The 72,089-nt window shown below is 42.9% G+C and overlaps 1 pseudogene; it reads left to right on the top strand.

Annotated features, from left to right (window-relative positions):
• The first annotated feature begins 52,628 nt into the window (after positions 1-52,628).
• On the top strand, positions 52,629-52,746 carry LOC126485268 (5S ribosomal RNA; annotated as a pseudogene).
• Positions 52,747-72,089: the final 19,343 nt, after the last annotated feature.

The raw sequence follows: 72,089 nt of genomic DNA, 5'->3' as shown, positions 1-72,089 counted from the left end.
TAATTCTGTCAGAGACAGCAAAGGACTTGGAAGAGCAGTTGAACGGAATGGACAGTGTCTTGAAAGGAGGATATAAGATGAACATCAACAAAAGCAAAACGAGGATAATGGAATGTAGTCAAATTAAATCGGGTGATGCTGAGGGGATTGGATTAGGAAATGAGACACTTAAAGTAGTAAAGGAGTTTTGCTATTTAGGGAGTAAAATAACTGTTGGTGGTCGAAGTAGAGAGGATATAAAATGTAGACTGGCAATGGCAAGGAAATCGTTTCTGAAGAAGAGAAATTTGTTAACATCGAGTATAGATTTAAGTGTCAGGAAGTCGTTTCTGAAAGTATTTGTATGGAGTGTAGCCATGTATGGAAGTGAAACATGGACGATAACCAGTTTGGACAAGAAGAGAATAGAAGCTTTCGAAATGTGGTGCTACAGAAGGATGCTGAAGATAAGGTGGGTAGATCACGTAACTAATGAGGAGGTATTGAATAGGATTGGGGAGAAGAGAAGTTTGTGGCACAACTTGACTAGAAGAAGGGATCGGTTGGTAGGACATGTTTTGAGGCATCAAGGGATCACAAATTTAGCATTGGAGGGTAGCGTGGAGGGTAAAAATCGTAGAGGGAGACCAAGAGATCAATACACTAAGCAGATTCAGAAGGATGTAGGTTGCAGTAGGTACTGGGAGATGAAGAAGCTTGCACAGGATAGAGTAGCATGGAGAGCTGCATCAAACCAGTCTCAGGACTGAAGACCACAACAACAATGTAGACGATGTTAAAAGCAGCGTTGAAGAAAACCATCGTCCATACTTACGATTGCATAGTCCGCGTAACTCCAGTAACAAAATAAACCTGTAAATTTCTAGCAACAACGGGCAAAAGTGGATGCTTCCTTCTTTCATTGAAAGTGTCCGTTTCCTGATACTAGCGTTTTTTATTGTCTTTTCGTTATGGCGTGAACAAGCCCATATTTACGTCGATAGCACATCTACTACTAGTTCATGCAGCTTATATCACACTAAGTCCAATCCGAAATATTACAAGATTAATACAGTTAATTGCTACGAAATGAGTTTCACACTCGGTCCTTTTCAGTGGATTCTTCAAAGGAAGATACTCGCCAAAAAATGTTCTGTAAATGCATACTGAACACGCCACGCAGCATTCACAAAGGCCTATAGTTTCACGCGCGGTTTTCGCTACAACAAACACTCCAAAACCTCCCAAACTTCACAGAACTCTCCGTAAATACATCTGCTTGCACGACGATATAAACCGAACGCAAAATAACAGTCACTTCTTCATTTTACAAATAACTTTTTCGGACACGTCTAACATGACACTCTCGTCCAGCCGCTTGTCCACGACTGATCGAATGTCGTTGCTTTCAGGGTATAAAACTCATTCCAATGCGCGGGAAAGACTTTACGCTGATTGGTTGATCAAAACGAACAGCCAATCAAATCAATCTTTCAAGAACATATTCGCGCTTAAACTGTTTTACTCCAATCAACATTCACAGATACATTTACGTCATTTCATGGTGCAAATATTAACAAAATGTTCCACCAAACCAAACCAAACGAAAAGTAAGAGAAAACTACGCTTGAAATATAGAACTTATAATCCTCTTATTACCTTTCTGGCTGCCTTACTACAAAATCAAACACTCGTAGACATGCGTCATCCGCCAGTTAGGGGGATTTACAGTTTTCATGACACCCTGGTGCCGTAACACTTGCTAGTTACTTAAGGTGTAATGTGACGTATGTCCCACATACACACTCACATTCACTCTCATTTAGTCTCACCCTAACACAAAATATAAATAATAACTTTTAAACTGTTATTTTCATTACGAAAGAAAAATTATCGGAAGTTTAGAATTGAAAATCTTAATAAATCAGCACAATGAGAGTGCTATTACTGTTTTCAAATAACAAAAGAAATATAAACTGTTATTGTTCCTATCTGAATTTACTTTCTTACGTGTCGGTTAAGTACTTTTTAATGGTTTTTTTTATATCTCCGAAACTATTATAGGTAGCGGTATCAAATTTTGACCCAAAGTTTATCTGAATAACAAAAGGTCATGTAGCAAATTTGGAATAAAACAGATAATACTTAACATAGTTGTTTAGTTTCTTAGGTGAGGTGAATAAGTGATTTTAGTATGCACCACAGTGAGCACTCTCGCGGTCCGCTTTAGCGACAGGTGCCGCCATGACGCATACGGCAGGCCACAAGCCGGCCGCCGTCAACAATGCTACTATACTGCAGGCTTCCAAACCAGCTTGCCATAACGTAACGAAACTTACTGCAAAAATCTACAGTCGCGTAATAGCTGCGACTCTTCGAGTTTTCCTTGTGTTCTATCAAAACATATGTTTTTATTGCTTTGACTCTATATTCCTTCGTTGTAATTCAGTTCACACGTTTATTTCTTGTTTTCATTTCTGTGAGAGGCCTACGCGGCATCCCGCCTATTCGCACTATTCATCATATTCGCTTGCGACGGTAATATATTCTTGTCACATAACTCATATTCTATAATCAGTGTGTAGTATGACAGATACCAAGACTACAGGCCGGCCGGAGTGGCCGAGCGGTTCCAGGCGCTACAGTCTGGAACCGCGCGACCGCTACGGTCGCAGGTTCGAATCCTGCCTCGGGCATGGATGTGTGTGATGTCCTTAGGTTAGTTAGGTTTAAGTAGTTCTAAGTTCTAGGGGACTGATGACCTCAGATGTTAAGTCCCATAGTGCTCAGAGCCATTTGAACTATTTGAACCAAGGCTACAGAAAAACAACAAACCCGTGAATGGCCGGACAGACGGTTCGTGAAAAAAAAAATGTGGCGCGAGATAGATTTGAAGACGGATTTCCGCTTTCTAGTCCAATACCGTAACCACAAAACCACAACGCCATGACTCCACTAACTCTCCAGATGTTGGAAATCTTGAGCTAGCATCGTTCACTGTTTCCATTTTGCTTCCTTTTTCACAGTTCAGTACAACTTCTTCCAGTTTTCACGCCTGATCTGTGTTAAGATCTTAACGGGCTATGTACTGGACCAGCTTACCACTAAATCTGAAGGGGGTGCAATGGGGAGTTTCTATTGTATGAGTTCCGAATGATGTCGACTTTCTGCGAGTAGTACTGCGGCGCCTGCGGCCAGCTTGTCGTGCCATTACTATAGGCAGTGTATTGGTGGCTCACAGCACACTAGTTTATGTCGTGAAAGATATCAGTAAGACCCACTTTCATTCAAACTGTTGGCTTCATCGGCTCACATCACGTTTAGTTCGCATAATAATCAGCGGCGTTGAGTATCTCTCATAACTGTTTTTCCTTTCATGTACTACTGAGCATTCACAGTCTTGGGTAAGGGAGAATGCAAATGTGGTGTTATTTATCTAATCATTAAACAGATTCGTCCTCTTTCCTTATCTCTGCACCTCCTGGTGTGGTTTTTGAGTAATTGCAGGAGTCTAATTGATTTAAAGATCGCTCCTAGGCAGAGATAGAAAGGTGATGGGCAGTGTTACCAACTTAGATGCTTTACTACTGCAAGAGGAATCTGCGACATCGCAGAAACTTGTGGTACGGTCCAGGGTTGGTAACAGGTACGAATTTCCGCCCCTACCGTTTCGGGAAGCGGGGCCGGTACAGCGCACAAAGGAAGAGAGGTCACAGTGCCCCAAACTTCCACAGTGAGAGACGTATGCTTGGCCCAGTCCTGGACTTGTGAACATTCACTTCACAAAGGGGTTGTTAGTACCTAGACTACACCGCGAGTAATGCAATCGGTGATTTTATTCGCGTATTCATGTTGAATTTCATTCGTTGAGTTGTTCTAAGTAAATTTCAGAGGGCCTAATGCACTGACTTTGCTCTGGGGCCGGCCAGTGTGGCCGTGCGGTTAAAGGCGCTTCAGTCTGGAACCGCGCGACCGCTACGGTCGCAGGTTCGAATCCTGCCTCGGGCATGGATGTGTGTGATGTCCTTAGGTTAGTTAGGTTTAAGTAGTTCTAAGTTCTAGGGGACTGATGACCACAGATGTTATGTCCCATAGTGCTCAGAACCATTTGAACCATTTTTTTTGCTCTGGGCTGCCGTTGAGCCACCTGGGTTCCTGTTTTACTTTGGAGCTCGTTCATAATGTTGTCTTTCTTCATCTTCAGCTTAAATTAATACGTTACGAAAGTGCGTTTTAATTTATAGGATATTTTCGTAAAGATAATCTAAGACGGAATTCGTAAGATCGGTGGTTTACAACATCACGAGTGCAGTCTATAAAAAGCGGGTGCACCTCCATTGGGTGCTTTGCGATTCAGTATATAGAATATTGAGATGCACCCGCTGTGTTTGAAATTACGTTAAATTTTCTTGGGATCAATATTTATTACCTAGCGATCTCTTCGATCGGCCGCCACGCTTGTAGATGATAAGAACGGGTTCCCCCGCCACGCAATAATGGTGAGTAAAATGTGTAATGAGGCAGCATAAAAAGTGGGAAAATCACCGTAGCGTGAGTAGATTAAAGAAAACATTCGTCCAGAACAGATCTGGTGTTTTACGTGGTCTCTCGCCACTAGGAGTGTAGTTTTAAGCGTGGCGCATCTCACAGGCAGTAAGTCACCTAACATCTCGAAAACAAAGTGAGATGTGGCCATTTTATTTATTCATCTGTAGCAATACCTATTGTATATAAAGATTACAAATCACTACACATCAACATTTAGGCAAGCACTCCAGCATAAAATACCACAAATAACTTCAGCTATAGACAGATATCAAAGTCTTTTACGTATTTTATAACATCACTCGTCCCTCTGAGGAAATCTTCGAAAGGGCCCTTGTAGGCACGTACGGGACATGTCGACACAACATGAGCAACTGTCTGTCGTTCTGTTTTAATTGAGTTTTCTTGCAACCTCCATTTGCTGAAATAGTGGCTTAAGATAGGCAGATCGGAAGTTAGGATTTCTTCAGTTCTTTCAAAGCTTCTGTGTTGGGTAGCTGTTGCCCAGTCGGTTGCATAGCCAAACTCTCTGGACTGTTTTGCATATATATATATATATATATATATATATATATATATATATATATATATATATATATATGTGTGTGTGTGTGTGTGTTGTCAATTAGTTTTGTTGTCCGTTTTCATGGGAGAAGTTGCAATGCCTCCAAACTATATAACTGTATCATGTGCTGCACTTAGATCGACGAAAGCAGCCGATGTTTTCTGCTTCATGTCTTATCCTGTTTCAATAAATGTTGTTAAAGGTAAGACTTGACCAGTGCAGCTCCGTCGTGGACGGAATCCAGCCTGCTCCAGAGGAAGGCTCTCAAAGATTACTGGACTAATCCGATTGTATAGAATTATCTCAAGGAACTCATAAATAGTGTTCAACAATGCGACTGGGCGGTAGTTCGTAGGCTGCTCTGGTGCCTTTCCGCGCTTGAGTATTGGTATCATTTTTGATTGCTTCATTTTTTGTAGGACTGAACCAGGCATCATAATATCAGAGAAAAAATCCACCAGCCGTCTTTTTGTATAGTTTCCACTATGGGTGGATTCCGTCACTTCCCAGTGCCTTTCCGGATTTTAGAGTTTTAAGAGCAGCGGAAATTTCAGCTATAGAGAAAGTTCTTGAGAAGTCAGATCGTCTTCTTTTTGGGCGATGTCAGTTTGCGTCTGATATATCTTGTATGAGTTTTGTCCCTTGGTGCTCTTGATGTGGACAGAGATGTGAAGCAATCCTGTTAGCTGATATTTGAGTGTTGTTCCTTACTTTAACTTTGTTTCCATCCAACTTTTCTACTTGATGTTTGAAAATTGAGTGTCTCAGTGGTCTCTCTCCACCTGATTCGTATGGGTTTGTTGAGGTCATGAAGTAGGTTCTCCGTTATTTCCGGGTCCCCACTTTTTAGAAGAAATGTTCAAATGTGTGTGAAATCTTATGGGACTTAACTGCTAAGGTCATCAGTGCCTAATCTTACACACTACTTAAACTTAAATTATCGTAAGGACAAACACACACACACCCATGCCCGATGGAGGACTCGAACCTCCGCCGGGATCAGCCGCACAGTCCATGACTCCACTTTTTAGAAATTCATCATATTGTTTCTCAGAAGTTACAGTCCAACTTGGAATGTATTGCTTCTTGTAAGCCTTAGGGATTGCCTTCTTTGCTGCACTTATCATAGCTCCAACAAGCTTTTGGGGGAATCCAGCCAAGACATTTGTTCAGATTTTTAGCAAATACATCCCACTTTGCTTTCCTGAAGTTCCATCTAGATCGTGGAAAAGGAATCGTGTGCCGTTATAATTAGTTAATTTCGTAGTTTATTCTTTGTCTGTAAGGCAGCGGCATACCTGAAGAAGAACCGCCGCTATGATTCCCTTTCTGCAAGCTGCAATGATCACCACGTGGTGTTGAATAACAGAAGACTTCGTTTACCTGACACCAATGTGGAGTGGCCCTCCAATTACGTAATACTTCACGATTCTTTACGTAATATTTCTTCTTGCGAGCAGTTTATCTGTTCTTGCGGTGTCGACTGCTTAATCGCGTGGTGCGATTCCTCCTCCAGTGTTTAGAACATTTCCTTCCATAATGTCACTGAAAGCATGCTCTCGTGTGGTGGGGTGCGTCAGTGTCCACGTGTAATTGTGAAATTAGATAATCCTATAATCCCCGAGTCCCATATATCATACTATATCTCAACATTCGACGGTCCATAAAATGATGCCCACATTTATTCAATTTAATTTAGTTGCGCCTTAGGGCGACTTTAATCTTACCCTTTATTATTCAGTGTTGGGCACGCCAAATGGCAAGGCGAATTATTTGTGTACACCACAAATGGTAATAAGTTGAAGTCAGTTATAAAACTATCTTTTACTGTTCATCAGTTCCATATGAATATGCTTGTACACGTACTTACCTTGAGAGTACCAGGAATTGATAATGAGGAGCCACGTTTTGGCTCTCATGGACAGAAAGTTGTTTCCTCTCTTGGTCTGATTAAATTTATGGAATATTCATCAAGAATTCTGTCTAAAGGAAATCAGTGTGTCTCCGTCACCATTTAAATATTCATAGCTAGAGAACCTCAAACACAAACTAAAAGAAGAGGTGAAAACTCTCAGTAGGTCACCAAATATAAACTACTGTCCATTAAATTTGCTACACCAAGAAGAAATGCAGATGATAAAAGGGTATTCATTGGACAAATATATTATACTAGAACTGACATGTGATTACATTTTCCGCAGTTTGGGTGCATAGATCCTGAGAAATCAGTGCCCAGAACAACCACCTCTGGCCGTAATAACGGCCTCGATGCATCTGGGCATTGAGTCAAACACAGCTTGATGGCTTGTACAGGTGCAGCTGCCCATGCAGCTTGAACACGATACCACAGTTCATCAAGAGTAGTGACTGGCGTATTGTGACGAGCCAGTTTCTCGGCCATCATTGACCAGACGTTTCATTTGGTGAGAGATCTGGAGAATGTGCTGGCCAGGGCAGCAGTCGAACATTTTCTGTATCCAGAAAGGCCCGTACAGGACCTGCAACATGCAGTCGTGCATTTTCCTGCTGAAATTCAGGGTTTCGTAGGGATCGAATGAAGGGTAGAGCCACGGGTCGTAACACATCGGAAATGCAACGTCCACTGTTCAAAGTGCCGTCAATGCGAACAAGAGGTGACCGAGACGTGTAACCAATGGCACCCCATACCATCACGCCGGGTGATACGCCAGTATGGCGATGACGAATACACGCTTCCATCACGCCGGGTGATACGCCAGTACGATGACGAATACACGCTTCCAATGTGCGTTCACTGTGATGTCGCTCACACGGATGCGACCATCATGATGCTGTAAACAGAACCTGGATTCATCCGAAAAAATGACGTTTTGCCATTCGTGCACCCAGGTTCGTCGATGAGTATACCATCGCAGGCGCTCCTGTCTGTGATGCAGCGTCAAGGGTAACCGCAGCCATGGTCTCCCAGCTGATAGTCCTTGCTGCTGCAAACGTCGTCGAACTGTTCGTGCAGATTGTTGTTGTATTGCAAACTTTCCCATGTGTTGACTGAGGGATCAAGACGTGGCTGCACGATCCGTTACAGCCATGCGGATAAGATGCCTGTTATCTCGACTGCTAGTGATACGAGGCCGTTGGGATCCAGCACGGCGTTCCGTATTACCCTCCTGATCCTACTGATTCCATATTCCGCTAACAGTCATCGGATCTCGACAATCGCGAGCAGCAATGCTCTGAAAAGCTATTCATTTTCATATCACAGCACCTTCTTCCTGTCGGTTAAATTTCGCGCCTGTAGCACGTCATCTTCGTGGTGTAGCAATTTTAATGGCCAGTACTGTATAAGCTCGGCACATGCGATGCTTAAGGTGCCCCCACGACGTCATTATCGACACCTGAGCAAAAGAGTTCGACGATCACTGGTCTAGAAGCTGCAGCCAGGTCAGTAGCAGCGCTGGACTCCAGCGCTTTAGGTTGGTGGGCAGCTTGGCACAGTGGTGGCGTCGTCGGTCACACCAGTCCCGCCGGCGGCGGATCTGCGGTGTGCGCCCTGTTTGGGCGGCGGCCCCCGGCGCGCATCGGCGCCCACAATAAGCCGGCCCTCCTTCTCGCCTCGCCTAGCCTCGCGCCCTTCTCCGCGAGCTGCTAAATATGCGCGGCGCGTTCCTGAAGCAATATCGCGCAGCGCAGCGCACGGCGCCGGTGAATGACGCCAAATGTAATTTCCGACCAATAGTTGGCAGCCCTGCGGCTTCCAATACCCTGCCTGCGCATCGCCGAGCGCCATTCCGATGCAGGAAGTCATCTGCATGCCCGAGGCTGCGTTGTGCCGGAGCGTTACCTTCCGCCAGTGTCGTTCAGACGTTAACCTACCGCCGACGAGCGACGAGGTTAACCAGTGCCAGATGTCAGGTAACGAGACTCTGACGTAGCAACTGTATTCACACTGTGGAGGGCTCAGTTTTCCTAACGTGTTCGCCACCCATGCTATCTAACAAAGCACCCCTTGACATAAAAACACATAAACGAAGATCGATAGAAGTCTGTAGCGAACGGTAGTTTTATTGTGAAAAACATAACAATTTTATAGAAAAGTTTTGAAATAAAGTATGAATGCAGAGTCTCGCGGCGATAACAGGGAATAAAATGTTCTCGGATTTGCAACCGCGTCAGTTGCTGAAAACTACACGAACTATCGGCCAGGCACTCCTTGACAATTGCCAAGGAGTGCTTGGCCGAAAGCTCGTGTAGTTTTCAGCAACTGACGCCGTTGCAAATCCGAGAACATTTTATTCAAGTTTGGAGATAGCTTTACACAACCTGTTAACTAACGGAGATGTACGGCGTACAGCTCGTATCAGCATACGTATATTATATCGTACTCTTCAAGTTATCTTCACAATCACGTCAACCTTTTCGAAAGATCCACGTCTCACAGCAGAGAGTTGACACAAATGAATACAGGGTCATTCAAAAAGAATACCACAACTTTAGGAATTTAAAACTCTGCAACGACAAAAGGCAGAGCTAAGCACTATCTGTCGGCGAATTAAGGGAGCTATAAAGTTTCATTTAGTTGTACATTTGTTCGCTTGAGGCGCTGTTGACTAGGCGTCAGCGTCAGTTGATGCTAAGATGGCGACCACTCAACAGAAAGCTTTTTGTGTTATTGAGTACGGCAGAAGAGAATCGACGACAGTTGTTCAGTGTGCATTTCGAACGAAGTATGGTGTTAAACCTCCTGATATGTGGTGTATTTAACGTTGGTATAAACAGTTTACAGAGAATGGGTGTTTGTGAAAAGGGAAAAGTTCTGGACGGCCGAGAACGAGTGATGAAAATGTAGCACGCATCCAGCAAGCATTTGTTCGCAGCCCAGGAAAATCGACTCGCAGAGCTAGCAGAGAGCTGCAAATTCCACAATCAACTGTATGGAGAGTCATACGAAACAGGTTAGTTATGAAACCTTATCGTCTGAAATTGGTTCAAGCACTGTCTGCAGCTGATAAGATTAAAAGAATCGATTTCTGTGATTTTATCCTTACTCAAATGGAAACAGATGAATCTTTCGTTTGAAAGATTGTGTTTAGTGATGAAGCAATTTTCCACGCTAACGGGAAAGTCAACCGTCACAATGTCTGTATATGGGGCACCGAGAATCCGCGGGAAACAACTCAGTATTAACGTGACTCGCCTAAGGTGAACGTTTTCTGTGCCATTTCAGCCAATAAAGTTTTTGGTCCCTTTTTCTTCGAAGGTGCTACTGTAACTGGACTACAGTATCTGGAGATGTTAGAGAATTGGCTGTTCCCTCAGCTCGAACAAGAAGCACAACAATTCATATTTCAGCAGGATGGAGCACCACCACATTGGCACTTATCTGTCCGTAACTACACCTGAACGTCAACTACCCGAGGCGATGGATCGGCCGCCAGGCAGCCCGTGACAGAGCACTTCATCACTGGCCTCCAAGAAGCCCTGATCTTACCCACTGCGATTTTTTCTTATGGGGGTATGTTAAGGATATGGTGTTTCGGCCACCTCTCCCAGCCACCATTGATGATTTGAAACGAGAAATAACAGCAGCTATCCAAACTGTTACGCCTGATATGCTACAGAGAGTGTGGAACGAGTTGGAGTATCGGGTTGATATTGCTTGTGTGTCTGGAGGGGGCCATATTGAACATCTCTGAACTTGTTTTTGAGTGAAAAAAAAACCTTTTTAAATACTCTTTGTAATGATGTATAACAGAAAGTTGTATTATGTTTCTTTCATTAAATACACATTTTTAAAGTTGTGGTATTCTTTTTGAATCACCCTGTATATTAAATTTGCCGTCGTATCTTGTGCCTCAAAGAAAATGGATACAGCTGGCACACGGATCGACGATTCCGGTGTAGTGGAATATTTCCAGTAGACATTGTCTTTCACAAAACGTAGTCACAACGAAGCAGACAAGGTAAATGCGATGGCCAATCAGTGCCTTCTCCAGTAATGTTGGACTAATTCAACGCAATGCCTATCCCCAAAGTATTCATCAAGAAAACGGAACGCCTGTTCGGTGCAATTTGGTTGGGTCTCATCTTGCATGCATAACGCGGAACCTGATCAGTTCTCCAAAGGTTGCTGTGAAGCGACAAACTGTTTCAAAATTGCAATGGAACTTTCGCTATTCCTGTATGAAAAAGGAATGAGAATGCCTCTCCTGCGTACTGCTGCCCAAACATCAACTTTGGGAGAACGCAGTTGCTCCACTTCATGTAAATGCAGACTTTCGGAACCCCAAAATCGCAAGTTTTGTTCATTCACGAATCTATTCTGGTTCAAATGGTTCAAATGGCTCTTAGCACTATGGGACTTAACATCTGAGGTCATCAGTCCGCTAGAACTTAGAGCTACTTAAACCTAACTAACGTAAGGACATCACACACATCCATGCCCGAGGCAGGATTCGAACCTGCGACCGTAGCGGTCACGCGGTTCCAGACTTAAGCCCCTAGAACCACTCGGCCACACTGTCCGGATCCATTCAGGTAAATGGAAATGAGCGTTTGGCGTCATTGGCCGGGAGACGCCTTACGGGGCAGGTCCGACCGCCTTGGTGCAGGTCTTATTACATTCAACGCCACATTGGGCGACCTGCGCGCCGGATGGGGATGAAACGATGATGAATACAACACAACACCCAGTCCCTAGGCGGAGAAAATCCCCGTCCCAGCTGGGAATCGAACCCGGGCCCCTTAGGACGGCAGTCCTCACGCTGAGCATTCAGCTATCGGGGCAGACATCCATTCAAGTTAAAGTGTGCTTCATCGGTGACCCACATGCAGCCTTCATCAATTCCTTCATTTTCAATCATTGTGAGAAAGTGGTTGGCAAAGTCAGTCCTTTCTTGCACAGCGTGTACACGTACGACTTGGTGACTTTTGACTGGGAACATGTGTAGACTGTTTCTTAGTATTATGTGCATTCTGGAGCGCTTCAAACCAGTCTCTGCTGTAATTTTTCAGGTGAATTTCCTCGGATGGTACTGAATAAGTCCAGAAACTGTGACGACGTTTTCAGGTGTAACTTCAGCGGACCTGGGTCCAATATTCCGCAATAGATAATCAGCCATGCTGTCCGTCCGTTAGAATTCGACGAAAAGCTTGGCAATGGTTCACGCATGTTGCGCTTTTGAGACATGAAATCGTGTCTGAAACTGCCCCTTGTTGCTGTAATACTGTGTTCTTAACTGTGATGTGTCACTACCAGAAACGTATGTTTCAACCTCTCCATTCGGTACGATAACTTATTTTCACGTTTGAGTGTGGGACTAATTGCGCTGGGCTTCGTAGTATTATTGGCACTACATATTGCGAATACATCGCCACATGTTGCCAGATTTTGCAACTACTATTTCGAAAGTTCTTATATTTCTCGCAGTAAAGGTACCGTTTCTTGGATTCTGTCACGCCACACCATAATGTATTTGGTGTTGGTGGGGAATAAATTACACGCCGTCTCTGACCAAAGAAGAGGCCATGGAAAGGAAAGTGCGTTGTGCAAATCCCTATCTTACGTCCTCGAATGCATCAAAACAAGAGTAATAGGGAAGGAGGTGCCGCCATCTTGGTGATCACTCACTATGAAGTAAAAAGACTTATCCAGAGTACAAGAACGCTCATTCAGGAAGCTGACAAAGCAGAAGAAACTAGCCACTAGCTCTGAAGTGTGAACTGGACAATACACTAGTAATAATAATAATATTATTATTAATAATAATGATTCCCGTGGAGGCCCGGGAAAAGAATAGGCCTCCGGTATGTTCTGCCAGTCGTAAAAGGCGACGAAAAGAACAACCCACTAATAGGGCTAACCCCCCTTTCAGTGTGATTAGTTGGTTCAGGAAAGAACTAAAGAAGCCTCGGACAAGCGCCGTCATGGTCGGGGACGCCGTTTGAACCCTATGCCCGCCCACAATGGTAACGACACTGCTAGCCAACTGGAAAATGATTCAAATCCAAATAGAGGTGTTTTGCAGGATATGCTTCATGCAACCACCATAGAAGGAAAACAAAGACAGAGGATGAGATGGTCAGATGAAGTTAATCGACACCTCATGTTCTGTTATTACCAAGCAACAAACCTAGGAACCAACACAACTGGATCAGATCACAAGTATACACAACATTTATTACCAGATACCTAGAAATAAAATTTTTAATAGAACAACGACTAGCTGATCAGATCCGTGTAATAATAAAAAATAACAGCATACCCCAGTCAGCATTAGAAAACATCGAACAACAAGAACAACAAATACTGGAACAAAATAATGTGCAATCAGAAGAAGAAGAAAATACAGTAATGGACTCAAACATCCCAGAGCAAACAAACAAAGGACAACACGCATCAATTAAACAATCAGAGGAAAACGAAATCTTAAGACAGCCACCAGAACAAGCACAAATAGAACACGAAGTGGCACACATGTTAGATATAGAAGAAAAATTTCAGCTGACATATATAGAATACAAAGACACAAATACAGACGTTAGACCATCCTTGCATAGACCGCCAAATAACCCACAAGTCGAAACAACAATAACAACAATAACAACTATCAACACAATCATACACAACAAAATAAATGAAAATACAACAATGGAAGAGTTACAACTACTGATTTATATAGGAGCACTCACTACACTACTAAATATACACACTAGGCAGAGATCATAACCAACCAACACACAGAAGAAACCCACAAAACCAGCATGGCAACACAGGCTACAGATCAGAACAGAAAAACTGAGAAAAGACATCAGACAGCTAACACAATTTATAAGAAATGAAATGTCAGCAAAAAACGAAAAAGGTTAGGTAAAATCTCACAACAAGAAGTGATAGAGCAATTAGATGAAAAGAAGCAGAAATTACAAGCATTGGTCAAACGACTTAGAAGATACAAAAAAAGTGAAAATAGAAGGAAACAAAACCAAACATTCAACACAAACCAAAAGAAATTTTACCAGACAATAGATAACACACACATTAAAATAGACAATCCACCAAACATAACAGACATGGAACACTTCTACAGCAGCATATGGTCAAACCCAGTACAGCATAACAGGCATGCACGGTGGATACAAGCAGAAACAGACACATACAAGATAATACCACAAATGTCTGAAGTGATAATTTTGCAACATGAAGTCACCCAAGCAATTAATTCTACTCACAATTGGAAAGCCCCTGGAAAAGATAAAATAGCAAATTTCTGGCTAAAGAAATTCACCTCAACACATTCACATCTAACTAAATTATTTAACAGTTACATTGCAGACCCATACACATTCCCTGATACACTTACACATGGAATAACGTATCTGAAACGTAAAGATCAAGCAGACACAGCAAACCCAGCTAAATATCGTCCCATAACATGCCTACCAACAATATACAAAATATTAACTTCAGTCATTACACAGAAATTAGTGACACATACAACACGGAACAAAATTATAAATGAAGAACAAAAAGGCTGTTGCAAAGGAGCATGAGGATGTAAAGAGCAACTGATAATAGATGCAGAGGTGACATATCAAGCTAAAACCAAACAAAGGTCGCTACACTATGCATACATTGATTACTAAAAAGCTTTTGATAGTGTACCCCACTCATGTTTACTACGAATATTGGAAATATACGAAGTAGATCCTAAATTGATACAGTTCCTAAACATAGTAATGAAAAATTGGAAAACCACACTTAATATCCAAACAAATTCAAATAATATCACGTCACAGCCAATACAGATTAAGCGTGGGATATACCAAGGAGACTCATTAAGTCCTTTCTGGTTCTGCCTTGCTCTGAACCCACTATCCAACATGCTAAATAATACAAATTATGGATACAATATTACTGGAACATACCCACGCAAAATCACAAAATCAAATGGCTCTGAGCACTATGGGACTTAACATCTGTGGTCATCAGTCCCCTAGAACTTAGAACTACTTAAACCTAACTAACCTAAGGACATCACACACATCCATGCCCGAGGCAGGATTCGAACCTGCGACCGTAGCAGTCGCGCGGTTCTGGACTGCGCGCCTAGAACCGCTAGACCACCGCGGCCGGCTGAAAGGAAGGAGGAAGGGGATCTATCGACATAAAAACCTACATTATGGACAGGTAGACAATTTAAGAAAATTCTTTATAGAACGAGCAGAAACTAGCAAAATACACAAAGCAATCACTCATATAAATACATCGGCTACACCACTGCCATTTCATAACCACTTCTACAGCCCTTTGGATCACATAACATCAACAGATACTAAGAAAGTAAATTGGAAAAAGAAAACACTACAGGGCAAGCACCCGTATCATCTAACACAGCCACACATCGATCAAGACGCATCCAACACATGGCTAAGAAAAGATAATATATACAGTGAGACGGAAGGATTCATGATTGCAATACAGGATCAAACAATAAACACCAGATATTACAGCAAGCATATTATTAAAGATCCCAATACCACAATAGATAAATGCAGACTTTGCAAACAACAAATAGAAACAGTAGATCGCATCACAAGCGGATGTACAATACTAGCAAATACAGAATACCCCAGAAGACATGACAATGTAGCAAAAATAATACATCAACAGCTTGCCTTACAACATAAACTTATAAAACATGTTCCCACATACATGTATGCACCAAAAAATGTACTGGAGAACGATGAATACAAATTATACTGGAACAGAGCCATTATAACAGATAAAATAACACCACATAACAAACCTGACATCATACTCACCAATAAAAAGAAGAAATTAACACAACTAATCGAAATATCCATACCCAATACAACAAATATACAAAAGAAAACTGGAGAAAAAATTGAAAAATACATCCAACTGGCTGAGGAAGTCAAGGACATGTGGCATCAGGATAAAGTTGACATTATACCAATTATACTATCAACTACTGGAGTCATACCACGCAATATCCACCAGCACATCAATGCAATACAGCTACATCCAAATTTATATATACAACTACAGAAATCTGTAATTATTGACACTTGTTCAATTACCCGAAAGTTCCTAAAATCAATGTAACATATACCGTACAGTTAAAAGGAAGTCACGCTTGATCAAGGTCCGCGTCACCTTCCATTTTTAACCAGACATAACGTCTGAGACAAGAAAGAAATAATAATGACACAAATAAATTATCCTAATGGGATGGAAATCAGTAGATAAGATATATGATGTACTTGCACGAGGGAAGAGTTTCTACTAATTGTCTTCGTTTTGGCCAGCGAAGTCGGCGGATCTCCCCCAAGTTGAGAATGTATGCAGCATTATGGGCAGGGTCCTCCAACCATCTCGGAATTTTGACCACCTAACGGGGCAATTAGATATAATTTGGCACGATATCCCTCTGGAGGGTTCCAACAACTCTGTCCATCAGTGCCAAGTCGAATAACAGCTTGCATAAGGGCCAGAGGTGGACCAATTCGCTACTAACTTGCCCAACTTGTGAAGCTCTTACTCTTGGATAAACCATCCAATATTTCTGAAATTTAATCATTTGTTTGTCTGTACATGTACATCACACCTGCCGAATTCCGTCCCATTCGAATAACTCCTTTGTGATGCGTCTTTTTCCTTTTTCCTAAGAATGTACTACAGCTTTGGCTGGGCCCCATTAGGAGCTGACTAAACAAGAAGAGCAGAATGAATGAATACCTCACCACCAAATGACAACGACGTCTACCACAGCCCGTTGTCTCTTCTGGGGTGGGAATGCTGCTATTAGAGAAGTTTTGGCCTGCAAACGAGGGCGATTCGAAAAGTTTCTATTCTAACAAATAAATAATGACATAATACTAATTTATTTTTCAATATAATACCCGTGTACACTAATACTCTTACCTACACGATCGGATAACTTCTGCAAACCACTGAAATAAAAGGTCTTCGATTTCAAGTCCACCCAAGCGTTCACACCCTCAATCACTGCATCACCATCGTCAAATCGTCGTCCTTTGAGGTCTTTTTTTAGGTTTGGGAAAAGAAAAAATTCTGATGGAGTCAAATCTGGAGAATATGGCGGATGACGTAACAATTCAAACCCGCAGTCACGCAGAGTTTCCAATATTGCGAGCCTTTTGTGCTCCTGTCCGTTCTCCTGTCCCAAAAGAACTCCGCGCGTCAATTTTCCACTCCTTTTTTTCTTTATATCTTCTCTCAAACGGCACAGGTGGGTGGAATAGTATGATGCATTGGTAGTTGCGCCCTTTTGCAAGTAATCCACCATAATTACCCCTCCTGTATCCCAGAAGACCGATGCCATCACCTTACCGGATGATTTTTGCACCCGGAATTCTTTTGGGATAGGGGATGAAGGATGTTTCCAGTGTTGTGACTTGTTTTGTCTCAGGCTTAAAGTGGTGAACCCACGTTTCGCCCATTGTCACATATCTTGCAAGAAACCCGTCTTCATCCACTTCAAATTGGGGGACGATTTCTTCACAAAACTGCACACGCTCCCGTCTCGGATCTGCATTCAAGTCTTTCGGGACCCACCGAAATGAAACTTATGTATTCCCAAAATGTCCACAACAATGCCATGAGCACGCCCATGGGAGATACTATATGTGCTTTCAATGTGCTGCAACGTTGTTCGACGATCCTGTAAAATTGTATGGTGAATTGCAGTCACTGTTTCATCAGTGGCAACGGTGACAGGCCCTCCGCTCCCTAGTGCATCTTCCACACTCGTTCTTCCACGCTTCAAGTCGGACACCCAATTTTTCATTGTTGGGTAAGACGGAGCACTGTCGTTACGTTTATTGCGCATGTCCTCCGCAGTTTCCCTGGGCGTCATTCCCTCCAAATGAAGACATTCGATCACAGTACGTTTCTTGATTCTCTCGATATTCGCCGTTTTGCTTGCACTACGGTACACAACACACCCAAACGGCAAAACTAACAAAGCTAGAGCCGCAAAATTTGACTTACATACCAACAAACGGTCACAATAAAAGTAGGTGGCGTTGCTTGTGCGAGACATTACGGTAATTATCTCCGGCAGGGCACTTTTCGACCGCACCTCGTACTCTCGTAAATACGCTCCCAAATTAGTCTGTCACTCTAAATTTGCTCAGATGTTCTAGGACAGTCCCCAGTTGTGTACACGATGCCAAGATACGCCGCCAACACCATTCTCTAACTACGAGATGAAGACTGTTGACAGTAGAGGACAATGCAGCCAGTCACCTACTCAGGACTTTAAGGCTCAAGGAGCTGCGGGCACCCGCCCGAGTAAAGGATTGCATGCATACCACCTGGCATCTTCACAACGACAAGTCCCCTACCGGTTGACTACTAGCTGTGGGTATCCTTCTCTCTGCTGGGGCCTGTGCTCAGATCTGGACTGAAAGGTACCTTCGACCTTGTCGTTTGTCACTACCCTCTGGTCCCTGGGGACCACTTTGTCAAAGATCACCGCCCAGGGCGGGCACACACCTTCCACACAGAGCATGCTGGGGGCGACGGTTTGAGTACCGTCCTGTCCTGTGTTGTGTCCTACGGCCAGAGGTGTGCCAGAAGCCTTGACGAGCCTGTCAGCCAATGGCGCGCAGTCGCTTCCAGCACTGGCTGTTCTGCTGATTACAGTGAGTCACGTGGCTTAGGCACACCACTATCCAGGTATAGCTGCTGATGGTAGCTCACTGGGCTGTGCAGTTCACTCCATCAGCCTCGGCTCGTCATTCTCTCATACAATTAAGCCCACACTCAACGTGTAAACTCAGCAAGTGATGTCTTGACTGCGGTTCGCCCATCGATTCCAGTCACATCACTCGCAACCCACCACCTGGCGACGGAGATGGTATTACTTCCTGGCCTTCACACAGCCATTCCCCCACCCCTGCAGTAGGGTCTCACCCCTGCTGTCTACATCTGGTGTCACAGGAATCTGGTTCAGGACTACGACTTCCGCCGCAGCGTGCGGTCCAGCAGTACGGAACCTTTTGTTTTGGCCTTTTTTGTTCCTTTGGTTTTCAGCCACGATGCATAGGCGAGATTTTAGTTGGAATACGAAAGTGCAGACTGCAGAGCCGCAGCAACCTGCAGATCGATCGCAGTTTAGGGTGTCAGTATTATAACTGACAGGGAAAGTTTTACCATGTATGTAAACAGTACCAGCTACGTGTAGCACCTGCCAAAGGTGTGTCCATTACGCACAAATATGCTCTGAATCACGTTGGGCTATGATTTGGCTTAACGACTAGTGTTGTATGTCCTTGTACCCATGTCTGTGTGTTGTAGTTGACATGGCCGAATTTAGTTATTCTCTGTCCCTACCAGAGAAAATATTTCCACCCCTCATTTCAAAATAAGTATACCACCAAGTAACTTACATCTGAACGTAAATGAATACTACGATTGCTGCTGCCGCTGCCAATAATACTAAGAAGCACATGCATGTTGAATTCACCACATTTAAGTAAGGCAAAGCTGTTTAAGGCTTGCTTTCTTTGTAGCAAATTCTTCGATCACATCTTCATAGTCTCGTTGCTGTGTTGTGTCGGAAGTCATGGAGAAGACGGCAAGAATGTTGATTCGATCCTTGCGCATGGATGACCGCATATAATTTTTGAATCTTGAGAAGTGAGAAAGATCACTTAGCTGAACAGTTGGTTACAGAGGTTAACAAAAGTGTTCGTAGGCAATCTTCAAATTAGGAAACTTCCTGAACGTAGTTTTCATGCAACGCTGTACGAAGCACTTAGGGAGGAGGCTTTTATGTCGTTGCTCTTACGTATGATATAAAATGAATAACCTCATAACTCAAAAATTCTTCCTTTCGCTGTTCCAGTTTTCTAGCACATTTCAATATTTCAGTGTTATCTCGTCCAGGAAAATTACTTATGAACTCCAGATTGCTATAAAAATCTTCCAACGATGTTTTCCTTTCTCCCATTCAGTATCAACCTCTCTATAATCAACACTAATATTTTCAACAGAAATTCTTGCTTTCTTCAAAAATAATATCAAGTTCGGCTGTTCCGTCCACCTTCAGTTTTCTTGACTTTTTCCTTTTTGTAGTTGTTTTGTACATGTTTGTCTTTCTCTGTTCGATGCCAACGTTTTCATATACTCGTATGTCGTAAACAGAACGATTCTTTCGAATGTATTCAAGTAAAGAATCGTACAACTTCATTGCAGTCGCAATGTCGGTATCAACACTTCGCAACAATTAAACTCTTCAGTATCGCTGACCAAGAAGTTGTCACTATCGCAGTTTCCAGACTCTGCATACTGCTCAGCATTCCAGTCGCCTCGCATTTTAATTAAGCCTTTAGAGTTTCATCAGCCATAATAACTTCCAAAGCTGATACTATTTCCACTCAGTTAGCCTTGAGACTATAGCAGGCCTTGTGACGGGCTGACCAGCGCGTTTTTGAAGGTCACCTCATGGAGACTAAAATATTTAATTTTCACTGTTAGATATTTCAACGTCGAAGTAGAGAACAAAGTTTAAATTTGTTGAAAAAAGCTGTTTATAATGAAGCCGCTTGAGGACAACATTCTGCTACACACAATCCCACTAAGTTTAGGGAATGAGCTGCACGCGGACCCACTATATTGCTTGCATTGTTGTATGATTGACCCCTCCGTAAGTGTAAATCATATTTACTTAATAAATTTATTAACGTATCAACTAATCCATCTTATTTGTATCCAGAATTTGGGACAAAATAGATAGGTCTTTCAACAGGAAATCCATATTTTGATGAATACCTTATAACAAAAGAAAGCGGATCTATAGGTGTAATATTGGAGCGGGAGTTTAATGTGGTTGAAAAATACCTAGTTTTCTTCGCTTCATCTGCATCTACACCTTCATTTACATCTGCCAGAATAGAAACAAACTCTCCACAATTTTGAAAAGTTGTGACTCTTGAAAGACAGGCTTTGCGCAACAAAGTTCTTGAATACAGCGACAACTCGGTTTAACGCGTGCCTCCATTACTTTATTTCTGTCTCAAGCTGAGTTGTTAGTTTCTTATCTATTCTCCCCCTGATTTGACCTCGAGCTTTTAAAGTTATCATACATTTCCTATGTCCATCTGAATATTCATTGTCTGGTAATCGACACTGACCGCTTTTCCAGTCATTAAATCCCTCATTAAGTTTACCAAGTTGTGTTCCATCAAACAATAAACGTGGGACTCGAAAACAGTGTCTTTGCTTTTTTTATACTAAATATGTTCTGTGTTGTTTCTCGTGATTCCTGGTGGTTACCAAAAACTAACCTTTATTTAAGCACCTCGGAAAGTCAGTATGCTGTCTGCACGAATTACTGAAATCACAATCTATACACCGTGCCGCATGACCAAATTCAGTGATGTGATCGTGAAGGAATTTCTTTATTATCCAGTTCGCAGAATCGTTAGAAACTGAATCACTGCCATCTTTCGTTTTATGTACGCCATCAGCGTCAAGTGAAACGATTGCTTTCGTGCCGTTATTATTGTTTCTAATGTCGGAAAGGCCTGACTCGGATAAACCACATGCTATTTCCTATACTCTTCACCACATTATATGTGCCTACGCACCACATTATTACACACCACATTATCACGCTCTGACCTTTCTAGACTCGTGATCGAGATGGAACTACAGCCTGCATCTGATTTTTAGAAAGCACATAGATTTTTGCACTCTTTCTCAAATTTCCCTTTCTTGATTGCCATAACTTTCCCACGTTTCCTACCGATAACCACTTACTCTTATCCCACTGTCACTCACTTTAATTAAATTTGCCGGGCCCGGTGGCCGAGTGGTTCTAGGTGCTTCAGTCCGGTCTGTTTCAGGCTGGGTTGCTTCGGGCATGGATGTGTGTTATGTCCTTAGGTTACTTAGGTTTAAGTAGTTCTAAGTTCTAGGGGACTGATGACCTCAGCTGTTAAGTCCCATATTGCTCAGAGCCATTTGAATCGCAGCGCTAAGTACAACACACACACCCATGCCCGAGGGAGGACTCGAACCTCCGACGGGAGGTGTCACTTTAATTAAAATAATACTAAAATATAAATAGCAGACGAATCACTAAACAGGTGCACTCTCTACAGTTGCAAATTAAACTGAATTGCCAGCCAAGCAGCCGGCTGTTAGAATGACTGGCGGTATTTTCTTTGAATGTGAAGTCTGAATGGGCGTTGTTGAGTGTCGAAACGGGCTTCTCCTATGACAGTGTTAGTGACGTCTCCCATCGGAAAGCTCAGTTGTAGGCAACGAGATTTTCTTTCTTGAAGTATGCCACGTGAGAAGGCAATACTCTGAATAAAGTGAACAATGGTCGCTTTGTCACGACGTCATTACTAAAACAAAACCTGTCCTTTTTACGTTGCCAGAGCAGACCGTTCATGAAATTTGTGCTAATAGTTGTCAATGGTATTCGTAACCATTATATAGTGAGTTAAGTTCACAGTCTTCTTTCAAGAGTTGTGAATAAAATGTTTCAAAGATACATTAACAGCTTGTAAGCCACCCTTAAGATCCGCCGGCTAGGCATCTGCCTAGCCTGCCTAGGCCTAAAAACTCATATGCCTGGGTTGATTCCGTTATTTATATTGTGTGTTAGATACGAGTTGCACAAATGCAGGGAACACAAGGGACGAGGACGCAGCAAAACACGGCGAATGAGCATAAACAAGGCGAGGTGACAGAAGTAGAAACTTTGGTTAGCGCACCTGCCCCTTTCGTGGACCCTAAACTTGTGTCCCCTTTTTCGGGTGGTCAGCTGAACGTGAGTCATTGTTTATTGATGGCCTCAAAGCTGCCACCAGGTTGAATAATCACTCAGGTGAAACATCCCTAGACGCGGCTAACTTATGGTTGGCTGGCGATGCAGAAGCATATAGTATGTCACGTACCACGAACGACTGAATACAGCACGGACATTTGAGCAAAGTTACGGCAAGCAGAAAGGCGCAAAATTTTTTTAGACAATAGGTTAATGGGTTGTCTCAAGAACGAAGCAAGTCGGTAGAAGCATTCGTACACGAAATTACGAAAGTCATAGTTCACATCTACGAGCTTGCGCTGAACGTAGTGAAGATAGAATTACTCTGCAAGAATCACAGAACAGGGCTCCAGATGTATTTTTAATGGACGTCCAGCGGGTGTGTGAAGGAGGGTATGAACGGAAAACCCGGAGGATCTAGCTGCCGTAATTGTGCCTGCCACAGAACTAGAAGAGGTCGTTGTTGGGACACGAGGACAAGATAAGAATAGTGTTTCTTCTTCGGGGATGAAGTGGAGTAGATGTGGACGAACTGACAACATTGGGAAGCAATGCCATTGCCCTTAGTATTATGAGTGCGGGGTAGAGAGCCTTCGGGCGCAAGAATGCCGAAATAAGAAGCAGAGTTGACAGTCGTGCGATAAGCATTCATTAAACGCCCATGGGCGGTGCGTAGCTGCCAGACGGCATAGCCCATAAAACACAGTACTGCCAAAATTTGTGCAGAAAGACATACTAAATGGAAACGAAGGTAGGTTTTTGGTGGACACAGGGGCTCATGTGGCAGTAGCTAGTCTCGATGTCAAGGTGAGAAGAGACTATGACCTCCAAAAAAATAGGTTATGTGGAGTGGGGAACAATGATGTGCCGTCATTAGGGTCAATAGTGCTCAGTTTCAGTATTGGAGCAAGGAATTACCAGGAATATATGCAAGTATTGCCACCTGTTCGCGAGGGGTATTGCTGGGTCGAGAGACTAGATTTTCTGGATAACCATCACGCAAAAATTGATCTTTCGTAGTATATGACCAAGCTCACTAGGACCTTCTTCCAGCTAGGAATGAGCACTGTACGTGTTAAATTGTCGCAAGGTTCATCAGCAATGAAGGTGGTACCAATAAGCTGTAGACATATGCGTTAAAGCTTAATTCACATGTTAAAGTACCGGAAAGTACAGCAAAGATAGTCTACGAAAGTGTGAGTACGGACCCACCAAGTGATACGATGTGTGTTGTGGAACCATTGGAATGCAACGAAAATATGGATATAACACATTGTTTCATGCATAGAAGCGTGGTACACATGAAGAAACAGATGGGATTATATAGTTGCAGTAAGTGTGGATAAGTGAATAATTTTGACTCTGATGAGATGAGTCTGCCAAAATATTTATTGATGGCAAACGTGGACATCCTAGATGAAGATGATCTGGATAGGTCGTGTGCAGATCGTTGTCACAAGCAAACCAACAATGCAACTGCATAACATAAAAAGGTAAAGCATTTGAAAGGAAGAAATGGGTCAGCTATGGAAGCTTTGTTATATGATTTGCCGATGTGTTCCATTCTGGCAGACCATTACCTGCAACACTAGTAACTCAGCGTAGTACGCCAATGGGTAATAATACTCCAGTGCACAAAAAAACAATAATGGAAGAATTTATTGATCAACAGTTGGCTGAGTGCATTATTGAAGGAAGTGATGGTCCGTAGGGATCAGCTGTGCTAAATGTCCTGAAAAAATCGTCAGCTGTAACTAAGAAGTATAGGTTTTCAAGTAGTAAAAGGTGCAGCAGTCAACCACAAATAATGTTTATGGCATATCTAGATTTCTGTCACTGTGTGACCAACTTCAACGCAGTAAATGTAAGTTAAAACATTAAAAACACTTGTTTATGCATAGAGTTCCAATTGGACTATTCGTTTCAGAGGCTGAGTTCACACTAAATTGTAAACAGTGGCCTCAGTGTTAAACACGCCTCTGACATGAACAGTTCAGTTGGAACTATGTACTTTCATGGCCAGCTAGGACCCTATATACGTCCATGATAGAACACGTGTGGGACTAGCTTGGATGTCAACTCCGTCCCAGTGCCAGTACTCACGGTATCAAGGACCAGTTACAACAGTTGTGGGCCAACGTGCCTCAGAAGAGGATACAACAGCTCAATGACAACATTTCTTTCTTTCTTTCACTTGCACCTGTGTGCCGCAATGTTCACAGGGTCGGCGTGGTTACAACGGATTTGCCAAGCTTAATTGAAAGCGGTGGCCGGATGTCACACCAGTCGCAATGTTGGATCATCAAACAAGGACAGTGGCACAGGTCATGGTGAAAAACTGGTTGCTGAAGTCTGGTATTCCTAACATGGTGTCTTTTCTTTGCCAATCGAACTGAAGAATGGAACGCATTCACCATTGATAAGACATTGAATCATTATTCAAACAGCTATCATAATGATTGGGACTTTATATTCAATACGTTGTGTCACCATATGCTTCTAAAGCCCACAGCATTGATGATCTTTAACCATATGAGGTAATAATAATAGAAAGATGTCTTTTCCTTTTAGGGCTAAGCTTGGAAAGAATGGGAAATCGGTAAACAAGTTTGCAAATATGTTACAGCATGTTTGGAAGAAGATGAGAGACCAAACACTGACGAATCCTTAGACACCAAAGGGCAAAATAAAGAAGTTCCTAGCGTAGTGCCATGTACCATATCAGGACACAGAAATAACGTCACCTATCAATGTCAAGTTGCAATCATCAACGAAGTCTTCTATCGTGCATGCGGGATGTGTTAAGCCATTTAAGGGAGCTGTGGATGAACTGCTGCAAGTGCTGGAATCTTCGCCAGCTGGGGGCATTAATCCTAAGAGAGCAAGTAATTATGTAAGTAAATAAGGAATTGTGAGCTAAGTGTATACGAATGCCCTCAAGCACTTAGTTTACGTCCATGAGTAACAATGTGGCATGAGGCATGTACTAGTTTGTGAATGATGGCTCACTGGAAAGACGTTCCCAGAAAGATCCAGGGCAAGCCAGTGAAGTTAAACACGGCTAATGACGTTTTGAAAGTGAGAACACAGCCAGTCAACCATGTGGTTTAAGTTACATTAGACTAGGAAAGGAACTAAATGCATTGTACATAGTTGCTGATTTGTGAATACATGTGGAGACCTTTCCAGACACAGCCTGAGCAAAAACTGAGGTGATGTTTTGAAGGAGAGGGAAGTATTATTCTGCAGAATAATGTACTTTGTGTAGTCAGGTAAAAATTAAGACAACTTCCCTCATATCGAAAAGCTAGAGTGTTGTACAGCACAGTAGTCTGGGGCATTGAACCATCTGGAGCGAGCACATCAAGAAGACATCATAAGGAGAGACTTTCTGTCGTTCTACTGACCATGCAGTATGAATTAAGAAGACAGAGTGCAAGAACGATCATTCAGTAAGCTGACGAAGGGGACGTAGCTAACCAGAGCTTCTGAAAAGTGAAGTTGGGCAATATCACAGCTCTGGCTAGGCTCTTCCACTAGCTGACGAAACAAGAAGAGCAAGACAAATGAAGGAATCATCACATAATGGCGACACCCTGCTACTACGTATCTCTTCCAGGATGAGGCTTCTGCTGTTGGAGAAGTATTGCACAGCAGAGCCCCATAAATACCACCCCCTCCCGGAATCAGTCTCTCGCTCTCAGTTTGGTCATATGTTCTCAGACACTTTCCAGGTGTGTAGGTGGTGCTGATCTATGCCGCCAGAGGGTTGCATGCAGATTGCTTGGTGTTTTCACACTGCTGAGTCACCTACCAGGGTACTATCTCCCGTGGACACCCATCTCCTTGGTGCGATGGGTGTCCGGGCCCAGACTGCTAACTGCCTGGCCACCTTGTCACTTGTTACTGTCCTCTGGGCCTTGTGGATCACTTTCATGCTGATGATCAACCAGGGCAGGTACATGCCTTTGCCATCGAGCAAGCTGCGGGCAACAGGTTGAGTACCATCCTTTCCTATGCTGTATTCTACAGCCCAAGGGCTGTCATCAGCATGGACAGGGCTGTCATTAACACCTCTGTATCTAACGTGAATAAAAGTCTAAATTCAACCAGGAATGTCTTAATAGTGGTCTGCTCTTCAATTCCAGTCAAAACTGTCCACCCGGTGAAGTAGATAGCGTCAGTTCCTGACCTACGTGCAGCCATTTCCTCTGCCACAGTAGAGGTCTCATCCTGAGCCTGTGCAATGCTTCTGTCTATCTTTGTTTTTCTATGCTATTTAATTTTAAAATCAGGGACCTTTGTTGGACTCCCTAGACATGACACATCACAATGGTGATGCCATACTAACGCCTTGGGAACCCCCATCAGTTAGCTTCCCAACCTGTCAGACACACTATGTGTGAATACAGAAGCATCCAGAACAGGAGAAAGAAAGAAATACAACTTTACTAGTTGAGCAGGTATGTGATGTTATTTCAGTTATTACAAAATCTATTGAGTTTAACAAAGAAATTAACTGTATGAGTCTACTTATCTGGTATGGATGCTTGCGCTAATTCAGGTGGAGGAGTTTGTCATTAAGCTGCCCACCAGGTTAGACGAGAGGGCTAATGCGCTGCGTCCCGGATCGAATCCGCCCGGCGGATTAACGACGTGGGCCGGTGTGTCGGCCAGCCCAGATGTGGTTTTTAGGCGGTTTTCCACATCCCGCTAGGTGAATACTGGGCTGGTCCCCACGTCCCACCTCAGTTCCACGACATGCAGACATTTGTAACACTTCTGCACTGTTTCATGGTTTACACTAGACACAGACAGCTGGGGTACACTGATTCCGTCCTGGGGGGTATGGGGTGGCGGCAGGAAGGGCATCCGGCCACCGCTTTCAATTAAGCTTGCCAAATCCGTTGTAACCACGCCGACCCTGCGAACATTGCGGCACACAGGCGCAAGTGAAAGAAAGAAAGAAATGTTGTCATTAAGCTGTTGTATCCTCTCCTGAGGCACGTTGGTCCACAACTGTTGTAACTGGTCCTTGATACCGTGAGTACTGGCACTGGGACGGAGTTGACATCCAAGCTAGTCCCACACTTGTTCTATCATGGACGTATATAGGGTACTAGCTGGCCATGAAAGTACATCAAGGCTATTTAGACATTTCGTAGAGAAACACGCCCTGTGTGAACTAGCATTGTCCTGTCGAAAAATTTGGCCATGATATTGTTGCATGAGAGGCAACACATGAAGACGCAGTATGTATGTGACATTGTCGTTCCAGCAGAACTTCCTCAATAACTACCAGTCATGACGTGAGTCATACCCAATGGCTAACCACACCATTATGCCAGGAATAAAAATGTTGAGTCTCTTCGGAACATTGGAATAATGGGACGTGTCCCTAGATCACGGCACACTCGCCAACGATGGCAATGCAGAACCGCGGTTCATCACTGAACACAGCGCGTCGCCATTCATCGGCACTCCACACTTCTCAATCAAGACACCACTCCAAACACAACCACTTGTGTTGTGTTGTTAACGACAGCCTACACATGGCTGTTGCTAGTCGCTGACCAATGGTGCAGTACAGCACGAAATGTTTGCAGCACGGAATGTTACTTGTTCTCGGAAGGAAAGTGCAGGTGTGATGGAGTTACGATAAGCTTGGTGCACAATATGGCGATTCTCCTTTGTGGTAGTCAACCGGAATCAATACCAGTCCGCCTCCCCCCATGTTCAGATGCAGTCGAACATCCGACCACTTTCACATCAGAGTTTCCCACAAACCCATATATTGCATGACTCGACCAGCCGGCCAAATGGAGACCCGTTGTAGGCCCCTTTCAAAGTCTGTCAGGTGCTGATAACATTGTCTCATACGATTACGCAGCATTTCCTCATCATCACTCAACATCTGATGCTGTTCACTCCCATTATAACCCTATTCTGCCTGGTATCAACACTAAATACCAACATCACTAATGAACACTGGTGGCCGTTCTACCCATCACAGAGAACTGCCGTTGGCATGTAAGTGTATGTAGTTACCTCGACTTACGACAGTATCTTCTGGGTGCTTCACTTTCTTGTCAGGTTGTGTATACTCTCTGCAAAATTCCTATGGAACTGGTACTTGGGCAGGAGCGCATGGATGCGTGAAGCTGAGGCTACACTTGCAACACAAGACACGTTCTTACTTCTACATTTCATTCAACTCACTTTATCTCTTTCACATTCTGTGTACAATTATGAACGAACATCACTTAATTCACAAAGTACGACACTATGTTTAAGTATTGCTTTTAACTTATTGCACCTAATGTTTAACATGACAGATCAGTAGAGATTGTACAAATGCATTATCCATACGACGTTACCACATATTCGATACCTCTCACATTATTTTGTTACTGAATTCAAGTGAATGTATTACACTCTGCGTACGATAGCATAAGTGATATCACTCGTACATAAACAGAATACGTCTAGCACAACAATTTTGTCCCTAAGACATTTTTCCACAAGACAACCGGTAGAAAGTCAACTTGCTAATGGCTAAATGGAACTGCAATCTAAATTGACAGTATTTTACGAAAGATACGGCACAAGATGTGATGCCCACGACAGCTTTCGAATTTCAAATGATCGTAGATTACAGCTTGAGGATGTAATGTAACAACACATTTAAGGCTAGAAAGAAACAAACTTTCTATGCAATGAATCGATAAGCTTGGTGTGTAGTATAGTGTAGTATAGTGTAGTATAAGAATAGTAATATATGCCAGCTCAAATTAAGGAAAAAGTACACCATCTTCGAAAATGAAAACCGCAGGAACACAAACAAGAGGGATAGTTTTAAATAAAGGTCCATAGGTACACTGCAAAATATTTCGTAGGTACGAAGAAGTCAACATAAAAAGAGAAATTCATATCGGATACAAGAACTATTAAATGTATAGAGACGGCATGCTAGCCTTCAGATGAGGTTCAAATGGTTCAAATGGCTCTGAGCACCATGGGACTCATCAGTCCCCTAGAACTTAGAGCTACTTAAACCTAACTAACGTAAGGACATTACACACATCCATACCCGAGGCAGGATTCTAACCTGCGAGCGTAGCGGTCGCGCGGTTCCAGACTGAAACGCCTAGAACCCCTCGGCCACCTCGGCCGGCGCCGCAGATGAGGAAGAGTACGGGTACACCCCTGATAGACACGATGTTTGAGATATACTCACTACCAGAAGTCACAGGGATCAGGGTCGGAGTATCTGCAAGGCCAGTCATCTTGAAGTTACGTAGCGATGCTGCGGTTGTTATTGAAGGTTTCTCAAAGCAAATCTTTCACTTGCCAAGTGACATGCGGTGTCGATCGATCTTGCATGAAAGTAGTCATGTGGACAAAGTTGTATTCTTAGAAAGTTGGAATCTTATGTTGCACAAAGCGTCCTTATAACATGCATATGTCACTGTAAGCTAACAGGCCCGCAATAAGTCATCTACCCAAAGAAAGTGAAGGAGCTTGTGAAACCACACCACAAAGTCACTTAAGCTGAGTATAGTGCATGTTCCTGCACAACATGTGGCGTAGTAGAACTCCGTATGCGACAGTTCTGCGGCACCGCGCGGAGCTAAATGTGTCTCGGCCATCCAAAGAATATTCCCCGGCCGCATATCATCCTTTTCCATGAGTGCCAAAAAACGATGGGTAAAGTCATGGTGCTGTAGCATATCTTGGGGCTTCATTTGGTGCACAATAATCTTCTAGGAGTGCCAGTGTAAAATGCGCCCCGAAATATTTTTAACAGGGCAGAGACAATTCCTGTGACACAGTTGGAGCACTGGCTACAGAATCTGAGATGTGTGCCGTACTGTCAGCTATAGCTGACCAACAGCTGTCATGGGAGTGGGCCTTCATGCTGCGTCACCTAATTCACATCGTTCTTCAAATTTCTTGATCGTATTCTTCAGCCCATTTATTGACAAGGGCCCTCTTCGCAGTACAGTGCTGCTATTGCTGCTGTTCTGATAGAACAAGTTTACCAGCAGTGTACTATCTTTCTTTTCAATACCCATTGCGCTTCGCCTAGAAAACTTCAACCTTCTTAATCATCTACACCAACAGTCACTTCACAAAAGAAATCAACAAATTTCGCCAAGCTATAAACAGCATAATGAGGTCGAAACAGGGGACATTTCGCATTATGACTGCTCACAGTGCCATATTTTCACCTGGTGGCAGAAAGTGGAACTAGTTTTCATCACACTTCAAGAGCGAACAGATTAATGAACATACCTATGATGTTTCAGTGTCCTGCGATGTAGATAGCCCGCACTGTAGCACTTCGAACACCGTAATATGACAACCAGGTGTTGAATAGCTGAAGGCCACTGGTGGTTGCCTCTTAAACGGAAAGTTAACAATCGATGTGTACTACTAGTTCTGACTTGCAAGTTTGCAGTTCATCTGGACTCTTCATACACTTATTAACAGCCATCAAATCATCCTATATTGCATATCAAAAATCTGAATTTACATGCATGCAAATTAAAGTTATTTTGATACTGTATTACACTGTCATGGAAAGTACATAATCGGATGCTGTGTACCAGCACGTGCATGGCTGGAGGTAGGATGCATGCATATCGTAATTCCGTTCATTTGACACAGGAGATGAGCGGGAACTTTCGGGCTGTGAGGACGCTAACCGCTCACAATAGCAGGAGGAGAGGGGGACACTGAGAATTGTAGACAGACTCCCGACCCATGGCTGGCGGGTTTCTCTCTTGATGTCGGGTATCAGAGGAGAGAGCGACAGATGCTCGCTATTTTTACAATGGCTGGTGGCAGTTTTCTCGTGAAAGCTTCATGCTTTGGTCAGGAATGCGGCAGCTCACTACCACGGCTGTGCTATTGTTTGGTTCGTTTCGGAGAAATGGTCGCCGAGCTTCACGGGATAGCCGACAGAGCGGCGCCACATCTAACACCCCAATTATCATATTCCGTTGGCGCCCGTCGCCACAAAGCTTCGGCAGAGGCTATTATAGGCTGCTCGACTGTTTCTTCAGCACACGTTTGCTGTCACTATCGGTATTTGGCGGGAAGGAATGGTATTGGCGCCAAGGTTGACAGAGTGCGTTACTGGGAGTCTAGGCGAATTTGCTGTAAGGTAAACTTTTGTTTATCAGCGGCGACTGGCCGCGCTGTGGCACAAGGGCAGGGGTCTCTCTTTGGGTGTGGCGTGGAAGATAGTTTGTGGAGATGGTTCCTGCCCACCCCCTGAGTTGATTGCGTACTTTGCCTCCCTTGCTGCAGAGTAATTTCATTCACAGTTACACTTGTCCAGTCACGGGGAAAAACACTTTTTTTTTTTTTTCACGCTCGCGGTTCGATCGGTCTCCAAGGCAGTGCAGCCGACCACGAGTAGCAGCCGTCGTCAGCACGTCGCTTTGCGCCTTACTGTCCTTTATATACGCAACTTCGGCCTGTAGTTGATTTTTCAGCTGTCCAAAATTCGAATTGAGCTTTCTCAGGGATGGCATCCATAGAACCACTTTGCGTCCTTAGGTGATATCGTGGCACTGTACTCGATTACCCACTTGTTCGTCGATAATTTACATTTCACCTCTTCTCTTTGCTCCACCTTCTCGTAGTTGAGAAGGACACTAGATCCCATGCTGTGTCGTTTGTACTAGGTTCTTGCCCAAGTGAGGATTATTTACATGTTTGGTTTACGTTAATATACATTTGTGAAAATGCATAATCAATTTTGTGTTCCATTTAAGGAAAATAAATGTGATTGTAAATTATTTGAACTGCATTTATGTGTTAGTCACGCTCACCAGAGTCCTTTCCCATCATTATTTTTGAAGGTCAACCTTGATTCATTTATTTAGTGAATAAATTATTTAAGAGTCTAGCCACCCGATGTAGGATTTATATCAGGGCCATTTAAGATATCGTTACACTTCTTGTCCAGATTCAATATAAACCCACTTTTGTGTGATTTGCATAACATTCTGCATCCCATCTTGCATATCAGTTAAGGATCCCACGACAGCAAACACGTGGCTAGTTTCGAACTTATGGCAGTGAGACAGGGAATTAGAATGGGGAAAAAATCAGATATTGTCGGTGGTTTAGGATTTTAGATATATTAAATATTAAACCTTTGGCCAGTCTAAGATTTATTTTAGCCACTATGTATTAGGTACACACCAAATCCCCATAAATATCTTTGTAAGGTAAGGGGCCCAAATTCCATCCCTGCACCTAATTTCGTCCCCTTCAGAGTTTCCGATTTCCACAGTTGGTAACAAATGTTTTGCTGAGCATACATGCGTGACCTCAGTCCATTGTTTTATTGAGATAGTCACTTGCGTGCAGCACGCTTAGCTTCAGTGTACGAGAGAAAATGGTTCAAATGGCTCTGAGCACTATGGGACTTAACATCTGAGGTCATCAGTCCCCTAGAACTACTTAAACCTAACTAACCTAAGGACATCACACACATCCATGCCCGAGGCAGGATTCGAACCTGCGACCGCAGCGGTCGCGCGGTTCCAGACTTAAGCGCCTAGAACCGCTCGGCCACTCCTGCCGGCTGTACGAGAGAATTCAGTTTTTTATGCTCAGGTAAGTTAATGCAGCAGTTAAACTAACAATTTCTTCCTAACCTCAGCACTGATTTGTGTTCCAAATATTGGGCTGCATTTCAGTCGTGTGTTGTGGTTTGTAGACTGTAATCGCTACAGTCAAAGACATGGCCTGTTTCCAGAATGAAATTTTCACTCTGCAGCGGAGTATGGCCTGTGTTGCAGTAACGGTCATTATAATAAAACTGGGGATAACAAGTTTGTGTGCGTGACCATCCTCTGCAGCTAGCAGAGAAATGCTTGCTTTGAAAATAAAAACGCCTTTTCTTGCTGCAAATTAATTTATTTTTCCTGGACGTGTTTCGCCTTTTTCTTATTCTAAGGCATCTTTAGTGGGTTCTATTGCTATGCAGTTTTGTTATTTTTGGATTATAAAACACTTCACTTCGCGTTTTTTTATGTAAATAAGTATTACTTACATTTTGCTGGGATCTGAGTTTCCTCTCATCTGGTCTGGCGGTCACACTATCACATTATTTCCCAAACATTAGCATAATTTTGTATCCCAAAGTTTTTCACACTGTTCACCATGTTTCTCCTTTTTTTGTGGTGTACCATTCTTCTTTTGCCACTAGTTATAGTTATTTGTTCGGACACTGTGCTTTTAACAACGTAAATATTGTAACTTCAATATGTGTTTCCTCCTCTTTGGTTTGTTTACCTACATGTTGTCAACCTAATGAAATGTATGTTCAGAACTAACTTCTGTTCATGATGTTTATATCTGTGTGTGTGTGTATGTGTGTGTGTGTTTGTGTGTGTGTGAGTGTTTGTCTGTGTGTGACAGAGAGAGATAGAGAGAGAGAGAGATAGAGAGATAGAGAGAAAGCTGAAGAGTGTGTACATGTGTTTTCTTATTCTTTAACAGTGTGTGTGCGAGGGGTGAGGGTGGTTCGAGCTTTTTTTGTGTGTTTGTGGGGTGCGAGGTTGCTGGTTTGAGTTGTAGAGTGTTGAATGTGAATATAATAGCTATTAGAAAGTGCTTGAAAGTTTTGGTGATCATCTGATTTCACTTTTGATATCAGTGTTCTGTAGAGGGGTTCATGGACAAGTGAGTGAAAAGGTGTTGGCTAATATTATTATTATTATTATGTTAATCTTCTTTGGGATCGTTATTCCATTATTTTATCTATTAGTGTACTCAATGAATTGTTTGGTATGTGTACGTGATCATTCAACAGGGTTTTCCTTTCTGCTTTGTTTTTCTGTATGTGGTAATTTTCTTGCAGAATTAGTAGATGTTTTTTATTGTTTATTCTAATTATTTTCATGTCTTCTTCTCTAGTGGTTGGTTTGTGGTTATGTTCTCTTAGATGTTCAGCAAATGTGGAGTGGTTTGTCCTATACATCCAGGCTCTCATACGTTCTTCGTATCTGACATCAAATGTTCTACCTGTTTGTCCTATGTGTCTGCCATCACAAGTTTTACAGTGTAGTTGATATATATCCGCTTTGCGCCATATGTCTCTTTTTCTTTGTCAGTTTTGGGGTTTACTTTTGTATAGAATTGTCTGCTGCGTATGCTACTTTTATTGCGGAACCCCCCCCCCCCCCCCACACACACACACACATTATTAAAAAGAATAAAAAAATAGAAAAATAAAATAACATATACACTCTCTCTCATTCACACACACACACACGCACACACACACAAACATAAATTAAGTTGCAGCAGGAACAGGCGTTTTTATTTGCAAAACAGGTATCGCAAAACAAGTAAAACTGGGGATGTTCGTACTTTCGTCCCCCATCCTTTCCTATCTTCTTCCTAGTTACGAAATTTGGGATATTACTGAAAACTGGTTTTATTTGAGATTCATAAAGATTACTTTACTTTTTTCATAAGGGAAAACACAAACGGAGAGAAACTGATTCATCGCACGAAATGTTTGATTTGTTGTCATGAAACATGATCGTCATCCACATAGACACACAAATTCCTACATGACAGAGGTTTAGAAGACAAAGAACTTGAAAACATTGTTCATTTATGGCCTTCAAGTGATTTCTAGCAGTGAGAATTTTTGGCAGCGCGAGACTGGAGAAATATATGAAAATTAAATATACTTTTGAGAACTGTTATGGAGGACGAAATTACGAGCACTTTTTTCAATTTCAGTTTTCGCGATGTTGAAATATACGTCAGATCCGGGCTTTATTACGTTATAACAAAACTTCGTGGCAGATTAAAACTGTGTGCCCGACCGAGACTCGAACTCGGGACCTTTGCCTTCGCGGGCAAGTGCTCTACCAACTTTTTTTTTCTTTTTTTTTTGTTTAGACGCCATACACGTTTTTTTTCTCCACTTTTTTTTGCGCGGCGCCGGACTTTTTTTTTTTTAAGAAAAAGTAAATAAAAATAAAAACGCGATTTCTTCGCTTTATGGTCCAACAACGCGACCACTTTTTTTTTTTTTTTTTTTTTTTTTTTGTCTGGTAGCCGGAAGGCAGGGTAAATCAACTGAGCTACCGAAGCACGACTCACGCCCGGTACTCACAGCTTTACTTCTGCCAGTATCTCGTCTCCTACCTTCCAAACTTTACAGAAGCTCTCCTGTAAAGTTTGGAAGGTAGGAGACGAGATACTGGCAGAAGTAAAGCTGTGAGTACCGGGCGTGAGTCGTGCTTGGGTAGCTCAGCTGGTAGAGCACTTGCCCGCGAAAGGCAAAGGTCCCAAATTCGAGTCTCGGTCGGGCACACAGTTTTAATCTGCCAGGAAGTTTCATATCAGCGCACACTCCGCTGCAGAGTGAAAATCTCATTCTGGACGTTATAGCAATTTAATTTTAACTTTCCTACAATCTGAGGATGAAATCATGAATATATATTTACCAGTCTGTAGTCCACCCCACTAGCTGAACGGTCAGCGCGTTGGAATGCCACGAACGGGGCCCGGGTTCGATTCCCGACTGGGGTGGGAGATTTTCTCCCCTCAGGGACTGAGTGTTGTGCTGTCATCATCATTTCATCCCCATTGTCGACGCGCAAGTCGCCCAATGTGGCGTAGCAGTCAATAAGACTTGCACTTAGCAGCCGAACTTCCCGGCCGTTGACGCCATATGATCATTTCCATTTACCAATTTGTAGCCTTTTCCACGAGCTTTCTGGGCTTATACAGGCTCTAACGTACAAAACTGACGGAATTTGAGTCCCCTACCCTACTTTTGGACTACTCCACTCTGTCTACAGGCCACAAGTGGCCCATCGGGACCATCCGACCGACGTGTCGTCGCCAGAGAAGGATGCGGATAGGAGGGGCATGGGGTCAGCACACCGCTATCCCGGTCATTATGATGGTACTCTTGACCGAAGTCGCTACTATTGTAGCTCGTTTATTGACATCATGAGGATGAGTGCACCCCGAAAAATGGCAACAGCGTGTAGCGGGACTTCGAATTTCGCCGCGCTACACTCGTTCCCTCAGACATAAATTATACCGTCGCAGCGGTATGAGAGCTCGACGGCAGAGAAAATACTAAAATTGTAAGTCTTTTTTTTTCTATCCATTTCTTTTGTCTCTCGATAGCGGAAGCTTAATGAAGACGTAAAAAACTATTTAAAGTGTAGACATATTGTGGAAGTTGTTATGAAATTCGTAGGATGGAAGTAGCAACGTAGAAAAATCGCATTCAGTGTCAAGATGATTTTTATTTGTATAAATTAGTGATTCCTGGACGATTGCAAGATTTCGGAGCAGACTTTTCACGCAGAAATGAAGTAGGAGATTTTTGAAGACCTGGACGCCGCACGAAAGAAGACATGTTAATATGGTAAAAGATGAACTCTTATCTACGCCATTTCTCCCTGTCAGTTACATTTTGTTGTTCTCTGTTCTCTTTCAATAATTTTTGTAGTGGAAATTGGTTTTACTTTTGGTAAGAAACGCCACAAGGACCACCCCAACAACAGCTTTTCCGAATCACGAAGTCCAATAACTTTTCTGTAATACGAAGTCCGATTTCCATTTCATTCTTTCCCTTTTTTCACGGTCATTTACGATTTTAAAACCCCCTTTTTATTCACCATTTCTTCCCACATTTTCTTTTCTTTTCTTCTCTTTTTCATTTTTACTAACCACTACACGCGCATGACGGCCTGGATGGTCACCCATCCAAGTGCCGACCATGCCCGACAGCGCTTAACTTCGGTCATCTCACGGGAACCGACGTATACCTTTCTCTTGGACACTCTCCATTTTCGAACTCAGGCCACTATGAAAACTAGAGGCTCTGTCATGGACTATTAGAGCGATGTCTCCTGCGGGTGACAATTTTTTTTCGTTCGGTGTGCTCCTGGTGATCTGCTGGGCGTGCCGCTTCGCTGGGTACAGCCTTGCTGCGGTGGAGGCGTCCTGCCAGGCCGCTAAGTGTGTCACTCGGCTGGGCCTGCGGCGGCTGTCTGCAGCGGCACACAGTAGCTGCCTCGCCGCCCGTATTGATTCCAAGAAGCGTGGGCGGCGGCGGCGGCGGCGGCGGAGCCGGCAGCCGCTGCCCAGTCTGCACAGACGTCGCCCTCGGCTTCGCCGCTCGTCGCCTGCCCCACCCCTCACTTTACGGCTTTATTGAGGTCTACTCTCGACCAGGCAGACGTGCGTAGCAGTAAACTCGAGGAGCTATCCCATTGTCGAGGACATCCAACCGGTGTGGAATTCGGAACTGGCGTCAGAGGAAACTTGGGTATCAGCGTGGATTTTAGAGCCGTGCATCATGCAGTGGACTGTCTTCCCTCGCGTTTTTAAGAAGCGCCGTTATTAGACTTTGCAGCTAATACATGAAATTCCTCCGGAAACGGATTCGAAACTAAAGGATAAAGCTTGAATACATGGTCCGATTTGCGACTGAATTTAGCAGTTGAATTTTGTGTTACTCAAGACGTATAGACGCTGATGAATAATTTTTGGCATTGTCAAAGTAATGCCATCGCTCGCTAGGGATAAGACTCATACTGTTTATATTAACAATTACCACACAGCGGTAAGGGTACTTCAGTTATCGCTGCCGCATTCGTTGGCGCTAGTGTATAAAGTTCATCGCTAGCACAGAGACATGACAAGATGATTGGTAAAGAAATACGATATTAAACTTCCTGGCAGATTAAAACTGTATGCCGGACTGAGACTCGAACTCGCGACCTTTGCCTTTAGCGGGCAAGTGGCAGAGCATTGGCCCGCCAAAGGCAAAGGTTCCGAGTTCGAGTCTCGGTCCGGCACACACTTTCAATCTGCTAGGAAGTTTCATATCAGCGCACACTCCGCTGCAGAGTGAGAATCTGGTTCTAAATACAATATTGTTTACAGATACCTGGTTCCAATGGAATGCAACAATCTAGATGAACAAATTGCAATCTGCTTGTGTGTACTTCGAGATTTCTCAATTTCTGCGCTATACGTAAACGTTTGAATTCCCTACAAGCTTCGTTCTAATTGTAGATTTCTTTGTTATACGAGAGGTAGCAAGGGAAGACATAAGAATGAATAATAGTTTTTTGTTCAGTTTTTCTCATGTGTTCGCAATTTATCCATGTATCGAGGAACTTTCCACTGTGGAACGAAACAAACTCTGAATACGTCTAAATTATCGAATTTTGGCATGGAAGACCTTGAATATTTAGCTCAGAGGCGTAAACCAAACAATATTTACTCACTTACAGCTGACGAGCATTTTTGCAAAATAAACCAAACATATGGTAACATTTCACGAAAATAACTGCAAAAGTAAGTAAACTCATTAAAATTTCCACTGTATTTAGGCCTTGCAGCCACGATAAATAACCTCTTTTATTGTGGGTGGTTAGAGTCAGAAGTACAGTGGCGGACACCGCCGATCACGCACATTTTACCAAATAACTTACAAATTTAAATATGTAAATTTCTCTGACTACATTCCTTAATATATACTGCCGGAACGAAAATTAGTACACGCTATTACAGATTTCCAATTCACTTGTTGCAGCAGTTAATATGGAATACCTGAAATGATTGCATTTACAATAATACAAGCGGTTCTGATGTACCAGGTATCGACCCATGCTGAAACACCCATATTAGTACGAGGTGTAGCCACCACGGGTGGCAATGCAGGCGCTGTCTCTGGAATCCAGTCGATCGTACAGATGGCGAATATTGCCCTGAGATACGTTATTCCACGCCTGCTCGATCTGTTCAAGTGGTTCTGTAAGTTATGTTGACTGACGAAACGCACGAGTCACCTCTCGTCCCCATCACATCCCACAAGTGCTCGAATGAAGACAAGCGTGGAGATCATGCTAGCCAGGGAATCTTCTGCACGTCCTGCAGAGCACGTTGAGTTTCATGGTCAGTGTGTCGGCGAGCATTATACCATTCGAACAACACATCATGTTCCTGTTGCAAGAACAACATTCGGCAAATACCAAGCACAGGTTATCTCCCCCCTCCATAAACATCAAAGGCGAACGAGAGTTGTAGCTTATCGCACCTCAGGCAATAATGCCTGAATGGGATCAGTGTGTCTTCGACGAATGTACTCTACTAGAAAGCGCCCACCAGGTCTACGTCACACGCACAAACGACCATCACTTCCATGCAGACAGAATCTGCTTTCATCGCTGAAGACTATGGTGCGCCTTTCCATCTTCCACGTGATCTTCTAACGGCACCAGTCGAACCGTGGACGTCGATGCTTTGGAGTGAGTGGAAGTTGGGATAGAAGTTTGTGTGCCGTAGTCCCCCTGCTTATAACAGGTTCGCAACAGTTCGTGTTGACACGTCTGGTCTCACAAGATCTCTTATCTGTGCTGTGGTAGCTGTACGATCTGCCACTGCTGCCCTTACAATAAGAGGGTCTTTGTGGACGTCTGCGCTGCGTAGATGTCTTGAGAACGTCGTCTACGGGTGTGAGGACGTTCACCTGACTACTCATGGTTCAAATGTCTCTGAGCACTGTGGGACTTAACATCTGAGGTCATCAGTCCCCTAGAACTTAGAACTAATTAAACCTAACTAACCTAAGGACATCGCACACATCCATGCCCGAGGCAGTATTCGAACCTGTGACCGCAGCAGCAGCACGGTTCCGGACTGAAGCACCTAGAACCGCTCGGCCACAGTGGCCGGCGACCTGGTATTCTGATTCTAGTTCATCCTTCAAAAGTTGGCCAACCGATTCCGAAGGGCCGGCCGCGGTGGCCGGTTGGTTCTAGGCGCTTCAGTCCGGAACCACGCGGGTGCTCAGTCACCTAGAACTTAGAACTGTATAAACCTAACTAACCTAAGCACATCACACACATCCATGCCCGAGGAAGGATTCGAACCTGCGACCGTAGCGTTCGCGCGGTTCCAGACTGTAACACCTAGAACCGCTCGGCCATCCGGACCGGTCCTGACTACTCATATCAGCATCGTTGCACAACTGACCCAGTACGTCCAACTTGTGTGGAAACCATCCGAAAGGACGATCCCGCCACGCGGAAGGGCACAATTTGCTCTCTTTCAAACTCGCTGAGTTGGCTGTAGGAAGCACGAGTGTGTCTGCGCGGCATGTTGGCCTGCTTGCTTCACACGTTCGCGCGCACTGAGCCTTCTGGCTGTGAGCATTCCCTATTAAAGGACAGACACAGATGGTGCACTGGTAACTATGCAACTTCGCTATCTGTTGACTGACGACTGCCGGCCGAAGTGGCCGTGCGGTTAAAGGCGCTGCAGTCTGGAACCGCAAGACCGCTACGGTCGCAGGTTCGAATCCTGCCTCGGGCATGGCTGTTTGTGATGTCCTTAGGTTAGTTAGGTTTAACTAGTTCTAAGTTCTAGGGGACTAATGACCTCAGCAGTTGAGTCCCATAGTGCTCAGAGCCATTTGAACCATTTTTGAACTGACGACTTTGAAACCATTATCAGTAATCTACTATCCCCCAGGTGGCACATGTCGTCATCGAATCAAAATCTACGTCTTCTTTCCAGTGTAGGTCTACTAATTCTTTTTCCGGCAGTGTACGTATGCCGAAGCACATCCTACAAACGTATCTAAAGATAGATGTCGTAAAGCTGACAGATAATAGTGGTAGAGAAATAATAAGGCGAACAATGATAACATGAATTTTTTTATTTAGCCACTATAGAACTAAATCTAATCAAGGATAGGCGTGTTTGACAAATTCAATAAAAATAACCTTTAAAATTATGTGTATTACTTCCGCAGCCTATACAGAGGGTGTGCTTTATGGTGTTGCTAAATTATGAAATTGCTTTTCTTTGCATTATGTACGACGTCGGGAAACGTCGTTAGGATCTAGGCACATTGGAGAATATCAACAAAGGGATGAACAGCTGGTCGAAATCATAAAGAAAATAGCGAGGGGGAAAGTGTGCAGCCTCATTCTATTAAGAATAATGTGGTCTGTTGTCAAGTACAGTATGATAAAAAATTGAAGCTGGACGTTCTGCAGCAACAGGTGCCCTTTCTTTTCAAATCCTTTCAAGTATCACCGAAAGAGAGGAATTTAGGCATTTATAAAATGATGGTCAAAATTAGATAACATTTTATTGAAGGACGGGGAGAGGGGGGGGGGGGGGGGGCAGAGGTATGCATGAAGATATAAAGTCAAGATTAAACAACTGCAAGGTGTGTTTGATGTGCAAACCAGTCCAAAACACAGCTGCGAGCTTATTATCATCCATACCAGTTGTCGCCCTTTTCAGAAGATGTTCATTGATTTTGTGTGCCACTTACCTGGGTCAAAGGTGGGGAACCACTGTATCTGTGTGTTCATCGCCGCCTCTGCAAGTATCACGTGACTTTCCCCTACCAGTGTCTCTGTCCATCACGTGCAGTGTTTAATATGCAAAATATATTTAATGTTTTTGGCCCAACACAAGAGACAATTCCGCCTGCTTTTGTCTCAGGATTTCGAAAATTTCTGTGTTGTATGGAAATCCAGCACCCCCTATTATTCCAATCCCTCCCACACGGAGTGTACCTTAACAGAAAATTAGGAGGTGACGTGATCTCCTACCACAGTAAGGATCAGAAGGGATGGGATCGCTCACTTCCTAGGCTAATGATAGCTTTCAATACTCTGAAACACGAAAGTCACATCCACCGGATTCCTCTTGTGGTATATTAATGACATGCTGCTGGAAAAGATCAGATTACTCCGACGCAACTAATTGTACAATGGAGGAAGACAGGGAGAAACATCCAGAGTGCTCATCAGCTGGTTGTTATTGTGTTCGTTTTGTGATTTAGGGGCTCTTAAAGCAGACAGACGAATGGAAAAACTGGTAGAAGCCGACATCGGGAAGATCAGTTTGTATTCTGTACAAATATTGCAACACGTGAACACGTGAGGCAATAATGACCCTACGACTTATCTTAGAAAATAGATTTAAAAAAGGCAAACCTACGTTTTTAGCATTTGTAGACTTAGAGAAAGCTTTTGACAATGTTGACTGCAATACTCTCTTTCACATTCTGAAGGTGGCAGGGGTAAAATACAGGGAGCGAAATGCTATTTACAATTTGTACAGAGACTAGATCGCAGTTATAAGAGTCGAGGGGCATCAAAGGGAAGCACTGGTTGGGAAGGGAGTGAGACAGGTTTGTAGCCTATCCCAGATGTTATTCAATCTGTATATTGAGCAAGCAGTAAAGGAAACAAAAGAAAAATTCGAAGTAGGTATTAAAATCCATGGAGAAGAAATAAAAACTTTGAGGTTCGCCGATGACATTGTAATTCTGACAGAGACACCAAAGGACTTGGAAGAGCAGTTGAACGGAATGGATAGTGTCTTGAAAGGAGGGTATAAGATGAATATCAAAAAAGCAAAACGACGATAATGGAATGCAGTCAAATTAAATCGGGTAATGCTGAGGGAGTTAGATTAGGAAATGAGACACTTAAAGTAGTAAAGGAGTTTTGCTAATTGGGGAGCAAAATAACTAATGATGGTCGAAGTAGAGAGGATATAAATGTAGACTGGCAATGGCAAGGAAAGCCTTTCTGAAAAAGAGAAATTTGTTTACATCGAATATAGATTTAAGTGTCAGGAAGTCGTTTCTCAAAGTATTTGTATGGAGTGTAGCCATGTATGGAAGTGTAACATGGACGATAAATGGTTTGGACAAGAAGAGAATAGAAGCTTTCGAAATGTGGTGCTACAGAAGAATGCTGAAGATTAGATGGGTAGATCACGTAACTAATGAGGAGGTGTTGAATAGAATAGGGGAGGAGTTTGTGGCACAACTTGACAAGAAGAAGGGACAGGTTGGTAGGACACGTTCTGAGGCATCAAGGGATCACAAATTTAGCATTGGAGGGCAGCGTGGAGGGTAAAAATCGTAGAGGGAGACCAAGAGATGAATACACTAAGCAGATTCAGAAGGATGTAGGTTGCAGTAGGTACTGGGAGATGAAGAAGCTTGCACAGGATAGAGTAGCATGGAGATCTGCATCAAACCAGTCTCAGGACTGAAGACCACAACAACAACAACAGCGCGCATTATCAACAACAAACAGCATCTCTGAAGTAACTGCATCTCAGGAAAATTGCAAATTTATTTGGCGTACCTCGTCTCCGTATGTCTTGGCGTTAGCGGTATTCCTCCATCCAATAACAATGATTAGAAGCACACTATAAACCCACTCTTCAACAATATCTTTGAAATTGTATTAGCTATCACTTTCGCTTCCACAAGGAAGTATGTAATAACACAGTGAATTCGAAGCACTGAAACACAATTAATTTTTCTTTCTTCTATTTCTCAATTTCTTATGTAATTTACTTATAAATATCTCATTATATACTACAACGTCCTACAAAAGTAACTACCAGAGCCACCTGTTAGTGGTGTGCAGAAATATTTAATTTTTTTTCTATTGTCTCTAAAAGTTGTAATTTTTACTTTATTTATTAATGAGACATTTTCAGTTGTTTTATTAAAGATTTAAATAATATGTAAGTAGTAGCACGTTCAGCTTGAGGTGAGGTGGGTTGCGTCCCTCAGTGACACAAATAACCGTAAAGTAGGTGCAACCACAATGAAGGGGCATCTGTGCAGAGACCACGCAAACATGTGGTTCCTGAAGAGAAGCGGTAGTCTCTCCAGCAGTTGTATGGGCAACAATCGAGATGAACGTCGGCTTCCGCGGCCATTGTCACATTCAATAATCTTTCTCTGGGTTTGTGACCGCATTGTCAATATATAAAACTACCAACGTTTCTGTTGCAAGTGACCTTCTTCATTGATATGACTTTATAACATTAGCCAACGTGTCCTTATTGTCTGATACTTCGAACAGCTGAAAGCAAGAGGTAATTACGGCCATCATTTTTTCCTGAGGATATGCTACTCTACCTCATAAGCTCAATGAAAATGATATCACGTTTGGTAAATAATTCCCCATTTGGACTTCCTTAAGCAGTCTACTCAGGAGAATGTCGTTATCAGATGAAACAAAACTGACATTCTATGGACTGGGGTATGCACTGTAGTAGCCATTAACTTCGTAGGTATCTCAGAGATCATAAAAAGATAAATGGTTAGGTTGAAGGTAGGTACGGTGGTAATTCGTGAAGTGTGTAGGCAGAAAGAACATGTACTCGAGAAAAGGAAGGAAAAAGGAAGCAACTTAGTTTAAGAATCATGGAAGAAGGTCATGTACGTAGAAGAGACCTAAACACATTGGAGCCGCGTGTCACGGATTGCCCGGCCCCTCCCGCCGGAGGTTCGAACCCTCCCTCAGGCATGGATTGGTGTGTTGTTCTAGTATAAGTTAGATTAAATAGTGCGGAAGTCTAGGGACCGATGAACTCAGCACTTTGTTCCCTTAGGAATTCACACACATTCGAACATTGGAAGGTCTCACATTGGTTATATAATGGTAAGACAGAGATTTTAAAATAAGATTTGTAAAGACATTCACATGGGCAAATGTCGTCTTTGACCGTAATTCATTGATTACGAACACTATTTGAAACTGAAAAAAATAGAAAACGGTAGGAAATTAAGGAGATTGGAGTTAAATAAACTGAAAGAACCAGGAGTTGTAGAGAGATTCAGAGGGAGCATTGGGCTATGTTGGACTGAAACAGGGGAAAGAATACAATATAAAATCAATTAATAAGTTTGAGAGGTGAAATGGTGAAGGCAGCGTACGATCGCAAGAGTAAAACCACGAGAATCAGTACAAAAAATTAGATAACACAGGAGACATTAAATTTAAAGATGAAATGAGAAAATGACGCCAACTATAGGTATTATAGACATCTCAAAAAGTAGTATATCTACAGCTTGTCGGAGCTACTTTGCTCTTATATGTGGTACTAAAGCTTGAGAAACCGCTAGCACCAAGTTCAAGAGCTACTGCGGGTTGCTTGCATGCAGGAAATGTATATGTCACAATGCAAAACGACGATAATCAACGCCTCCCCTTATCTATCATATGACAAGACGTGCATCCTTTGACTGATGTCATGATTCTCACTCTCTCTCCTCTCCGTCCCCCTCGATTTGCATTTTCACAATCCAGCCAATGCAAGCGTACTGTTTTAGTGGCTACTAAAATCAGGTACTATAATTGCGTAAAAATGGCACCATGCTCAAAGATAATACATCCTATCCTGATCTGTATTTGTTGGTGCCATCATACACACACACACAAACACGTATATATAAAACACACACACATACATATATATTTCGATTGCTGCACTGCACTTTATGTGCAACGCAATGGACCCTGGACCGTCAAATTGAATATTAGTTATAGAGCACAGGTGACTGAAAATAAGTTGCTTAATATACTGGACAGGCAGTTGACATTTCACGTTAAACCTAAATGAGACGATGTAGCAAAACTAACTTGACCAAGCTTATTACTGCACAAAACACATGTTGGCTAAAATACTGTGCTAACCAATCAAGCACGCAAACAAACTGGCAATTTGAATTTCTGCCAGCTATTGGAACAGTGCAGTTACTTCCATTTCTAGGCCTGCACTTGCTGTAAGGCACAGAGGACTCTCATGTAATAAATAAAAAATTTAATAAACATTCCCAAATCTAAATTCTTCTATGATGCTTGTCAAGTGTCACAATGTAAATTCAGTGACTAAACTATCTGCAAAAATCCATCAACAGCACAAAGTTTATGTCATCTTATAACAATAGCCATCAGCAGCATACAAGATATTTATATAAAGTGTTACAACGGTGTCTCCACGTCTAAAATGTGTGAAGGCTATAGTATTTCGATCTAAGAATATGTTATTGGTGGTTCGTAAAACAACCTGACATCATCAGACGTTTCTACAAGTTTTTCAGTAATCTTCACATTAGCGACCACAATTTTAAGAGGAAGTAGATAACGCTTGCTGTTCTACAATAGCAAAATGTAATCTATGTTATTAACTATTCCTTTTTATTTGCATCTGAACTAGCTCTGCTTGAGGTTATGTACAAAACCAACTTTCGAGCAAGGCTACAACTTTTAACAACCAGAATTATGATGCCAAGGTTCTCTAAAGCGTTTGCAGACTGTCTTTCTACGTTTACATCTACATAAATAATCCGCAAGCCACGGTAGGGTGCGTGGCGAAAAGTATTTTTCACCACTACTAGCCATTCAGTCGCAAACACAGCAAGGGAAAAATGACTGGTTATATGCCTCCATATAAACCCTAATTTCTCTTACTGCTGTGCCATAGGTGACATGCACGTTGGCGACAGCAGAATAGTCTGCAGTCAGCTTCAAATGCGGTTCTCTAAATTATCTCAAATGTTTTTCTCGAAAAGAACGTCGTCCTCCCTCCACGGATTCCCATTTGAGTTCCGAAGCATCTTCGTAATCTCGCATGTTGTTCGAACCTACTTGTATCAACTCTAGCAGCAGCCCGTCTCCGATATTTTCCGTTAATCTCAAACACTCGAACAGTACTCAAGAATGGATCACAAAAGTGTACTAGACGCTGTCTCCTTTACAGATGACCTACATCTCTAAAATTCTCCCAATAAACCGAAGTCGACCATTCACCTCCCCTACTACAATCCTCACGTATTATTTCCATTTCATATTGCTTTGCAATGTTATACCTAGATATTTAATCGACATGACTGTGTCAAGTAGCGTGTTACAGTTGCTGTATTCACATATTATTATTTTTTTTTTTTTTTTTTTTTTTTTTTTTTTTTTGTCATCAGTCTACTGACTGGTTTGATGCGGCCCGCCACAAATTCCTTTCCTGTGCTAACCTCTTCATCTCAGAGTAGCACTTGCAACCTACGTCCTCAATTATTTGCTTGACGTATTCCAATCTCTGTCTTCCTCTACAGTTTTTGCCCTCCACAGCTCCCTCTAGTACCATGGAAGTCATTCCCTCATGTCTTAGCAGATGTCCTATCATCCTGTCCCTTCTCCTTATCAGTGTTTTCCACATATTCCTTTCCTCTCCGATTCTGCGTAGAACCTCCTCATTCCTTACCTTATCAGTCCACCTAATTTTCAACATTCGTCTATAGCACCACATCTCTAATGCTCCGATTCTTTTCTGTTCCGGTTTTCCCACAGTCCATGTTTCACTACCATACAATGCTGTACTCCAGACGTACATCCTCAGAAATTTCTTCCTCAAATTAAGGCCGGTATTTGATATTAGTAGACTTCTCTTGGCCAGAAATGCCTTTTTTGCCATAGCGAGTCTGCTTTTGATGTCCTCCTTACTCCGTCCGTCATTGGTTATTTTACTGCCTAGGTAGCAGAATTCCTTAACTTTATTGACTTCGTGACCATCAATCCTGATGTTAAGTTTCTCGCTGTTCTCATTTCCACTACTTCTCATTACCTTCGTCTTTCTCTGATTTACTCTCAAACCATACTGTGTACTCATTAGACTGTTCATTCCGTTCAGCAGATCATTTAATTCTTCTTCACTTTCACTCAGGATAGCAATGTCATCAGCGAATCGTATCATTGATATCCTTTCACCTTGTATTTTAATTCCACTCCTGAACCTTTCTTTTATTTCCATCATTGCTTCCTCGATGTACAGATTGAAGAGTAGGGGCGAAAGGCTACAGCCTTGTCTTACATCCTTCTTAATTCACATATTACCGGATTGTTTTTTCTACTCATGTGCATTAACTTACATTTTTCTGCATCTGGAGTTAGTTGCCACTCATCCAGCAACTAGAAATTTGGTCTCAGTCATCTTTGATACTGCTACAGTCACTCAACGATGACGCATACTCATACATCACAGCATCATCATCATCAAACAGCCGCTTATTGTTCATAATCAGCTACTAAATTATCCCAAATATCTAACCGTAATGCTCCAAATGTAAAAATAAGCAAAAACACAAAACGTAACTACAGACAAACGGACTGACCAAACACCATTAGAGGTGGAAGCAGGTGTTGCGACGAGGAATTTATTCCAAATAACACTTAAACTGCGTATTTTCGCAGTACAGATGGAGAACCTCGTAGTACGAGATTTTTATGTTTCACACAACATGGCCGAGGGCAGGGATGTAACATAGGCAAAGAAAATGGTGTAACAAGACAGAGGTGGAAGATCTGTACCTATAAAATAAAATCTTTGCAACTGAAATAAAACTTCTTACCATAGAAAGTAACGATTTACAGTACAAACACACACACACACATACGCACACACACACACACACACTCTCTCTCTCTCTCTCTCTCTCACACACACGCGGTTTGCTTATCATAGTACACAAATATAATTACACATCTCCGACCAGAAACGAACATTCAAACTTTGCAACAAGTTAAATTATATATATATATATATATATATATATATATATATATATATATATATAGGTATGTAAGATTTCGTCTATAAAACACACAATGCACTATCGTTGTAACTTAGCTGTGTAAAATTTAAAAAAGTACACTTGGCTGGCATATTATTGGTGTTACTGATTTAATTTATAGATTAAGCATCGCTTGGGAGTGTTCATAGCTCGATTTTTGTACCACACTATGAAAGCACAGTGACCCATCAAATTAAATATTTACACACCTTAATTAGCTCTATTACTTATTAAGACATACATGGCTACTTACTGACACTGCTGATATAAATCACAGGTTCGTTGAAGAGCATAGTTCGATCTTTGTACCACACATTGAGTTAATGTAAATCTATGAAATTGGTTCTATAACACTGCAAAACTCACTTGGGTACTACTGCTGAAATAACATATAGCTTAAAATGTACCTTTCAGTGAGAATTACCGAAGTAAACAATGCTGTTCCCACATCAAAATTCGTCAAACACTCGTCTCTAAAACCGACATCAAAGTCACGAACATTATTGTGAGATCATATTAGGGTATTAAGTTCATCTTTCAGGATAAAACATGTCTCATCTTCCTTGGTAACGCTAAATCATGCTGTCACTCAGTGGAAACTACATTTAACTTGGATGAAACCGCATACTGAATAGTAGATGACAACTGCCATTACCCTAAACATTCTGACTACCATTACTCCAAATACATTGAAGGTACTATTAGGGGTAATGAGGGTCAGTTGACAAGGTGACTGCCCACATCTCGGTCATGGTAACTACCATTACCGTGAATGCATAATGACAGTGTATGTGCAATAATGTGACAGCGAATTACAAATACTCACTACTCGACTAGTTCTGAGCAGTATTGATCAGTTTTGATAAGTCACATCATAGTGTTGCAGAAATATGTAACAAATTGTCGTCGAGTGCTACCATTTTCCAGTGTAACTTTTTCTCTTGGTATCTGCTTTCCGATATAATCGTTTCCCAGTATAATCGTAAACTGCAGCCGAGATGGGGGATGTTGGTCAGTTGACATGGTAGCTATCATTATCCTCTATGTGCATTTCAGTCAGCATGAGAAAATATGACTTGCTTCGAGGCTGCATTATCAAACTTACACAGATGTCAGCAAGTTCGATGATTTCATGAACTTAGCGAGTTAAGACATGTTACAGAAAGCCGCTACTTGTTCTTAGAAGCAAAGCGAATAGACAGCAAACTGAGATTTATTGATGCCACAAGTCAAGATTCGTCCCTACGAGCAAAACGGGGTCTCACTTACCGGGGGTATCAGTTATCTGGGGTGTCAGCAACTAGGGGTGGCAGCTATCTGGGGTGGCAGCTTCTGGATATGTCAGTTACTGGAGGTAGCAGCTACTGGCAGTGTCACCTACTAGGGGTGGCAGCTGTTGGCAGAGTCAGATACTAGGAGTTTCAACTACTGCTAGTTTCAGCTACTGGTTTCAAAACTGCATTGTCTCACAAGAAGCTGACACCGCAAAGACCAGACACCACCAGTATTTGACACCTCCAATAGCTGACACTACCAGTAGCTGAGACACCTATTAGCTAACACCGCAAGAAGTTGACACCCACAGTAGCTGACACCTCTGGTAACTGATACCCCCACTAGCTTCAAATGTGACTGTTTATTCAGAACTTTCATTTTATTCACATTGTAACTTGTTTTCTGTGGATCATGATTATTGTATTTGCTATATTCAATGCGATTATGCTCTAACCAGTTTCGATCAATCGATGCAATCTCCAGTGGGGTTTCACGATTGAGTAGCTGTCTTTCTCTCTCCTCGTCCTTCTCGCTGGACGAAAAACGCAGAGAAACGGGTATTCCATTTTTGGTAGGAGTGGTACAGGTGTTTACCGCGTGTACATCGCTTTTCGGCTGGTGATGTATTTACTCTTTCAGAATTGCGAAGGGTGTCATCTCTCAAAAATATAATACATTGAACCGCCAAAAAAAAAAAAAAAAAAAAAAAAAAAAAAAAAAAAAAAAAAAAAAAAAAAAAAAAAAAAAAATATCTGATACACGCATGCGTATTAAAATACAGAGATATGTAAACAGTGTAAAGAGGCAGAATAGGACGCTGCGGTCGGAAAATCTGTATAAGACAAGTGTCTAGCGCAGTTGTTAGATCGGTTACTGACACTATAAGGCGCGTTATCAGGATTTAAGTAAGTTTGAACGTGGTGTTACAGTTGATGCACGAGCGATGAGATACAGAATCTTCGAGGTAGCGATGAGGTGCTGGTTTTTCCGTATGACCATTTCCAAGTGTAGCGTGAATATCAGGAATCCGGTAAAACATCAAATATCTCCGGCATCGCTGCGGCCGGAAAAAGATCCTGGAAGAACGGCACCAACGACGAATGAAGAGAATCGTTCTGTCAGCGTGCGAACTATTTAACGAAACATCATCGATATGGGCCTTCAGGGCCGAAGGCCCATTCGTGTCCCTTGATGTCTGCACGACACAAAGCTTTACATCTCACCTAGGTCCGTCAACACCGACATTGTTACCTGGAAACATGTTTGCCTAGTCGGGCGAGCCTCGTTTCAAATTATATTGAATGGATGGACGTTTACGGGTATGGAGACAACCTCATGAATCCATGGATCCTGCATGTCAGCAGGGGACTATTCATGCTGGTGGAGGCTCTGTAATGGTGTGAGGAGTATGAAGTTGGCGTGAAATGGGAATCCTGATATGTCTAGATACGACTGTGACAGGTAACACCTACGTGAGCATCCTGTCTGATCACCTGCATTCATTCACGTCCATTGTGCATTCCGACCGCCTTGGGCAATTCCAGCAGGACAATGCGACACCTCACACATCCAAAATTGCTACAGAGTGGCTCCAGGAACACTCTTCTGAGTTTAATCACTTCCGATGGCCACCAAACCCCGCGGACTTGAACATTATTGAGCATATCTGGGATACCTTGCAACGTGCTGTTCAGAAGAGATCTCCACCCCCTCGTACTCTTACGGATTTATGCACAGCCCTGCGGCATTCATGGTGTCAGTTCCCTCCAGCTCTACTTCAGACATTAGTTGAGTCCATGCCACGTCGTGCTGCAGCACTTTTGCGTGCTCGCGGGGACTCAACACGATATTAGTCATGTGTACCAGTTTCTTTGGCTCTTCAGTGTATGATGACTGTGTTGTTTTTGACTCAAAATCATTACTTATTTTTATAATAATTTTATTTCAGTTGTAAATATTGAATTTTAGAGATAGCGGGGCCAACGGCCTTGCCGCAGTGGTAACACCAGTTCCCGTCAGATCACCGAAGTTAAGCGCTGTCGGGCTGGGTTAGCACTTGGATGGGTGACCATCCGGTCTGCCGAGCGCTGTTGGCAAGCAGGGTGCACTCAGCCCTTGTGAGGCAAACTGAGGAGCTACTTGATTGAAAAGTGCGGCTCCGGTCTCGGAAACTGACATACGGCCGGGAGAGCGGTGTGCTGACCACATGCTCCTCCAGTGACGCCTGTGGGCTGAGGATGACACGGCGACCAGTCGGTACCTTTGGGCCGTCGTGGCCTGTGTGGGAGGAGTTAAGTTTTAGTTCTAGAGATATCGACTTTGCACCACTGTTTTGTTGCACCACTGACTTTGGCTATGTTTCTCCTGTGCCTTTGGCCGTGTTGTGTTCTAGGCAAAGACTTTATACTATGAAGTTTACCTAATGTATTCTGAAAATATGCAATTTAAGTAGGCATCGCAATAAAGATATGATTGAAACACCTTCTTCGCACCATATAATGGTGCGTGGTCAATTCGTTTGTCTGTGGCTGTGTTGTGTGTTCTTACATGTTTTATTGTGGAGCACAATATTAGATATTTGATTTATTTAGTAGCTGATTATTGGAAATGTAGCCTGTAAACGTTGTAAAGAAACCTGACACAATAATTCCAGTTGGTAAATATTGCAGCTTACCTCGGAATTTCATTATGTAAATAACCTTCAGCAGGTCTCGTTCAGATCAAATAAAAATCAGTATTAGCCTATCAAAATCAAATATTATATTTTTATATTGTAAGCACGATGCATTATGTTCTTCTCCCCTAAAACGGTGCTTAGTAAGGTGAATCATTTGTGAAAAACTTGTAAAAACCTCAGGTGATGTCAGATCGCGCTGTGAATCATCAGTAACATATTCCCAGATAGAAACACGCATTTAAGATGTGGAGTTACTATTGTAACACTTGACATTTCGTTATGAGATGAGGAAATAACATTGACATAAATATTGTGTTTATGGCTTATTTTTACGCATATTTTAGTCATTGTATTAACATTGTGACAATCAGCAACTGTCTGTTTAGCATGTAATTTTTTTGCCACATGTTTCTTTTTTTTTTTTTAAACTATTTGGCATGAAAATAGCACTGGGGCACTTGACTTGGGAGTTCACAATCATGTTTTATACAGAAATTTTGATGGATGTGTGTATGTGTGTGAGCATCTGCGTGATGGTGCCCATTTATGCAATTCAGTTGAAGATATTTACGAAATTTTTTACGCAGTTCAAGTGACAGTTTCATAATCTTTTGAACAGTACGTCATTTTATGTAATTCACGTGAAGGTCCTGTAATTTTCCTACGTGTAAATACAGTGTATCATTGAACATGGTGCCACTTTCACATAGTTCAAGTGACTGGCTGCCGCATTTTAATGCCCGCTAAAAAATTACTCTATGATTGGCTGGAGAGAGGGACGTTCTCCAAAGGAGGCATGGCTTGCCATGTGATATGTAAGGGAGTGTGGCTTACTGCGATTTTGAACCGAGACATCATTGTCGCTGTATGTGGGCAACCTGTATTATCTTCTTCTCTTGCCATCAGTGGTATCACAGGGTTCAGTAACGCACTTAAGTGTTAAGTGGCCACGATCTGTTATAGGTACACTCCTGGAAATTGAAATAAGAACACCGTGAATTCATTGTCCCAGGAAGGGGAAACTTTATTGACACATTCCTGGGGTCAGATACATCACATGATCACACTGACAGAACCACAGGCATATAGACACAGGCAACAGAGCATGCACAATGTCGGCACTATTACAGTGTATATCCACCTTTCGCAGCAATGCAGGCTGCTATTCTCCCATGGAGACGATCGTAGAGATGCTGGATGTAGTCCTGTGGAACGGCTTGCCATGCCATTTCCACCTGGCGCCTCAGTTGGACCAGCGTTCGTGCTGGACGTGCAGACCGCGTGAGACGACGCTTCATCCAGTCCCAAACATGCTCAATGGGGGACAGATCCAGAGATCTTGCTGGCCAGGGTAGTTGACTTACATCTTCTAGAGCACGTTGGGTGGCACGGGATACATGCGGACGTGCATTGTCCTGTTGGAACAGCAAGTTCCCTTGCCGGTCTAGGAATGGTAGAACGATGGGTTCGATGACGGTTTGGATGTACCGTGCACTATTCAGTGTCCCCTCGACGATCACCAGTGGTGTACGGCCAGTGTAGGAGATCGCTCCCCACACCATGATGCCGGGTGTTGGCCCTGTGTGCCTCGGTCGTATGCAGTCCTGATTGTGGCGCTCACCTGCACGGCGCCAAACACGCATACGACCATCATTGGCACCAAGGCAGAAGCGACTCTCATCGCTGAAGACGACACGTCTCCATTCGTCCCTCCATTCACGCCTGTCGCGACACCACTGGAGGCGGGCTGCACGATGTTGGGGCGTGAGCGGAAGACGGCCTAACGGTGTGCGGGACCGTAGCCCAGCTTCATGGAGACGGTTGCGAATGGTCCTCGCCGATACCCCAGGAGCAACAGTGTCCCTAATTTGCTGGGAAGTGGCGGTGCGGTCCCCTATGGCACTGCGTAGGATCCTACGGTCTTGGCGTGCATCCGTGCGTCGCTGCGGTCCGGTCCCAGGTCGACGGGCACGTGCACCTTCCGCCGACCACTGGCGACAACATCGATGTACTGTGGAGACCTCACGCCCCACGTGTTGAGGAATTCGGCGGTACGTCCACCCGGCCTCCCGCATGCCCACTATACGCCCTCGCTCAAAGTCCGTCAACTGCACATACGGTTCACGTCCACGCTGTCGCGGCATGCTACCAGTGTTAAAGACTGCGATGGAGCTCCGTATGCCACGGCAAACTGGCTGACACTGACGGCGGCGGTGCACAAATGCTGCGCAGCTGGCGCCATTCGACGGCCAACACCGCGGTTCCTGGTGTGTCCGCTGTGCCGTGCGTGTGATCATTGCTTGTACAGCCCTCTCGCAGTGTCCGGAGCAAGTATGGTGGGTCTGACACACCGGTGTCAATGTGTTCTTTTTTCCATTTCCAGGAGTGTATATTACTAACATGTGCGTGAATGACTAGGGGAAAGACAAATGCCGCTTATAGTAAAATTAGAACAAAGAGAAGCAACTATACAAACATAAAGAAATAATGCAAGCTGGTACTAAGCAATGAACGGAAAGCTGAAAAGTGGAAGCTATATACAGAGGTTTGGTACAAGGGAATAAAACTTAAGGACAACATTATAGAAAGAGAATAGGAAGTTGCTGAAAATGTGGTGAGAGATGCCATACTTTGAGAAGAATTTGATAGAGCACTGAATGACCTAAGAGGAAAAATAGACACTGGAGTAGACGACCTACCCTTTGGATTACTGCGATCCTTAGGAGAGCTGTCCATGACAAAACTACTCAACCTCTTGAGCAATATGTGTGAGACAGGGGAAATGCCCCCAGACTTCAAGAAGAATATAACCGTAATAATTCATTTCCAAATATGGCAGATTGTGGCAGATGTGAATACTACCAAAGCATCAGTTTAATTCGTCATGTTTGTACAATTCTCATATGAATTATTTATAGAAGAATGGAAAACCTATTAGAAGCTGACATAGGAGAGGATCGATTCGGCGAGCAATTTTCCTGCTGCTTATCTTAGAAGATATGTTGCTGAAAGGCAAACATAGGTTTAGCATTTGTAGATTTAGAGAAAGCGTTTGACAGACTACATTCTTTGTAATTTTGAAAGTAACAGGGATAAAATATAGGAAGCAAAAGGTTGTTTCCAATTTGTACAAATCTTCGATTGCAGATATAAGGGACGAAGGACATGACAGGGAATCAGAAGTTGCGAAAGGAGTGGGAGAGGGCTGTAGCCCATCCCCGGTGTAACAATCTGTATATCGAGCAAGTAGTTAAGAAAAGCAAGGAGAAATTTGGAAAGGGAATTAAAATTCAGGGTGAAGAAATAAAAACTTTGACGCTTGCCAGTGCCATTGTAATTCTGTCAAATAACTTGGAAGAGCAGTTGAATGGAATGGATGTTGTCTTTAAAAACCTTCATAAGACATACGCCAACAGAAATCTAAAAAGAGTAATGCAGTGCAATCGAATTAAATCAGGCGCTGTTGAGGGACGTATATTGGAAAATAAGGCACTAAAAGTACTAGATAAGTTTATCTATTTGGGCAACACTACAACTAGAGAGGATATAAAATGAGCCCTAGTAATAGCTAAAAAAGCGTTTCTCAGAAAGGGCAATATTTCAATATCGAACATAAACTTAAAATATTAAGAAGTCTTTTGAGAATGTATTTGGCTGGAGTGTAGTACACAAGTGATACTTGGATGATAAACATTTCGGGGAAGAAGAAAACAGGGGGTTTTTGAAATTGGTGCTACTGAGGATCTTGAAGAGTAGAATATTAGTCTTGTAGACAAGTGAAGCTTGGATGATAAACATTTCAGGGAAGAAGAAAATAGAGGCTTTTGGCAATTGGTGCTACTGAGGATCTTGAAGATTAGAATGGTAGTTCGAATAACTAATGAGGAAGTATTTAATCGAAAGGAAAAAAAGAAAGAAATTTCTGACTTAACTGGTTGATAGGACACATCGAGATGCCTCAAGGAATCGTCAGTTTGGTAGTTCCGCTCTCCGGCCGTGACAGACAATTTATTAACCTCAGCTTCCAGACGTTCAAAGTGCTACTTCTAAGTCAAACAGCTCCTCAATTGCCATTACGAGACTGAGTGCATACAGTCCCAGACCTCCAACAAAGGTATCATCTCTAATAACAACGGGAGTTAATCCCTCCCTCCCATTACCAGTCAAAGACCATACTCCTGAAACACTTTTTTTTCGGTTTCTTCGTTTGTGGTGCCTTCTCCATGCGTTTCCAAGAACTTTTTTTCCTCGTTTTTAAAATTTTCTTCTGTCTCTTCTTCCTCTTATTTAAAGGTATTTTCTTAACCTCAATTCCCGAAATTAATGTTCTTCACCCTTAAAAAGGTAAAAATAAAGAAGTCTCTCCTTCAAGATTAGAAAATACGTCCTGTTCCAGAAAAAGATCGCTAGCATTCCAACAGCGTGTTCAGTCCTCCTTCAATTCCAAACAGCATTTCTCGTTAATGCAAACCAAGAGAGACAATTAAAAACTGCTGGAACCGTTCGACGTACTGTGGTGTCACCGCCAGACACCACACTTGCTAGGTGGTAGCTTAAATGGGCCGCGCTCCATTTAGTACATGTCGGACCCGCGTGTCGCCACTGTGTGATCGCAGACCGAGCGCCACCACAAGGCAGGTCTCGAGATACGGAATAGCACTCGCCCCAGTTGTACGACTTTGCTAGCGACTACACAAACGAAGCCTTTCTCTCATTTGCCGAGAGACAGTTAGAATAGCCTTCAGCTAAGTCCATGGCTACGACCTAGCAAGGCGCCATTAACCGTATCTGAAGATAGTCTTATTTGTATTATCAAGAGCGATGTATTCACAACAAGGATAAATAAAAGTTAAGTATTCGAGGAGCTGCATACTTTTCTTACTAGCATTCAATACTTATCCTGTTCCAGAATTCACGCCCGTCTGCGTTAGATAGCTTCCATTTCGGCCTCCTCTATCTACAAGGTGTTGGCACATTTACCAACACATCACGTACTTTGTGCTGCACCTTCATCGCCTAATCCAGTGATGCCGTTGCAGGTAAGACTGATAGCCCAGTACGTCCGGAGTGGCTGCTGGTATCGAGCAATGAGTGAAATGAGCCACGTATCAAGCTGCGACCGAAGTTGAGTTCCGTGCTCGTTCTGGTGTTAAAGCGAATTTCTTCCCCGTTCACGGCCATAGTGCATTTTGTTCAGAACAAATGTATATATGTGAGAGGGTATCCTGCAGATGAGATCAGGTGTTAGATGATGTATTGTTTCTTATTGGAACATTCTCATAGGAATTTTTTATGAACATTCCAGCAAACCTTGCTCCAGTCTGTCGATGAGTAACTCCAGTAAAGTGCATGTACCGATGCTGAAATGTTTATTGGTATGAAAAAGCTGTGGGACGGTGGAGGGGTTTCCCTCCATGTATCTTAAAAATGGTTCAAATGGCTCTGAGCACTATGGGACTTAATTTCCGAGGTCATCAGTCCCCTAGAACTCAGAACTACTTAAACCTAACTAACCTAAGTACATCACACACATCCATACCCGAGGCAGGATTCGAACCTGCGACCGTAGCGGTCGCGCGGTTCCAGACTGAAGCACCTACAACCGCTCGGCCACACCGCCCGGCTCTATGTCTTGCCATAATGGAATACGACTGCGCACAACGCGGCGAAAGTTCCGTTTCAGGTATGAATATTGGAGGAGACAACTCGCACATCTTACAGGCAGTGAATGAAGTTTCTGGCACAAAATTTATTGTACCTGATGACAAAGTGAAAATAATCCTGGGTAAAAAACACTGAATTGCACTAGAGTACTGCACAAACCAAACCACTTAGGAAGCTGGTTGTGGGTGCCGATATAAACCGTAACTTTGTAACGCCGGTAATGCATATCCTCGTATTTCCATCTATTGTACTATAATTTTTTTTCTTATTTTGTTACCTGAATATATGACGTTTCTGTGTCTTTGTATATTGTAATTGTTTTACTATTTGTATATTTATATATGCATTTATGTCGATGTATAATTGGTTTGTTGTGTAAAGATTATTTGTGTTTTTACGCTGGGTCTGGCCTAGGGAAACTACGCTATCGAACCATTACATCGATAGGTCGTGTGGAGAACCAAAGTGTTTAGGATATTCGGTAGTGTTAACTCTGCCGCGTGGAGCGCGGGCAGAGCAGAGAGAGTCTGGCGGGGGTGGTGCAGTGGAGCAGGTGTGTTGTGTGACGCTCCCGCGAGTTGCCGCGCTTTCGGGGTTGGGCAGCATGTAATTGCGCTCGACTTTCTATGATAGTTTCTGACACGGTGTCGCGGACGGGAAGCATTAGCTGGCACACATCAAGAGCCCGTTTCGCCTGGTGACCGTGTCGAGAAGAAGGCGCGCCAACATCCAGCTTCTGCAACAGCGACGGCCGACAATGAGTGACTGTCGCCACCTCCTCGATCGACGGCTTCAAACCTTCAATCAGCCAACAAGGAAGACTGGAAGCACGTAAAGTTTTAAAACTGTATGGCAGACCTCAGCTTTTCAAACTTTTAAAATTGTTGCATCACAAAATTACAGCGACTTAGCATGAACCTTTGTTGCACATTGTCCCAATTGCATTGCCAAGCAGGGTCCCTTCCTTTTCCGAAATGAGCCCGAGTGTCGTTGAAATTCAAACGCCAGCATCATTCGATTTCACTGCTTTAATTTCAAAGTTCAGTTAAGGTATTCATAGCTGGCTACAATATTTAGATTGCACAAGCACAAATTAAGAGTGCGAGTTTTGTTACCGTATTTTAGTTACCTGTGACTGCAGCTCAGCTTGGTACGTACTAAATTTTACTATTGTTAATTGTTCAGAATCATTTAATTCAAGTTCAAAGTTAAATCTCTTATTTCTAAATTGCGTAGATTCAAGTAGCTTTTGAAATGATTGTTGAGGTAGTCCAAGACTAACCGTATTTTACTGAATTTCGATGTGCTTCAGAAAGAAAGCTCACTATTAACTTCAGTCACTAAATTAAGTTTCGATTTTCCGGTTTTATTAATTCTTTTGCTAAATTAAGTCAGAGTGTAGCGAAATTTATTACTTCTGACATTTTCAGTTTTCACACTACACGTGTCAATCTTCAGTTGCCACGCTTCTAGTGCTAATTATATGTGTAATGACCTTTCTTTTTTCAGTTACTATAGTAATTGTCCTTAGGACTGGCGACCGTAATTTCCCCCAAATCTCAAATATCTAATTACCGCTAGTTAATTGTTAACGTAACGGCCGCACATTTACTTTCTTTATTAACTTTACCCCTTTTCAAAATTAATTTCCACCAGTTTCATTGGCATTTTTCCTTTCATTTAGATGTAACCCTTTCCTCCCTCTTTACCGACAGATTAACTTCGGTGACGATTGCTTTTCCCAAATTTCCATTAGGTACACGCGGTTTAATTTTTCACTGTCATTAAGGTCGATAAGTGAGGGGGAGGTTACAACTTGAAGATGTTAGAAGACCAGATATCCCAAGCAGGGGCTGCCAGAATTTGTTCCTAACTGAGACGAACTTAGGTAAATCGTAGAAATAGCCCACCATCCGCAGTGTACCAAAATGCCTCGGACGGTACTCTCATAAGATTATCCGAATGGGTTGCAGTTTGTTCGTTCAGTTTTCGTATAACATATCCTTCTGGTTGGCAGACAAGTATATCCATTGTTGCATATGAAGCGTGACGACTGGGTACCCATGCGATTGCTGCATGACTTTTCCACGGTGGAGGTTCGAGTCCTCCCTCGGGCATGGGTGTGCGTATTTGTCTTTAGGATAATTTAGGTTAAGTAGTGTGTAAGCTTAGGGACTGATGACCTTAGCAGTTAAGTCCTATAAGATTTCACACACATTTCAACATTTTTTTTCCACGAGCCTCTCGTGTCATCTGCATATGCCTGCACGCCATATTTATGTGAAGCACTCGAGGTTAGAATGGACGCGTCGCTTATACATCTACGTCCACACCATACTGCGCAAGTCACCCAACTGCGTGTACCAATGGCTACATCTGGTACCACTATCTGATCCCCTTCTACCCAGTTCCACTCACCAATGGCTCGCGGGTTGGATGGTTGGTTGGTCTGGAGAGAACGGACTGAACTACAGTGTCATCAGTCCCTGACGCGTGGGAGGGAAGGATGATTGTCAGTAAGCCTCTGCATTGGCTGTAGTGTCTTGAATTTTCTCGTCGTGGTCATTACGCGAGATGTATATGGGAGAAATTAATACTGACTCTTCCTGGAAAATGCTCTCTGGAAATTCCGATCGTAAACCTCACCTGACGCCTCTCTTGTAACGTCTGCCATCGGACGTTGTTGAGCATCTTGGTAGCACTCTCGCGTCGCGCCGATTAAACGATCCCGTGACGAAACGCGCAGCTCTTCGTTAGATATTCTCTATCTCTTCTATCAGTCCTGCCTGGTAAGAATCCCATACTGATGAACAATGCCCAAGATGTGGTCGAGCAAGCGCCTTATAAATCACTTCTTTCGTGGCTGAGTGACATTTCCTTAAAGTTCTTTCTAAGAATCTCAGTTCAGCATCTGCTTTTCCTGCAGTTTGTTTCATGTGGCCATCCCACTTAAGGTCGCTCTGGATAGTTACTTCCAGATATTTTACGGGAGATATTGTTTCCAGCAGTTTCTCATGAACAGCGTAGTTGTACAATAGCGGATTTCTTTTCCTACGTATGCACAATATGTTAATTTATTTACGTTCTGGGTCAACTGTCGGAGCCTGTGCCATTCGTCAATCTTCTGCAGGTCGTTATGCACAACGATACTGTCTTCTGGCGATGCTAGTTTCTTATACATAACCGCGATGGCTACGAGCAGTCTTAAAGGACATCCGACGATTTCTACTACATCGTTTATATACACTGTAAACAGTAATGGTACTTGGGGCACACCGTTAAGAACGGCGAGTTGAGTTCTATCTGCAAGGGAATCATGCATCCAGTCAAAAATCTGGTCCAATACTCGATAAGCTCGTATTTTTTCACTAAACGGCTGTGCGGTACGGTGGTAAATGCGTCCCAGAAGTCAAAGAACGTAACATGAAGTTCATCGTTGTCTACAGCGTTATGAATGTCTGGAAGGAACAGAACGAGATGGGTTTCGCAAGGTCTCTTTTTGCGGAATCAGTAATGGCTTTTATAAAGGAGATTTTCGTTCCCCAAAAGTGTCTTCAGTATCAAATATGTTCCATATTTCTACAACAGATTAACATCAACAATATAGATTTATAAGTGTGTTGCGCCTGTCCTACGACGCTTCTTGAAAACGGAAGTGGTCTTTGCTTATTCCCAGTCGCTAGGTAGCCTTCGTTTCTCCAGCGATCTACGATGAACTGCTGCTAGAATCGGAACAACTTCTTTCGCATAGTCTTTGTGAAATATTGTAGCTACCTCATCTGACGTGAAGCAGAAGTAATTCAATGGCTAATGCATATAGTGTGCCCGATAGTGGGCATGCCTGCATCAGATGTCGAGGAAAGGTTATGACTGATGTGTAGGACGGATTGATCCTAATTCTGGAATTGGTCCCAGAGAAGTGGACCTCGGATCTGTAAAAAGCACTGGAATCATTCACAATACAAGTGTGCGACTGGTCACGGTCGTGACCGAAACTTTTTGTGAGCTCTAGACGTGCGAAATATCCATAGAGAAAGCGCGGGTCACGCGCGAATCAGGCACACAGCAGGTAGTAGCTCAATGTAATGCTCTGCCAGATAGCTCGCCAATTACTTCTGACGGGACGGCCGGTCTTCTTGTGTTCGTATAAAATTACTCACTGCTTACCCAGATGGATACTGTTATTAGTATTAAAAATTTTGCGTGGTACTTCAAATGTGAAAAAACGAATTCGAAAAACCCTTTTTGCAAACCACCACTGAGTCCGAAAACATTGATACTGCGAAACCCAGTGTAAGCTTTTCTCACATGGCGTTCTGAAAGCTATGGATAAAGGCAATCACATCGACACAGATTTTTCGAATTACGAACAGCGTTTTACTCGGCACTACTTATTGACAAAAGTACAAATAGATGAGATATCTAACAACATCTGTGACTGGACTGAGGATTTCTTAGTACGCAAGACGTTGCATGTTAGTTCGCACAGGGACTCATCGACAGATATAGAAGTACCTTCGGGCGTGCGCCAAGGAGGTGTGTCTTTCACGTTGAATATTAATTGCTTAGCAGACAACATTAAAAGAAACCTCAACTTACACAGCAATATCAATCGTGTGTGTTTTTTCTGTGTGTGGATATACCACTGTGACACTGGACGAGGATCACAGAACAATATACACGTGGAAAATATTTAATCTGAGGGACCGTTGTGCTTTACACCAAGTGTGGTACAATAATCGAACTACGAACATTTCCTAGTGCTGTCTAACCTGGAACTTCATGGCATCAAAATTTTGTGTGTGTGTGTGTGTGTGTGTCTGTGTGTGTGTTTGTGTCTGTGTATGTGTGTGAATGTGATGATGCCAATTTACACAATTCACCTGAAAATATTTTCGTAATTTTTTACGCAGAAGTGACGCTTACGTAAGCTTTTGAATATGACGCCATTTCAAGCAATTCAAATCAAGGTTATGCAATTTTTGGAAATGGAAATACCGTATATCATTGAACATGTTGCCATTTTTACAAAGTCCAAGTGTTTGGCAGCCCCATTTTAATACCCTCTAAAATACTACAATGTGATTGTCTGGAGAGAGGGAGGAGATGAGGGGAGGGGAAGGGAAGGAGGCATGAGGACGTCATTCAAAGGAAGCGTGGCTTATCACGTGACAGATTAGGCGCGCGTGGCTTGCTGTCACCTTGAAGTGAGACACCACCGCCCCTGCATTAGCTGCTGGTGCGGCATCAGTGACATCGCATGGTTCAGTATCACGTTTAAGTGTTAAGTGGCCCAGAGTACTGGCTGGAGATGATGCTGTTATCTATATAGAAGAGGTATATCATAAAAACCTGCGAAAATATTTATTCATATCTTGTTAAGAATTCTAAGTGACGCAGGGACTGTCACCTTGTTTTGAAAGTTTGAAAATGTAAAACTGTGCACTTAAAAAAAGAAAAGAGTCGTATCCTGTGTCTACAGCATCAATCAATCACAGTTATAGTCGGTCGACTCGTCGATATAACTATTTTTATGGATGTTGTTGTTGTTGTTGTCTTCAGTCCTGAGATTAGTTTGATGCAGCTCTCCATGCTACTTCTTCCCGTGCAAGCTTCTTCATCTCCCAGTACCTACTGCAACCTACGTCCTTGTGAATCTGTTTAGTGTATTCATCTCTTGGTCTCCCTCTACGACTTTTACCCTCCACGCTGCCCTCCAATACTAAATTGGTGATCCCTTGATGCCTCAGAACACGTCCTACCAACCGATCCCTTCTTCTGGTCAAGTTGTGCCACAAACTTCTCTTTTCCCCAATCTTATTCAATACCACCACATTAGTTATATGACCTACCCATCTAATCTTCAGCATTCTTCTGTAGCACCACATTTCGAAAGCTTCTATTCTCTTCTTGTCCAAACTGTTTATCGTCCATGTTTCACTTCCATACATGGCTACACTCCATACAAATACTTTCAGAAACGACTTCCCGACACTAAAAGCTATACTCGATGTTAACAAATTTCTCTTCTTCAGAAACGCTTTCCTTGCCATTGCCAGTCTACATTTATATCCTCTCTACTTCGACCATCATCAGTTATTTTGCTCCCAAAATAGCAAAACTCCTTTACTACTTTAAGTGTCTCATTTCCTAATCTAATTCCCTCAGCATCACCCGACTTAATTCGACTACATTCCATTATCCTCGTTTTGCTTTGTTGATGTTCCACTTATATCCTCCTTTCGAGACACTATCCATTCCGTTCAACTGTTCTTCTAAGTCCTTTGCTGTCTCTGACAGAATCACAATGTCATCGGCGAACCTCAAAGCTTTTATGTCTTCTCCATGGATTTTAATACCTACTCCAAATTTTTCTTTTGTTTCCTTCACTGCTTGCTCAATATGCCGATTGAATAACATCGGGGATAGGCTACAACCCTGTCTCACTCCCTTCCCAACCACTGCTTCCCTTTCATGTCCCTCGACTCTTATAACTGCCATCTGGTTTCTGTACAAATTGTAAATAGCCTTTCGCTCCCTGTATTTTAGCCCTGCCACCTTCAGAACTTGAAAGAGAGTATTCCATTCAACATTGTCAAAAGCTTTCTCTAAGTCTACATATGCTAGAAAGGTAGGTTTGCCTTTCCTTAATCTAGCTTCTAAGATGAGTTGTAGGGTCAGTATTGCCTCACGTGTTCCAATATTTCTACGGAATCCAAACTGATCTTCCCCGAGGTCGGCTTCTACCAGTTTTTCCATTCGTCTGTAAAGAATTCGCGTTAGTATTTTGCATCCGTGACTTATTAAACTGATTGTTCGGTAATTTTCACATCTGTCAGCACCTGCTTTCTTTGGGATTGGAATTATTATATTCTTCTTGAAGTCTGAGGGTATTTCGCCTATCTCATACATCTTGCTCACCAGATGGTAGAGTTTTGTCAGGACTGGCTCTCCCAAGGCCGTCAGTAGTTCTAATGGAATGTTGTCTACTCCCGGGGCCTTGTTTCGACTCAGGTCTTTCAGTGCTCTGTCAAACTCTTCACGCAGTATCATATCTCCCATGTCATCTTCATCTACATCCACTTCCATTTCCATAATATTGTCCTCAAGTATATCGCCCTTGTATAGACCCTCTATATACTCCTTCCACCGTTCTGCTTTCCCTTCTTTGCTTAGAACTGGGTTCCCATCTGAGCTCTTGATATTCATACAAGTGGCTCTCTTTTCTCCAAAGTTCTCTTTAATTTTCCTGTGGCAGTATCTATCTTACCCCTAGTGAGATAAGCCTCTACAACCTTACATTTGTCCTCTAGCCATCCCTGCTTAGCCATTTTGCACTTCCTGTCGATCTCATTTTTGAGACGTTTGTATTCCTTTTTTAGGGATATGATATAGTATAATCATGTAGACTCAAGCGTAGGGAAGGCACATGGCAGACTTCTTTTCATTGGAAGTTTAGGAGAGCCTGCTTACAAATCACTTGTTCCTTCCACTCTAGAATACTGCTCCAAGTATTTGGGCTCATACCAAATAGGACTAACAATGAATGTTAAATGTGCGCATAGAAGGAACGGCCCGACTGTTCGCAGCTTTGTTTGACCACAGGAGAGTTACACGGAAATTGAGAAAAATTGCATTTTCTGACGCGTGAAAGTGAACACAAATTATCCCGCGAAGGCGTACTTACAACGTTCGAAAACCACTATTAAGCGAAGAATCTGGGGATCTCCTTCATCCCCCTACGTTCACTGCCGTAGCAAGCGCGATGACATTAGTCATCTGAAGCATGCACAGAACCATTTTAGCTGCCACTCTTCCCGTGTCTCATAAGCGGTAGGAACAGGAATAGACCCTAACATGAGAAACGTGCCCTCTGCTACGCACTCCGTATGGGTTTGCAGAGAATGTAGATAACAGATAGCCAAATGACAATTGACTATATTGAAACCAGGAGTGAATTACGTATTCTCAGCATTTCTTGACTACACGTATTACACAATAGTGACTATTGCTGTAGCTGTACATCTTCAAGACGAAAAAATAAAAACAGAGATCGAAGAAGAGATTGTTTTCGAACAAGGAAAATGTGGGGATTCAGAGCTGACTACTTGATACCGAATGGTTAGGCTGCTCGAATGTCGGGAGTGTATTGGAGAGCTGCAATTCGGTTGCAGCTGTGTGTGTGTGTGTGTGTGTGCGTGTCGGCAACTCTAGTGTTACTGGCGGCACCCGAGCCGCCGTAATCTCCACCGTCACCCGAGCTGCCCAGCCCCGGTGCCAATAACGTTGCTTCCCCCGGAGCCTCGCTCTAAAGTGTTCACAGTTAATAAAACTCTACACTCGTCGCTCTGCGCTCCGCCTTCTGCCTGTCGCAGCGAGACTTTTCTTCTCCGACGTATCACGTGACAACGGACGAGACGAGCGACGTAGTGGACTCTGTTCTACCGTTGAAATATATTGCTCTCATAGACTGCCTTTCACAGGTATATTTATTGCTGTGTTCAGACGTGAGATACAGAAACATAGTGAGATATGCGCGGTTGAACATAAACGCAAATCTAGCCAAACCTGCAGGCTGCGTTGTTGTGTTAGATCATGAACGCCGCCTGTGCAGTGTTCTCCATACGTTACAAGTGCCCATTGTTGTCAGAGCAGTGGTCAGTGTAGTTATGTCGGTGCCAAGAGAAATACAACGTGGGCAAATTGCGGAGCTCGTTTGGTGGATGCTCCCGTAACCAAAGCAGCTGAACTGTTTGGTGTTTCAAGAGGCACCGCATTGACGATTTATGTCGCCTAAAACGAACATCAACATCAACAAAAGCAAAACGGGGATAATGGAATGTAGGCGAATTAAGTTGGGTGACGCTGCGGGAATTAGATTAGGAAATGAGACACTTAAAGTAGTAAAGGAGTTTTGCTATTTGGGGAGCAAAATAACTGACGATGGTCGAAGTAGAGAGGATATAAAATGTAGAATGGCAATGGCAACGAAAGCGTTTCTGAAGAAGAGAAACTGGTTAATATCGAATATAGATTTAAGTGTCAGGAAGTCGTTTCTGAAAGTATTTGTATGGAGTGTAGCCATGTATGGAGTGAAACATGGACAATAAATAGTTTGGACAAGAAGAGAATAGAAGCTTTCGAAATGTGGTGCTACAGAAGAATGCTGAAGATTAGATGGGTAGAGCACATAACTAATGCGGAGGTATTGAATAGAATTGGGGAGAAGAGGAGTTTGTGGCACAACTTGACAAGAAGAAGGGACCGGTTGGTAGGACATGTTCTGAGGCATCAAGGGATCACAAATTTAGCATTGGAGGGCAGCGTGGAGGGTAAAAATCGTAGAGGGAGACCAAGAGATGAATACACTAAGCAGATTCAGAAGGATGTAGGTTGCAGTAACTACTGGGAGATGAAGAAGCTTGCACAGGATAGAGTAGCATGGAGAGCTGCATCAAACCAGTCTGAGGACTGAAGATCACAACAACAACAACGAAACGAAACGGGAAAAGCATCATCCACTAAGTCACAATGCTAAGGGAAGCGTGTGTCGAGTGATCCGGAAAGGTCATTGAATAGGACTGTGAATAAAATTTGAGGACGATGGCGGCAAAAGTCACTGCAGAACTGAATGTCGCACTCGCAAACCGTGTCAGCACCAAAACTACACGAAGGGTGATCCAGAAGCAGGGAATTACTGGGGGAGCTGAAATTTCACGACTCATCAGTGACGCGAATGCCCGTAACAGGAAAACGTGGTGCCGAAGACATAAAGTCTGTACAATGGAATATGTCGTTTGGTTGGAAGATTTTGGTTTCATGGTATTTCCAACTTCTAGCCTAGTTTATGCTCCAAGAGTGAAATACGGTAGGGGTTCGGTGATGATTTCAGTAGCTGTATCGTGGTATTCCATGAGGCCTACGGTTACTCTGCAAGGTCACATTACTGCCAAATATTGTGTGACCATTTCGTCTCAACAAGTCTACCACATGGTAGAATATCCCCCAATGTTGATGCTGTCTTCCAAGATGACAGAGCCTGTGCTGACGCAGCTCATATCGTCCAGGACTGATCTTGTGAGAACGAAGATGAATTCTAACATCTCCCCTGCCACGACAGCCACCAGATCTCAATGTTATTGAGCCTTTGTGGCCTCCTTTGAGGAACTTATCACTACTTTGCCGACAGCTTGTATAAGATTCGCTTGAAAACCACATAGCACGTGTATTTATCCGTTCCGAGGCAACTGGAAGCTGTTTTGAATGCCAACGGGTTTGCTACACCGTATTAAGCATGTTAATTTGCTGTGTTTTTGGTGTTCCACATCTTTCTCCACCTCCGTACCTGAAGCATCAGTATAATGGGCGACGTCATAACTGCATCACTTGTTGTAAGTCAGTATTTTGTTTTAATTTAACGTCTCTCAGCAATGTAACTAACGCGGCAGTAGATTTCACATCAATTTATGAAACTTGAGCCACCATGTGGGACTCATCAGGAGTGATAGTTTTTTTATGGTCCATAACCAAATAAAAATAATTGAAGGTTGTTTCGCTCATCTCCGTAAAGTTGATATCAGTTTCCTTGTTTACTGTTGCGTGTATTTTGAAAGTTTTCGGGCTAAAATTGGATATATACGAGCACATCTGTTTAATATTACGTGTTTCAGCCTAACTGATTGGCATTTAATATACGAGCATTTCTCATTAATAATTTATATTGCATGACATGTTAATGAGTAAGTCTCACTAAAGATTTTCAAATCACAAAATCATAACTCTCAAAAGGATTATTCTTTCACCAAAAGCGCACACCAGGTAACGAATCTGACTGCATAAAGAAATCTTATACTATCTGTTACACTATTTTATACCTAACCACTTCTGAAACATCCTAGCAGCCCTGTGATATTAGAAGACAATTTGCCACCTGTATGTAATCTTGTGCGTAGTGTGCTTCATCCTGGAACAGAAAGATGAAATACAACGAGAGGCGGTGGAATACCTTGCAAGTGCAATGAACCAGCTGGTGCTGACCACGTGGTTCCTAAGATATGGCATCTCTTAATCTGAATACTCTCTTTCTGGTCTCTTGCTGAAATAATTTTATCTTCAGACTGAACGGCAGTTTTAACAAAAACGATCGAAGTTGCTGGCATATAAAGAACAAGAGCGTAACGTATCGATTTCGACACAAATTAACAAGTTCAAAGAAAGGTAAAGTATGAACCCATTATTTATACGTATTAGAACTAAACTCGAATTACGTTTAGCAAAATGCACCCATGTTCATCACATCCCGGAGCCTCATTAACCACAACTTGGTAAGACATGGTTAGATAGCATGTGGTACGCAAAATCACAAGTTTACGAAAAAAATGTACTCTTTAAAATGTTATTCTTTCAACGTAACAGATTCCTGTTTATTTGCCAACAGCAGTTCAATTACAAGAGAACATGGCAAGAAACTCCAACAACGTCTTGACGCGCCAGTAGACCAAACATTAAACAAACTGAAATAATTACAATAAAAGAATGCAGGGCATATTATTTATATGATGAATCAATAATATAACGTGATACTAATTTGTCATCTGAGGGCCATGTGGGTTTCGAGGAACCACTACACTAATAGAGTCTAGTTTCATGAATCAATTTACACAATGTGACTCTAACAGTTAATCTGACAGTAGATCTAGCGTTGCATGACAAATATAACCGTGCATTGCAGACTGCAGTGGTGGCGTGAGAAGTCCAAGTGGCGTCTTCTACATAAGTGTGTGAGCCAGTGGCTCCTTTCTTGCCGTTTCCGTAGGCCAAGATAAACCAATTTTATTGTGGTCACAGATTCTGCTCAGTTCGACCGTCACTTGTCTTAATGACCAGTTATTAAAATCATACCTTTGACTAACACGATAGTCAGAGTACTTGCCAAAAATGAAAAACTCTTTACGATGAATGGAGAGTTCTCCCCCCCCCCCCACTCTCTCTCTCTCTTTCTCTCTACCCCTCCCTCCCTTCCTCTTTCTCTCTCCCTCCCTCTCTCTCTCACACACACACTCTGTCTCTCTATCTGCGTGTGCCTAATGCACATGCAACTTGGTAATGATAATAGATACGAATACCAACATCTATCATAGAAACCCGATTATTCGCTGTTGATGAGCCAGCCTTTCATATCAGTAACCTTTCACATTCCTGCTGGTTGACAGCTATACTCGTCATTTGAGTGTAACTGCTACATGCCATATTATCGACGATCTGGCTCATATACTCGTATCTGTGCCTCCCCTTTCTACATCTGCTTCTACATCTATACTCCGCAAGCCGAAGGGTATTTTGTGTACCACTGGCAGTGCCTCCCTTTGCCGGCCGGAGTGGCCGTGCGGCTCTAGGCGCTACAGTCTGGAGCCGAGCGACCGCTACGGTCGCAGGTTCGAATCCTGCCTCGGGCATGGATGTGTGTGATGTCCTTAGGTTAGTTAGGTTTAAAATTAGTTCTAAGTTCTAGGCGACTGCTGACCTCAGAAGTTAAGTCGCATAGTGCTCAGAGCCATTTGAACCATTTGAGCCAAGTGCCTCCCTTTCGTGTTGCAGTAGCGCGTAGTTTTCGGGAAGATCGATTGTTAGTAAGCCTTCGCGTGACCTCCGATCTCCTTAATTTTACTTTCATTGTCTTCTCACGACCTGTATGTGTGAGAGGAAGCAATATATTGGTTGAATCTTCGAGTAATGCACACTCTCGGAAGTTTAACAGTAAGCCAAATCGTATTTCAGATCGTGCCTGTTGCAGCTTCTCCCACTGGGGTTGCCTGAGCATCTCTGCACTTTCTAAATGAAACTGTTATAAAAAATGCTGCTATTCTTCGAATTTTTACTATTTCCCGTCGGTTCTCTTTTCCGTTATCCCTTCAACTACTGTTTTCATGAATTAATATGTGCACAGTCACTCTACACTTCGATTCTTTAGTTCATTATTAGCTTTTAGCTTGGACTCCTGCTTCATATGTTTGGACAATAGTAGCTGTTTCTTATTATAAAATCCCATTTTCTTTGTGCAAACTACGTAAGTGTGTCTTTCTTGCGCCTCCCTTATTT

This window comes from Schistocerca serialis, chromosome 6, assembly GCF_023864345.2.
Source record: "Schistocerca serialis cubense isolate TAMUIC-IGC-003099 chromosome 6, iqSchSeri2.2, whole genome shotgun sequence".
In the NCBI taxonomy this organism is placed as follows: domain Eukaryota; kingdom Metazoa; phylum Arthropoda; class Insecta; order Orthoptera; family Acrididae; genus Schistocerca; species Schistocerca serialis.
This window is presented reverse-complemented; position numbering and strand designations above follow the sequence as displayed.